This window comes from Magnolia sinica, chromosome 15, assembly GCF_029962835.1.
Source record: "Magnolia sinica isolate HGM2019 chromosome 15, MsV1, whole genome shotgun sequence".
Taxonomy (NCBI): domain Eukaryota; kingdom Viridiplantae; phylum Streptophyta; class Magnoliopsida; order Magnoliales; family Magnoliaceae; genus Magnolia; species Magnolia sinica.
In genome coordinates, this window is record NC_080587.1 from 33076283 (window position 1) to 33148371 (window position 72089).

The following is a 72089-nucleotide window of genomic DNA, read 5'->3' on the forward strand; positions in this document are numbered from 1 at the left end:
CGGGGTGTTACAAGGTGGTATCGGAGTGGAGTTTAGACAAACCAGGCCTTGGGGAAATGAACTTATGTAAGACTTAAATGTCTCAAGTTAGTATGCCAAAATTAGAAATTTGAATCAAAGTGAACCTCTCCTAGACTTAAAGAAATATTGAGAATGTAAGGACCCAAACTTAGGCTCCCTTAGAAATTATTAGGATAACCATTCGAATTTATGTGGAATTCCCTTAGAATTAGGGAAAGTTGTGAACATAGAAACTTAAATCTTTAGGCCCCTTTGAAAGTTTCAAGTTTAGTCATTTGAACTTAGAAACTAAACCTAGGTATCATGGGAGAACAAATACCCACTATGATAAACCCTATCCTTGTAGTTAGTTGTGAGGACTTCTGCTTACAAATAAACTTAATAAGGAAAACTAGTTAATGCGTAAAGACACCGGACAATAGATTGTCGTTTCCATTCATAGGGGAAGTGCTGAATTTCAGGGATGAAATTATCTATAAGGGGGCTAGATTGTAACATCATGTACTTTTTAGTAGTCAGGTCTTACCATGTAACCTAACTTAGTATAAATACAAACCTAGCTTATTTGAACACTAACTTCATTGTAGTCTAAATTTGACCATTGAAAGTAATATCCATATTCATAATTAAGCTATCCATCCGTTAATTTTTAAAGATGGACCATTGCACCCTAGTGGAATTGATGCCAAACCTCAAAAGACCTAATTATAGGAATCTAGTCATGACGAAAATTCACATAATGCTCTATTAGAATAATTGAATCGTACATCGTTAGTTTTGGGACCCAACTTAGCAAATCCATTGTTGATTGGGACCCCGACTTAACGCAAGATGATTTAACACTTAATTACACAACACAACCACCATATTGTGAAAATGGCTATTAAAATCTATCCATGTTAGCTTGAGGACATTTAAAAGCATCAGGGATTAAATCAGGAAATGATCTAACATGAAAATCACATTCAAAATGAAACCACACACAAATTTAATGCGAAATAAGAGAATTATGCATAAATTCAACTTAAATTGGTGTAAGCTTAAAGGAATCCCTCACCTTATCCTTAGATGCAAAAACTAGGAAGACCTCAATGTAGGAAAGCTTCTACATGAACTATGACGTCGCTTGTGCAAGAGGGAGACACCACATGTGTAGAGAAGGAAGAAAATAGATGAGCATCTAGGCTTGGACGTCTCTCTCTCTCTCTCTCTCTCTCTCTCTCTCTAGGACGTTTGGGAGGGTGGGCGTGCGTGGGTTTGTGAGGGGAGAAGGGGTGCATGCCCCCTTTTGTAAAGGAGTTGGTGTGAGAGGGGGTGTGTCACATCCCACTTCAATTGGATTTCTCAAATTTGTCTCTTCTAGTGATTTTTGTTTCAATCTAATTCATTCATGGTGTTGGGGTCATTGAACAGAGCCAAAGTATATAATTCTCTTGGTGATCCGAGACTTAGATTGAATTATATTGAAAATTCTCCTAGCGGGTGCCAAAATGGACTTGATCTCAATTAACGGTTCACGCTTAATGATTATGGCCCAATTTTGAAGAAAATGTGTACTCAAGATAGGAAAATGATTGAAAATTTTTGTTGGTTAATTGATGGTGGAAAAAGCCTAAATCTAAAATTTCACCTATCGCGCTAACAGAAAGGAATTGTCTTCAAGGCAATCATAATTCAATGTTGTAGGATCATAGATCAGGGTCAAAATTTTGTATGATCTCATAGTCATATGAAGCCAAAGCTTGGTCCAAATTTTAGTTGTGATTGACGGTGGAAAGTGAGTAATTTTGAAGGTCCAGATTTAGAAAAAGTTGATGAGCCTAAAATGGCTAACTTCACGCCTAAGGAAAAGGCTACCAAGTTGGGGTTCTCACATTTCATACTTGGTCTATATGATGGGCACTTCACATTTTTCATATGAAGGGAAATGTCCTACTATGACTACCTACGTACTTTCTTTACTTGATGGACATCAAAATCAAGGGTTAAGGGGCGAATTTGTCAATCGGACCACTTATAGTATGATTTAAGGGCTGAAATTTGACATGATGATTAATTTATGATAGATAGGCATGAGACAAATTTTCACATCAAACGGATCATGAGAACAATGTGATTTAGAATTCGAGGGTCTAGGTTAATGGTATTTTCGTTATTATTGTTGATCTGAGACTTTTGAGAAATCTAATGATTCTACATGGTTATAAGTACGTTTCTAAGTAATTCTTACAAAATAACTCACATCCAAATAATTACAAATAAAGAATTATTCACAAAATATTTTAAAATTCTCATTAATTAAGGGAAGATACATATATCAAATAACAGGATGAACCTGGCCTAAAATGGGAACATCTAGGATGTTACAATCTACCCCCCTAAGAAATAATTTCATTACCAAAATTTAATTACTTTGATCATGTATGTGAGTGATGATGTACTAACTCATGGTGTCTAAGTTTCCATTATATTCTGTATGAGGTAGATATGCATTTTTAGGTGTGTATAAGTCCATATAACTGATCACATGAAATCGGGGAACTATAATATATCCCCCTTAATGAAAAATATCGACCCTAAAATTTATAAGTGTATATCTCTATTACTAATATTATAGTCAAACTTATCTTAACGATGCATTCTTTCTTCAATGAATTTATTCAATGTGTAAACTAATGGTCTCTTGTCCGAGCTAAACTTAAATTTCAATGTGATCAAGGATTGTTTTAGTAATCCAATAAGATTGGAAGCCCACTAAAAATCATTAATAGTTCTCATATGTTACCATAATTTCAAGTTATATTAGTGACTACTTACTAGATTGAAAATCTATTTCGATATCCATCCAACGTTGAATTTCTTTTAAAATTTGTGGAGTTGTCTAGGTGTATGTATGTTACCTTTAAAAAATTTTCAAAAATTTTTAAGCTTTTATTTTTTCATTTAAATCATGAACAACAATCTATTAGATATTTTCAACCATACCAGTTAAAACTCATGAAAAATTGAATAGTTCTAATTCCAACCATTCCATATGTTGTGCTTGGTGAAAACGTCTTTCCAAGCTTAGGAAGGATCTTAGAGGCTTAAGTTTTCAATATCTCATAATTTTTTCGTAGGTAACTTTTACGAGATTTTTTGGTTTAGTTTATAATTCAAAATAGTGAGAATTTGTTTTGGTGACGATTAACATATAAGGGAGAATTCTAATTTTAGTGCTTAAAAGGAGAGTTAGTGATGTCATGGGGGGGGGGGGGGAATAGGATAATGCCAAATAATCAAAATAAATGTGAAATATATAAAGAATACATAATCTCAATTGCCTAAGCATTGAAACTTTGATTCCAAATAATTTATAGGACAACCTTCACTTAAAATGTTAGGTAGGACAACCTTATTTCATGAATGTCTTTAAAATTAATCTTTCAAACTAGCAAGAGAATATAAAATAATTATAGCATTAACCACAAGAATTAAATAAATAACATCCGCCATAAAAAAGAAAAAGACGTTCACCACGGATGGACAAGGAGTTATTTTGAGTGTGAAATATTACATATTCCCTCTATTTTTACCTTGGTTTTATAAAGATGAAAGTGCTTAATCGATCTAATTATATATGTTTTCATGTGCTGGGTGATTTCGAGAGCTTAAGGTGAAATTGATGCCAAAAGAAAGAATTATGCTCAAAAGATTACTAAATGAAGATTTGAAGATTTGAAAATCATTAATGAAGAATTCACATGCCAAAGATCTAAGAAAACCAAGTGAGGAATGAAGAGAATCAAAGATTTCAAGTGAAGAAAAGGAATCCTGAAATTATCCTGAAAACAAACATATTCTTGAAATTATCCTAAAAAAGCATATTCTGAAACTCTGAGTCTTTTTGAAAAACTACGTAGTGTGAAGTTTATTTTGGAAAAAATGCGTAGAGTGAATAAATTTGAGGCGGTTTCTAGATTTTTCCTACTTGGTGCGAAAGTTAGACTTCCATAACTATAAATAGGACTCCCTGGGATGCTCTAAAGCATCTTCTAGGGTTTAGAAAGTTCTTAAGAAGTATAGCACAAGGGTGAAGCAGCCACCAAAGAGTTTTTCTTCTCCCCTAGTTTATTTTTCATGCTTTGTTTAAGAGATTTGGTTTCAGTCATGTTTATGGTTGGCTAAACCTCTTAGATAGGGCTAAGAGGTGAAGCTTGTAGCGTGCTGGGATGTTTATTTTTCTTTAATTCTTATTCTTATTGAACTTCATTGATTTCTAGTTTGATATTAAAGGAATATTTTCAATTTTCTATGATTTGTTGTGACTCAAATTACAATAGATGTTGTGATAGCTTTGGATATCTTCTTTTTCTATTTTGAAATAGTGAGATTGGTAAATCCCATTGTTCACCATCGTCTCTTGGGCATAGTAGGGTGATGAAATCCCTTCTAATCTTCACAATTATCCTCCATTGAGAATTAGGTCAATAAAAAGTTTATATTTGATTTAAATTGATTTATCTTTCAATTGGATAGGATAAGACTCCAATTCTAATTATGTTTATTGAATCAAGTAAGGTAGCATCTTAATAGCTACAAGTGGATCCTTGGCACCCTAGTTCCCACCTTTAATTGATAGTTTAAATATTATTCATAATTACTCCCTTTTATTCTAGAATTTAGATTTAGATCTTCTATTTATAGTTCTAGTTCTTTTATAAATACGTACAAGTTTAGTCCCTGTGGATTCGACCTTGTTCTCATGAGTTATTACTACATTGCGACCTTACACTTGGGGTTGTCAACAAGTTTTTGACACCGTTGCTGGGGATTACAACTATGTTTTTCTGGAATTAATTAGTGTTAGAATTAGGTTAAGATTAGGGTTAACGTTCTACTTTGATTTTAGGTTAAGATTATTTTTCTCTAAAATTATTTTTAAAAACTAACATTGTTTTTTGTTTTGTAGGATCTAACATAGCAACTCCAATCAAGTAACCTCTTTCCAATTCTCTCTTTCTTTTCTTTTTTAGATTTCTTATATTTTATTTAGTTTTTTTTTTTTTTACTTTTCTTTTTCTTAGGTTTAATTTTTAGTTATTTGAAGGCTGAGAGTGTTTCATGCCCAAGTGGGTTCGTGATAACACTATATGTCTTTTGAGTGAAGGAGGATTAGTCAAAGGGTTGCCTATCCATCACAGGATTAGACACCACTTGAGATCCTCTAAGTCAATAGAAGTGATGGCTGCAAATAAACCTCAACCACTAGTTGAGGAAGTTGAAGTTCAAGATGAAAATGAGGTACATAATGCACCCTCGCCTCATACTTTACGAGATTATTTACAATCAACAGAGGTGAGTACACCTTCCTTCATGGTCTTTTCACTTAAAGCAGGAAATGTGGATATCAAACCTGGAGTGATATAACTCCTTCCTAAATTTCATGGACTAGATTTTGAAAGTCCATACTTGCACATCAAAGAGTTTGATGAGATAGTCGCCACACTACACTTTCCAAACGTATTTGAGGACACAGTGTGACTGAAATTGTTTCCCTTCTCATTGAAGGAGAAGGCTAAGATGTGGATGCACTCCTTAAAGCCAAGATCCATCGGTACATGGGCCGAGATGACTCGAGCATTTCTCAAAAAGTATTTTCCGTTTCATAAAACTAACACTTTAAGGAAAGCAATCATGAACTTTGCCTAGAAAGAGGAAGAGACCTTCTTCCAATGCTGGGAAAGGTTCAAGGATCTCATGAATTCCTGTCAACACCATGACAACAAAATATGGCTAACAATAAGCTTTTTATATATCAGATTAACTTCACCAATGCTTCAGTTTGTAGAGATAATGTGTAATGGTGAATTCATGAATAAGGAGGCTGATGATGCATGAGATTACTTTGATCAGTTGGCAGAAAATGCGCAATTATGGGACACCTCTCCAAGACCCACTACTTCTAAGCCTACTCATTTAAAGGAAAGACAAGGAATTTATGTTTTAAAAGAGGAAGATGATATGAGTGTAAGAGTGGTCAATCTCACAAGAAAAGTTGACGCCATGGAATTTAAGAAGGCAGAACCTATCAAATCTGATAAAGCTGTAGAAGTTGTTTATGGTATTTGTGCTTGTAACATACATATAACTAAGAATTGTCCAACAATTCCTACTTTTTAAGAGATATTGAATGAGCAATCGAATGCCGTGAATAACTACCAAAGACCTTTCAAAGGACCCACCTCAAACACATACAATTCTAGCTGGTGAAACCATCTAAAATTCAGTTGGAGGAATGGACAAATGACTAACTCAAAAGAGGCCCTTACTCAATTTTTAAATCAGAAGAGATCTCAAGAGGATACAATTCAAAAATTCATGCAAAACTAAGAGCTATTTAACTAGAATACAGTATAAGCATTCCAGGATATCAAAACAACAATGGAAATGTTTGCATCATCCATTTCAAGGATTAAGTCATGCTTAGCGAGTGGGGAGAAAGGGATACTTCCAACCCAACCTCTCTCCAATCTAGAGCCACAATGTGAAATTAGTGACCCAAGCTCTTCAAGTCAAAGGAGCAAGCCAAGTCTATCACCACTCTTAGGAGTCGAAAGACAATTGACAAATCTATTCTGGTAAGGGCTAAAAAGCCTAAGGACCCCTAAGAAGATAAGAATGATAAACCCAGCATTACTCCACATGGGTTAAAACTGAAACCTCAAAGTAAGTCGATTGCGCCATTCCCTCAATGGTTAATTACACCAAAGTCTCTATCTAATTCTCAGGATATTCTAGAGATGCTTAAACAAGTGAAGGTCAACATCCCTCTACTAGATGCTGTTAAACAAATCCCTTCATATGCCAAATTTCTAAAAGATCAATGCACTACCAAAAGAAGGCAAAACATAAAAAAGAAAATCTTTTTTACAAAAAAGGTGAGTGTCATCCTCAAGCAAGATGTGCCACAAAAATACAAACATCTCGATAGTCCGACCATCACTTGTGTAATTGGGAACTATCAGATTGAGCATGCACTTCTTGACTTGGGGCAAGTGTGAACTTGATCCCTTACTTGGTTTATGAACAATTGGGTATAGGTGAATTAAAATCCACCCGAACCACATTACGACTTATTGATTGCTCAGTTCGTGCACTGAAAGGGATGATTGAGGATGTGTTGGTCCAAGTTGATAAATTCTACTATCCAGTAGATTTTATTATCCTGGATACTCAACCCATCATAGATGTGAGTACTCAAATTCTCGTCATTCTTGGTCGCCCATTACTTGAAGGAATAGAATTATGAATTTATCTTTCAGAAATATGACATTGGAGCTCAATATCTTTTTCAACATGAGCAAATAGTCAGAGGATGTTGATGGTATCCATGACATTAACTTAATAGATTCTTTCGTGGAAGATAGAACAATCCTGACTCTATACTCTGACAATTTAGAGATGTGCTTGACCCACTCCCCTACTTTGGATGATGACATGATTAAGGAGATGGATGCCATGCTTGATGCTACGTCGGTACTTAAAGTTAACTAGTGGAGGCCATAATTTAAAGAATTACCCCAAACTAATGTAGTGCCTCTACCGTCTAGCCTTGAAGAGCCGAAGCTTGACCTAAAACCTTTGCCCTTTGATCTTAAATGTCTATTTAGGTCAAGATGAGATATACCCGGTGGTGATTTCTTCCTACCTTGAGCGAGAACAGGATAGTATGCTTATCTTTACTCTCATTGAGTATAAAGGAGCCATTGGATAGTCGATTGCGGACCTCAAGGGAATTGACCCTTTAATTTGTACTCACCACATTCATCTTGACGATAATACGAAGACCTCCCAACAACCACAATGTTGAAAGTGCTCTAGTTTGTTAATTAGTGTGAGTGTTGAGTCCGTAAGACAAAGGAGCCCCATAGGAAGATTATTCAAGTGTCTGCCTCAACTAGATGTGTGCTCGAACTTGCCAAAGGTAAACCTTAACCTTACATCCCATGTCCCAAAACACCAGGTATATAAAACCCTTAAAAACAGATAGAACATCTTAGGGTTTATGGTGAGAAAAATATTTGGTAAAATCAGAAAAATCTTTAAGTTTTCTACCCTTGTTGATTTATCGATATGTGGTTCAATGAAATTGGACCCTGTTATCGATGTCCTCGAAACTCACTCCATAATATCGGATTGAGGACTTCAGATGTCCAACAACCACAAAGAACTCTGGACTGAATTATCGATGAATTGATGGACCGTTCGATATCATCGAATTTTTAATATCGAGTCCATCGAGTAGACTTGATAAAATCGACATTTGGTCAGTTGTTTCCAATATACTGCTATGGAAAATCATGTGATTCTCGATATATCTAAGTGACCCTCGATATCCTCATAATTCAAATCTCAATGATATCGATAGACCTTTGATGATATCAGATTTGGACACAAAACTATCCAGCAAGTTTTCAGGTTAATCTTTCATGTATCGAGGATCACTCGATAAAATCGATATTCAAATATTGACCATATCGAGGCGTGTTCGATGTCATCGAAATTGGACATAAACTGTCTAGCATGCTTATAGGAAAATTCCTTGGAATTATTGATGAATCGACACCATCATTGATATCATTGATATTCAAATTCCAATGATATTGAGTGATGCTCGATCATATCATATACTTGATAAGTTTCAAAGGTATCTGCTCTCTCATTTTCAAATGTCAAGGAATCAAACCTTGTTTCGATGAAATCAAAGTTCGAAATCCGATGACATCGAAGCATGTTCGATCCCCTTGACCAGTTGACAAAAAGGTTTAAAAGCATTTGACAGTTTGAGTTCGTGTCATCGAGAGGGCATTCGATGCTATCGAGAGTATACGCTCGATGATATCGAACCCTGCTCGATGATATCGAAGTCTATAAAAAATATGACTATTTTATATCCGTTGGAACTTTTTACCTATTTAATGAGAGCTTGCCTTTGGTTGTTTGGAGAGAAAATAGAGAGTACTTTTGAGTGTTTAAACCCAGATCTTATACCCTAATCCTTTTCTCTCATGGAAGTTCATCCTCCAATCCACCATCATCATTGATATTCAATAGAGTGGATTGGAGAATGAACTTCCGCATTCAAGGATCCTTCAGCTACCATCTTAATGGCAAATCATTAAGTTGGGATACCTTGAATGCATAAATGATTAGAATTGCTCTGTCTCCTTTGTATGAAAACATTTAATAGAGTAGGATTCCATCATATCCTTGACCCAACCCGTTGCCTTACATTGGTACATCATCTGAGTTGTAGTTCAAGGGAGCTGAAGATTCTTTTTCATCAAAGGAGGAGATCTTCATCAACAAGCTTAATGGGGTTTATCTACTTATCTGTAAGTCATTAGAGTCCAAGAGAACCATTGTGATAATTCCTTTTGTAGGATTGGGTCAAAGGTGCGTCTCACCCTTATAAAGTTCTCATAGGAGGCCTCCGACGAGAGTGTATGTGATGGGTACTTTGTGTTAACCCTTGCTCTGTGTAGAGCATAAACTGTTAGGTTCTTGTGTAGGTCCTTAACCTGTGTGGTCTAAAACCTGGGTGCTGTGTGTTAACCCTTGCTCATCCAAGCATAAACTGGCAGGTTCCTTGTGTGGATCTTTGGCCTGTGTGGCCTAAAAGTTTGGTGTTGTGTGTTGACCCTTGCTCCTATGTGGGGCATAAACTTGTGTCATGTAAACACATTACAGTCAGTCTAGTGCAGGTTGTACTGGTTTGAGGTGAACTTGATTTGAAACCTCTGTTAGTGAGATCCGGTACACTCAAGGGTTGAGTGCGTCCGCCGAAAGTGGAGTAAACAAGTAGTCGAACCACTATAAAAACAACTGCATTTGAGATTATCATTTACTTCTACTGCTTGTGTGATTTCTCTGAATGCTCTCATATCCCTTACATATATGATTATTTGGAACTGATTAGAATCACATCTCACACATAATCACATCCATCATAAACTATATTGTGCATCTTGTTTATCTATTGAATAACTTTTGTGATTGGAACCTCTAATTGGCTTGGAAGCCATTAGAGTTATTTTGAAGTAATCTTGATACTTGCATTTTTATTCAGGATAGGGTTGATAGGTTAAAATGTTCATAAAATATTAAAAAAATCCTATACACCCCCCTCTTGGACATCTTGGCATATTCCTACTTCAACTAAAGCGGTCATTACCACAATTTCATTTGGTATCAGAGGGGGTCTCTTTTAAGGGCTTCACCACCTAGAGAGTGATCTTGACTGAAGTTGATAATATGGCCAAAGGAGAGGGATCATCGGTAAGTAGACCTCCAGTATTTGATGGATCAAATTATGCATATTGGAAGGGTAGAATGCACTACTTTCTAAGATCTTTGGATCATGATATTTAAGATATTGTTGAAAGAGGATATGTGCCACTAACTGAACAAATAGTACTTGAAAATGGCACAACTATCACTAAACCAAAATCTAAAGAAATGTGGACAACATTCAATAAAGAAAAACAAACCTCTGAAGCTAAAACAATGAATGTTATCTATTGTGCTGTGTCCCAAGAAGTCTTTAATCAAATCAGTATGTGTGGACCAGCTAAAGAAGCATGGGACTTGTTGGAAACAACCCATGAGGAAACCAACACAGTGAAAAGATCCAAACTGCAACTCCTAACATCATAGTTTGAAGGTCTCAGAATGGAAGAGCATGAGACCTTCATGGAGTTTTTCGCGAAACTGAATATCATCCGCAACTCCATGGGTGGATTAGGAGAAAAAGTTCTGGTCCCAAAAATCTGTAGGAAAATTCTGAGATCATTACTAAAACGGTTCAATTCTAAAGTCACAACTATTGAAGAGTGTAGGAGCATGGATGAGATGAAAGTAGAAGAACTTGCAGGATCCCTACAAACATTTCAACTACACTTCAAGCAAATTCCTAAACCCAAAAATACTATCCTCAAAACTTCAAAGAATACTATAAATGAGGAGGATGAAAGTGAAAGAGACAATGAAGATGATGAAGTGGCTTTATTAGCTCAACGGTTCAGAAAATTCTTTCATAAAAATCGTGGCCGACCATTTAAAGGAAGATAGTTGGATAACAAACATTTTACAGGTAAATCTGGTAAAAAGTCTCAAGAACCTCAATACTATACATGTCAAAAGTTTGGACATCTGTCCACTGAATGCCCAAATAGGAAAACCAAAGGAAAGGCAATGGCAGCCACATGGGATGATATTGAAGAGTCAAATTCTGAATGTATTGACTTAGAGAATGATGGAGACCGAAAATCCTTGAAAATTCTTATGGTCTCTACAACCTCCATCATTCCTATAGAAACTGAGAAAATCAAAGAACCTCAAGCCACTGAATCATTTCCATCTGATAATGAGGAAACAGAGAAAGAAGAAGAAGAAAAGGATAAACTGCAAGATGCCTATAATTAACTTTATATACATAGCATCAATATCCTTAAAAGACTTGAGATAAATGAAAAGAAAAATAAATTGCTACAAAAATATCTAAACAAAACATTGGAAATGAATACACACTTGATAAATGATCTATAGCAATACCACTCTAAAAATGATAAGTTGGAAAGGATCAATTGGTCTCTAAAATTTGAATCATCAAAACTTACTAAACAGATTGATCTATTAGAAGAAGAAATTGAGCATCTAAAGAATGAAAATCACACATTTAGGTTTGATGCAAAACAATCCAGGAAGTTACTTGAACTAAGTTACAAATTCTCCCAAAGTAGTGAAAAATTAGAAAAACTCTTAGGGATGGGAAGACCTGGAAAAGATAAGAGTGGTTTAGGATATGACAAGTCCAAAACAAAATCCAGAAATGCAGCACCAATATTGGAAAAATCAGTTGCATTAGGAAGTAAAACAAAAACAACTCCTGTCTGTCATTTACGTGGAGATTTTGACCATTATAAATTTGAATGCATCTCCTAGGAGGACTTAACTCAATTCTGGTCAAAATCATACTGATAGATACAGACCAACTCGAAGAACAATACAAAATGTCAGGAGTCCACCTAGGAATATGGCTAGAAGTAATATACATTCGTCACCACTCAGAATGAAGGAATTATTGAATCTGGTGGCTGAATTAAATCAGAAAACTAATGAATTTGTAAAACAAGGAAACATAATTCAGTTACCCAACCTAATTAATGGAACACATACTACCCAAGTAAGAAATTCTGTCACAAAATGGGTAGTGAAAGAAAAGAAGAATTGTCTTGTGACTTACTCAAATCTTTTAACAGGCAATGATGCTACGTGGTACCTGGATAGCGGATGCTCTCGACATGTCACAGGTGACAAATTTCTCCTCACAAATTACTCAAATCTTGATGATGGGATAGTCACCTATGGAGATGGGAGCACTGCTAAGGTAATAGGATGTGGAACCATAAAAGGAATGAAATTGCTCAAAAATGTGAATGCCTTTTATATAAAAGGATTGACTCATAATCTTTTAAGTATCTCTCAAATATCTGACAACAAACAAAAGTGCGAGATCATGGATCTATCAGGAAAATCAATTATGGAAGGTCTTCGCACTAGTGATCACTATTACATCATCAATGACATTGGAAAGGTTGATCCATATGCTTAGCAACAATTGAGTAGGAAAAATATATCCAGGTCATGCATCTAGATCTGGATGGCTGTTGAAATGATGCAATTTTGATGATTCTCATGATATATATGAGGTCTCTACACCTCAAATGTTTTTTGTGTGTATAAACATTCTGATGTTTATAATTTTAGATGGTACAACTTTTGTAAAAATTTTGATGTGTATACTGAAGCTGACATGAAAATATTTGAAGATATACATATATGTAAGATTATCAAAAAACTAGAGATAACATGACCGATCCTTCTCCTCGATTAGTGAATCATTGAATCAAATGATTTGTTGATCTCATCGGCAAATAATCGATCTCATCGATGACCTCTCGACAATCTGAAACGTCGGGTCGATTGGTCTGCCCTCGAACTCATCATTAATAACATCAATTAAGGTATATCGGTATCATCGAAACCATTTTGATGATATCGAAGTTTACTGCTCAATAAAAGACGGGCGAGCAGAAAAAGGGTTTCACTTATCTTCCTTCTCCATCTCATTTTGGTGTTTCATCTTCCAGAGCATTTTTCCTTATCTTGGCTAGTTGTTTCTATTTAGAATCCAAGTCTTCTTCCATTCAAAGCAGCAATGTCTAAAGACAAGGGTCTGGTTCTCCTACGAAGTAACTCAACTGAGGGCAAGAGAGGTAAGAAAAATGCAACCGTCTCATCTTCATTTTCAGACTTAGAAATCGTGGCAGAAAGAGCTGTTCATCGTAAGTGCATTGAACCCTTTGGGATCATCAATCTCCTGAAAATGATTGGGTGGGGCAATATCGTGAATTTTGGAGAAGAATTTTAGTATGATCTTGTACATCAGTTTTTGAACTTAATCTAAAAGGTTGAGAATAATCCCCCACTCATTTCAGTCGCTGTCGTGAATAAGACTGAGCACATCACTCCCGGACTGATAGGTCATCTGGTAGGAGTAGAAGTCATTGGGATATCTGTAACTGAATGGAACATGAACGATCTTGGTGTATGGGGAGAAGTTACTCGAGCATTATGTACCGGTGCTATAATACCCAAAAATGCGAAGAACGCCCTTCATGTTAAGCACCTTGATCTCATCTATAAAATACTTCACAGCATCTTCAGCACAAATGTCTATCCCTATGAAGTTTTTGGCAACAAGCTTTCTCCATACATTCTCAATATCCTGTATGATGTTCATCAAGGTATTCATGTGTGTTTACCCACTCTTCTTCTACAATAGTTAATTCATGTGACTACAGAGGAGTATACCACTACCCTTCTGTTCCCGTGTCTTATGTCCAAGCTTTCCCGACAGATTGGGCTCCTCCTGCTAACGATTCCCCGCACCCTTGTGCTTGGTTCAACTACGAAGACATTTGCAATTTGAATATCATTGGCAACGTGTTTCGTGGGTATCCAACCAATCAAACCTTAGACAAGGGAAATCCTATGCATAGCCCTGACTTCGTCAATATCATTAAGGCTTTCGCAGAACAAGATATTGCCCAACATCTTCTAGATGGACAATCTCACATGATGAAACGGCTTGACAACTGTGAAGCCTGTCTTTTAGAGATTAAACACATGATGATGGCTCTGTAATGTACTATAGAACAAATTCTGGATTCCCTACCTTAACACTAAGCACACCCAAGCTTTCACAACTTGTAGTGCTTCTCCTTCCTCATCACATACCTCGATTATCCATGGCATGCTTAGGGCACAAATATCTTTTTGGATGGCCTAAGTGTGTGTGTGTGTGTGTGTGTGTGTGTGTGTGTGTGAGATAAATTATTGACCTGGTTAAAACAGTATTTTGTGATTGAAACATTTTGGGGTTGTTCATGCACTGGAAGAGGAACACACTTCATTTTGATGTGCTCATGTTTTGGACAGACTGATTGGTTTTTGGTTATTTTGGGATGGATGTTGCAAGACCGCCAAGCTTGGGCAGTTCTTCTTTTGGATATTTCTTGTTGATGGCTGGTTGATGATTCATATATATATATATATAATTTTTGCCATATCTCTCTACTATCAATGATGCGCGTAAGTCTATGGAATACTGATATACATTGTGGTTGCTTACTTCTGCATACTCCTTATCACTTGAGCATTGGTTTTGTGATTTGTGTCTATAATGCTACAGTCTTTTAAAATCACAGCTCTCACGTGGCCTGGTATGCATAAATGTTTTCAATAAGAGGTGTCCTTATCTTTTTTACATCTGTCTCTTACTACTTATGCATTTTAAAGTCACTATCTGAGTTTTGATTCTCCCATGTGCTTCAACTTCAGCCAACATCTATTGCTATATTGCCCTTTGCCAATGACTGACAAAAAGAGGGAGAACAAATCCCACCCTGGAGGCAAATTGTGTGTATGTATTTGGTGGTACAGGTGTTAGGAGGAGCAGCTGAATGATACAGTCATATGTGTGTGTGTGTGTGTGAACTCAATAGCTTTGTAAAATTATTTAAAGTTCATGTACACACAATTTAGGGTGTTGATCCAGATGTTGTTCTAGGTCTCCAAGGTGTTTTGTCACATAATTGACAAAGAGGGAGATTGAAAGTGCCCTGGTTTGTCAATTAGCGTGAGTGTTGAGTCCGTAAGACAAAGGAGCCCCATAGGAAGATTGTTCAAGTGTCTGTCTTAACTGGATGTGTGCCCAAACTCACTAAAGGTAAACCTTAGCCTCACATCCCATGTCTCAAAACACCAGGAATATAAAACCCTTAAAAATAAATAGAACATCTTAGGGTTTATGGTAAGAAAACTATTTTGCAAAATCAGAAAAATCTTTGAGTTTTCTACCCTTGTCGATTTATCAATATGTGGTTTGATGAAATCAGACCTTGTTATCAATGTCCTTGAAACTCACTTGATAATATCAGATTGAGGACTTTAGATGTCCGGCAACCACAAAGAACTCTGGACTGAATTATCGATGAATCGATGGACTATTCGATATCATCGAATTTTGAATCTCAAGTCCATTGAGTAGAATCGATAAAATCGACATCTAGTCAGTTATGTCCAATATACTGCTATGGTAAATCATGTGATTCTCGATATATTGAAGTGACCCTCGATATCCTCGAAATTCAAATCTCGATGATATCGATCGACCTTTGATGATATTGGATTTCGACACAAAACTATCTAGCAAGTTTTCAGGTTAATCTTTCATGTATCGAGGGTCACTTGATAAAATCAATATTTAAATACCGATCATATCGAGGTGTGGTCGATGTTATCTAAATTAGACATAAACTGTCTAGCAAGCTTATAGGAAAATTCCTTGGAATTATCGATGAATCGACACTGTCATCAATATCATTGATATTCAAATTCCGATGATATCAAGTGATGCTTGATCATATTATATACCTGATAGGTTTCAAAGGCATCTGCTCTCTCATTTTCAAATGTCAAGGAATCAAACTTCATTTCAATAAAATCGGAGTTTGAAATTCAATGACATCGAAGCATGTTTGATCCCCTCGACTAGTTGTGTAAAGTCTTGGAAAAATCTGTATAAAGGCTCGAGTACCACCATAAGCAAAAATCACTAAGGACCGAATCCTTTAGAAATTAGACGAAAATTAATTAAGTACTAAACTAAATAAATCAAAGAATTATCTTAAATCACTTTTTATAAGAACTGCAAGACCCAAAACTATTAGAATCGCTAACCCAATATTACCTAGAAACGTAGGAACAATCTCAAAAGCCAGTTGCTCTCAGGAGCACATTGAAGCTCCGTATCGGACCTGAACCACAAGTCAAAAGTCTAAATTTCCATGAAACTATACGGTTATGATCGCCTTACTGGGCTTAACAACCATCACGGGAATCAAGTCCAAATAGTATCCAAAAACGCATAACTTGAGCTTAGAGCGAAGTGTGCGAGAAATACGAATATCTTTAGAAAATGAACTCAAATTTAAGTGATTTGGGCCATTTGCTTGCAAGCCAAATTTAAGGTTTCAGACCATCAGATTCTGACCCAACTACACCCTTGGATTAGGAAAATTTCCCTGCACCCATTGGTATATTTGTGGCCCTGATCGAGTGATGGTGACCGTTGAACTGAAACTGGTCCTCCACAGTCGATCCACAAATCTGATCGGACCGAAATCTTAATCTGACATAGATTCATTGTCAGGGAACTTTTCCCAGACTGTATGCAGGTAATGGACCACTTGATAAGCTCCGTTCGCCCAAAACAGCCACCTTTTGGCTATATCCTAAGTATACCATGGTCCTAGGGCCATTGACATCACTTCTGGGCCTATGTAATGCCCTAAACCCACCCCTCTCTCATTCCATACGAATTTCCTAAAACCCTAGGAGAGAGGAGAGAGAAGAGGAGAAAAGAGTGAGGAGATGTATGAGAGATCTGTGGTTTCTTACTGGGATTCACTCCCACCACTCCACATGCCGAATTATCTCTCTTGTGTTTTAGGAATTTAAATAGAGAAATTGGTGGAATAGCTAACCTATTTCATGATTTAGGTAGCCATTGTGTTGTAGGCAAAGACGTGGTTTACGAACTGAGTTCGTAATGAGTGAACCGATGAAAGGTGCGGACTATAAACGTTCAGGTTATGGTTTTTAAGGCTTTTAATGTCAGTTAATGATTTATGACTGACTTGATTGTTGTTACATGTACTTAGATGCGATGTTTTCCACTTATTACACATATATATGAACTATGTTGAATATAATGCATTCCATGTGTTTGTTGAAATATTTTAATGAATATGGAATTATGATTTGTGCTCACCATGATTATTGATTGAGAATACATGATTATTGTATGTGTGATAACTCTTTTGTGAAAGGGTTTGTTATAATATATGTTATAACTAATTTATTAGATGTATGTTGATATGTGTAGTTTAAGGGTTTGATAAATTGTTTGAATGAGAAAATGCTTGTTGAAATGTATTTAATGAGGGTGTTGAGATAGAATTATCAATTATCTTATCTATAGTTACAGTTTCCTTCGTGTAACCTATCTCGCTACTATGTGCTTTATGGATGAAATGCCTATGTATGACAATATGTGCACTATGTGTTTGTTAAAATGCTCAGATGAGATTTATATTTGAATTGGTTGTCATATGCTATTTTGACTATCACATATGAATGCCTATTGTATTTGAGTATGATTGGGACTAATACATAGTCTAGCCAATCAGTAACGGTTTACGATCAATGGCCGAACTAGTTTCACCGCAACGGATACGTTTAATAAATTCGAGTTGTACGAGGATTATCGACAGTGGCTAGGCCACGAGGGGTGTGTGTACGCTCCATGTCGATTAATTTAATGTGTGCTCGTACCAGTCGAGCTTGTCAAGTAACCCGATTAGCCTAATGTATGTTCACCATGTATGGACGGTACTGCTTGAATATAAGGTACCACTTACCAAGGAAAAGCCTGTTTAACCTTAGTACCACATCCACTAAGACTCATGAGCCAGGCATGGTGGTATGGGACACCGTGGTTGAGCTTTCGACCTTCGCTGGGGTGATTAGCCTCCCCATAGTGTCCATTGAGCAACCCAAACTCGTGAGCCGAATACGGTGGTATAGGACATTGTATTCGAGCTGTCGGCCTATGATTAGGTGACGAGCCTTTTCGTAGTGACCCCAAGTATAAACAAAGCCTTTACTGAGGTGACGAGCCTTCCATAACGACCTGAACTTGCTTATCCATTACTTTTAAACTAGGGATGGTATGTGATTAACTAGGATTGACGACCCTAGATGAATCATTATTTAGGTAAATGATAAAAAGGGAGGTACCTTAGCTTTCCGAACCTGCTGTATGAATAAGCCTAATTAAATATTGGCTAACTTGACCATGCACTGCATTGCATGTGCTTTGGCGAAGAAGTGCTCGTGTCCAGAGTGGTGCATGTGTGATCATGAGATGATGTTGCCGAGGGAGTGCAGGCGAGGGCATGCATCATTATCGCATACCATTCGTGCATTAACAAGAGTACTTAGGATATGATTGCTATATTGCTTTATTATTATTGCTTGATTGAATTGATAACATGTTAACCTTTGCCTTATAGCTCCACTTAGTTAATCACTCACTCCCACTCTGGCACGGTATTTTAAAACACCAATCAGACTCTGTTATAGCTGCAGGTGATGGCGAGGCTTATGAGATGGAGCCTGACTTTTATGACGACGAGTAGGAGTTCTCCTACATGTAACTTTCTGGCGGGTCTATGTAGACATGGAGTTACGTCACCGGGATTACAAGGATATGAATTAGATGACCATTACATTTTATCATTTTGTAAAATTTGAAACTATACATGTAATTATTTAGCCCGATGACATGTTCATACTCTGGGACTTACAACCACTTATGTGCTTTATATATTTATCATAGTCTTCCACTTACATAATCTAATTGCCCCTGGATTATGATATGCTGATTTAGTGTAATCCCATTCATGTTTAATGTACTAATACGGACAAAATTTAATCATCATTATCTATGTTGCATAAGTGATATAACGGATCTTGGGAGTTGAGCTTTTGCTCGACCCTCAAAATTTGGGGCGTTACAAGTTGGTATCAGATCTTGAATTGGATTAAAATGGACCTAGGTTATGGTAACATGACGTACACTGACGTACTTTGACTTAGGAGAGGGCGATAAAAACGTAGAAACGAATGTAGGATTCCAAGTTTTGCCGATGAGCGAAACTGACCATTGAAACGGGACCAGTATGCTTCTGTGATCATGTGAGATGATCGCAATTCCTCTCTAGACCATCAATTGACGGGTTTAGATGATAATTTAGCGTATTCCAAACTCAAATGATCGGAACACATGAATATACGTGAGATGGAACCCGAAACCACTTCAAACGGACTCGAGGGTCCAAACAGCGCAAATCGAGGGGGATTAAAGTGGCCCCCATACATTTTCGGCACCCTGGAGTGGGGGGGGAGGGGGGGGGGGGGGGCGATGCCACCATGATGACATCGCACCTATCATGAGGCCTTGTGGTCTAGGTCCAGTGAGCCGGTCGGGCCATAGCGGGTCGCGGCAGGCCAACCATGTACATTCATGTGGGGCCCACGAAACACATGTGAGACCACTCTATATGCCCCTTTTTATTTCATTTTTCCATTTTCATGTTTCTAAACCCCTCCAAGCTCTCAAAAATCTGATTTTTCTCTCTAAAGTCTCCCTCCATTCTCATATCTTCTTCATCTTCTTCATTACATACCCACCCTCCATCATATTCCTCAAACCCATCTCATACAACTCCCCATTTTTCTTTTTCTAACCTATTTGAGCACAAAGTCTACACCTTTGTGTCTCATTAGCCACAAGCCTCACAATCCACCCTATTCCCAAGCTTTTTTGACTTCCATCACTCTTTTTGAGCTAGTGGCTACGATCTTCTCTCTCTTCACACTTCTTTCCTTCATGGGAAAGAAGTGGGCTTTCATAGATGAAGCTGGGCCTAGCCACCCAACACGTCCAAGGAAGAAATCAGGCATCGAAGAAAGTATAAGCGTCGTATGAGAGCAGAGGACGATGCGAGATCTCGATCTCCAAATTCCTCTCGAAAGAGCTCTACTGGCGGACATGGGACATGATAGGTTTCAAGGCCGTAGATTTATCTTTGAAGCACACGTGGATGAAAAACTATTTGGGCTTTATCTGGCGATGCACCTCCTGTTAGATGCCGGGTGGGATCCCATATTTGACGGCAAGTCACGTGCGAATGAGAGCACTGTCCGAGCTTTTTCACCCACATACGAGATCTACTGCTGGAGCCTCTGTAGTTCTCTATCCCCATGGGAAGATGAGAAGCCATTATCAATGTAGACTTGATAGCCCGAATCATGAGGATTTCATGTGGAGAGGTACATGCTAGCAAGAGAAATCTTAAGAGTATGCGTGAAAGAAATCATCATATGCAATTTCTTTGTGGCCGACTGATCTACTGGAATCGAGGCAACTGCCTCCTAGCGACTAAGATGACTCATGATTTCCACCTACTCCACCACATATTCACACACAATGTGTATCCTAGGTGGAGCAATCGCAGCGAATGCACGTGTTTGATGGTAGACTTCCTATACAGAGCTGGGCAAGGAGACAAGCTGTGCCTGCCTACATACGTACTACTACATATAGTTCAGACTGCACGCTCTCTAGGACAGACATTTCACTCCCATCCGGCCGACTTATATGCAAGCTTGCTCGCATAGAAAATCTTGCATCAATCCATTTCATCAATGACACTACGCTTAACAACATGGGTATTGGGCCATGATAATGTCAAGCCCGACTCAATGAGAGTGGGGATGAGACGGGAAGTGAAGAGAAAGAAAGTGATGAAGAAGAGGATGAAAATGAAATAAAGGAAGGAAGCGAGGAAGAGGGAGAGTAGGAAGAGGAAGAAGAGGAGGCCTATGACTCTGATGGGTGCTCTCCTCCTGCTACACATGAGCGCCACCATGATCGGGCTGCTTTAGAAGCCCGCTTGGCTCAGATTAAGGAGGGCCAAGTTGCCCTGTGACAGGAGGTCAGAGAGACTCAGGGCGAACTTGAAGAGAATATGGCCCACATGAAATAAAAATTTAAGAAGGTGTCTCGCACCTTGAAGGCTCTCCAGTGCTGCCTATAGGACAAGGGTGCTCCTCCATCACCAAATTCGTATGACTAGTCCTATGTTGTAGTCATCTTTGGGTTTTCTTTACTTTCTTGTTTTCTATGTTACAGCCTTGATAGGCTTAGTAGTAGGGTAGAGTGTTGGTGTGTTTTAGTGTTTAAAGCTTGTTAGATTAGCTCGCATGCATCTTCTGTCATGATCCACGTAAAACTACATCTCACATATTATGACAATTTTGGTTTAATGAAATGCATGAAGCTCCTTTTGTTATGAGATGTGTAGAATGCTTAAGAAATTGAGTGTTGTTATGCAAAATCTTACACATGCTGCACCCTATGTTGTATATAGGGAATGCCACCTGAGGCCATTTGGAGTATAACACATCTTACACTTGGCAAATCGAGTGACAGGGCACTTCCCCTAAGCGATAGCCACACAGACCCCAGTTTGGGTCCAAATCATGAGACTATACCAGATTCTCTACTAGCCACTGGCCCCACAAATGGGGCAACACTAAGGGCACCACCGGTTTCGGAATAGAATCATACGTCCTCATCGGCGTCACACATGCATCAGGCTCCTCCTCCTGATAGGTTGGAGCAGATGATGCTCCTTATGTAGCAGCAACATCAGATTTGGACCACCTTCACTGAGGCCCTTGCCCACATGAATATGGTTTCGCCTGCACTACCTGTGCACCCTGCTGGGAACCTAAATGCCAACGGCTTATTTGAGGGATTTTAGCGCTTCCGACCTCGCACTTTTGCTGGTACTCATAGATCTGAGGAGGCTGAATATTGGCTTGATCACATCTCTAAGATGCTGAAGCTACTGCACTGCACTAAGGCAGAGCAGGTTGAGTTGGTCACATATATGTTTGAGAAGGAAGCCAGTCTCTAGTGGGATAACATCCTTTGGACCGTTCCCAAGGGGTATGTGTGGACATGGGATGCTTTTGAGACCCGCTTCCATAAAAAGTATTTCCCCCTCACCTACTGTAACGAGAAGGAGGGTGAATTCTTTCACCTTTGTCAGGGAGGAATTACTGTGGTCGAGTATGAGAATAGGTTCACGAAGTTGGCGCTTGATATTAGCAGAGGAACCGATGCGAATGCGGCAATTTTCTGAGGGTCTGCGGCCTGAGATACGTACGAAGATGTGTTGCGCTAGCATTCCCAACTATGCTAAGCTAGTAAATGTGTCTTTGCGAGCTGAGCAGGATGGGGATAGACTATCTTATGCACACGTACCCATGGGTCTGAGGCCTCGACCAGATTTGCCAAGCAAACCGTTCCTCGGCAAGAGGTCACGAGCAGATTCGCCTCCTCGGCTTACAGCTTCACTGACCCAGCTGAGGCGATCAGATCTGTGGTGCACTTACTGCAAGAGGTCGGGCCATGCAGATACTTACTGCTTCACCAAGATGAGGGATAATGGCTTCTGTAGAAGATCAATTGCTAGCTTCCTCAAGCTATCTCGGCTCCACCTCTACGTTCAGTACCACCAGCACAACCTTTTTATAGGCCTAACATACCTCGTAGTAGGGCGCCTCAATGACCTATGGTATCGCAGCTAAATCGTCCTCAACAAGCTCGTGTGCACTCACTTGTAACCGAGGCTTTCGAGACAACAACCGTAGCACTATTGGCTTTCGAAGTCACAGCACACATCCAAGGTACATCCGTATTTCTGTTGGTGGACACCAGGTCCACTATTTCGATCATATCATGTGTAGTAGTCAAGCAACTAGGGTTGAAAACTACTCTTATCCTTACTGCCACATGGACCTTCTCAGACTCCACCAAGACTTGTAGAGGTTGATTGATAGACTTAGGAAGCATAACAGTGCTCGTTGACCTGATGGTCACCCCATTATGTCATTACGACATCATCCTTGGTATGGATTAGCTCACCGAGATGAAGGCAGAGATCGATTGCGATACTAGAGTGGTGACAGCCCATAAATCTGAGGGTACAACCTTTACTTTCCCAGTTCAGGTCAGTTGATACTACCGCATTAGTTGTTATACTACCTTGCTAGAGAATGTTGATGGTTTAACACTTGGGAACACGCCTGTAGTCCAAGATTTCATGGACGTGTTCAGGACGATACTTGGACTACCTCCTCAGTGTGAGATCGACTTCACCATCGACCCAGTGTCATGTGTGACACCTATATCTCTACTGACATATCGCATGCCTCCGTGTGAGATGGAGGAACTGAGGAGACAGATCAATGATCTGTTGGATGCAGGCTTCATACGACTGAGTGTATCTCCTTTGGGAGCACCCGTGTTGTTCGTGAAGAAGAAAGATGGATCACTGCAATTGTGTATTGATTATCGCAGGTTGAACAAAGTGATAGTGAAGAACAAGTATCCTTTGCCCAAGATAGATGATCTGTTCGATTAGTTGAAAGGATCACAGTAATTTTCAAAGATCAACTTGCAGTTAGGGTATCACTAGTTGTGCGTCAGGGATGAAGATGTGTAGAAGATAGCGTTCAAAACTAGCTTTGGGCACTACGAGTTCCTTGTGATGTCATTTGGACTCACAAACGCACCCACTGTGTTCATGGACCTAATGAACTGGGTGTTTTGTCTGTATCTGTACCAATTCGTCATCATATTTATAGATGACATCCTGATATACTCTAAGAGTCAGGAAGATCACGAGGAGCACCTGCGAGGAGTCTTTGATACTCTCAGGAAGAACCAATTGTTTGCTCAATACAAGAAGTGTGACTTCTGAAAAGAAGAGATCAAGTTCCTGGGACATGTGGTGTCTAAGGAAGGAATAGTTGTGGAGCTTGCTAAGGTGACCGCAGTTTAGGACTGGGAGCGGCCCGGTTTGGTTACTGAAGTGAGGAGTTTTCTTGGCCTGGCAGGTTACTATTGTCGATTCATTAGGGACTTCTCCAAGATGGCCAGACCGTTATTACAGCTCACTCGGAAGGATCTTAAGTTTGCCTGGAATGAGAAGGTGGGGGCAGCCTTTCAGGAACTGAAGGACAAGTTGACATCCGCACCCATGCTAGTATTACCAGAGCAGGGGGTCAGATATACCATTTACACCGATGCCTCTCGTGTTAGTTTGGGTTGTGTTCTTATGCAGAAGGACAAAGTGATTGCCTATGCATCACGATAGTTGAAGAAACACAAGGAGAATTACCCTACGCACGACTTAGAGTTGATAGTCGTCATCTTTGCATTAAAGCTTTAGAGACATTACCTCTATGGAGAGGAGTTCGAGCTCTTTTGCAACCACAAGAGCCTCAGATACATATTTACATAGAGAGACTTGAATATAAGGCAGCGACGATGGATGGAAACCTTGAAAGACTTCAAGTTTGAGGTTTCCTACCATCCTGGCAAGGCCAACCTTGTGGTAGACGCGTTAAGCCACAAGAAGACAATAACATTTACAGCTCCGCTGATGATAGGAGAATGGAATATGGTGGAATTCGTGCAGGACTTTGAGCAGAAACTTATGGCAGAGGAGCCGTTTAAGAGCATCGCACACATCCGCTTACAACCACTTATTGATGACTAGATTATCATGGCTCAGAGAGAAGATGAATGGTTGATGAAGATGAGAGAGCAAGCAACTGACAGCGAAGAGTCTGAATGGAGAGTTGGTATGGATGGGGGTTTACGTTATGGTGGCCGCCTATGCGTCCCAAACCTTCATGACTTGAGAAGGGAAGTTCTTGAAGCTACTCATAATTCCTAGATGGCGATGCTTCCTGGTAATACAAAGATGCATTAGGATATGAAGCGTTCACACTGGTGGGACAACGTGAAAGCCTACATAGCAGACTTTGTGTCCCGTTGCCTCACGTGCCAGCAGGTCAAGGTTGAACATTGCCGACATCTTGGATTACTTCAGCCCATGCCCATAGTTGAATGGAAATGGGATTTCATCTTTATGGATTTCATTTTAGGGTTACCGAAGATGAGGAAGGGACATGACTCCATTTGGGTGATTGTGGACCGATTGACGAAATTGGCTCATTTCCTCCCGATTAGAGTCTCAAACTCAGCAGACAATTTAGCCAAGTTGTACATCAAGGAGATAACACGTCTACATGGAGTGCCTATGGAGATCATGTCGGATCGAGACATGTGATTCACATCGATCTTCTGGACTTGCATCCAGGAAGCAATGGGTGCGAAACTAAAGTTCAGTACTACGTTCCATCCATAGACGGATGGGCAGACGGAACGGGTGAATCAGGGGTTAGAAGATATGTTGCGGGCATGTGTGCTTGATTTTAAAGATAGTTGGGATGACTGTCTTCCCCATGCTAAGTTCGCTTATAACAATAGCTTCCAAGAGAGCATTGGCATGGCCCCTTATGAAGCATTGTATGGGTGCCCATGGAGAGCACTGCATTGTTGGGTAGAAGTTTGTGAGAAGAGTCAGATTGGCCCAGATTTAGTATAGGCGACCACGGAGAAGATCGATATTATCAGGTGTTGACTTCTTTCAGCACAGAGCAGACAGAAGAGCTACACTAATACGAAACGATGACCGCTAGAGTTTAAGGTTGAGGACCATGTATTCCTAAAGGTTCCCGGATGAAAGGAGTCCTCCGATTTGGTAAGAAGGGAAAACTCACGCCACAATATATTGGTCCGTTCCAGATACTAGACCGAGTGGGTGTGGTAGCATACCGCCTTGCTTTGCTCACATCGCTCGCAGGTGTGCACAACGTATTTCATGTATCGCTGCTAAAGAAATACATTCCTGATCCGTCCCACATTATTAAATGGGAGTAAGTACAGTTGAGTGAAGATGCCACTTATGTTCTGCGACCGACGCATATCCTAGACAGGAAGGAACAGGTGCTGCGCAGTAAAGTTATTCTACTTGTGAAGGTACTGTGGACACATCACACTGAGGAAGAGGTTACTTGGTAAATAGAAGCTGAGGTTTGTAAGAACTACCCTTAGATTCTCGAGGAGTATGAAAAGGTACTAATTTTGAGGATGAAATTTTTTCTTTAAGGGGGGTAGATTGTAACGTCTTGGAAAAATCCATACAAAGACCCGAGTACAACCTTAGGCAGAAATCACTAAGGATCGAATCCTTTAGAAATTATATGAAAATTAATTAAGTACTAAACTAAATAAATTGGAGAATTATCTCGAATCACTTTCTATATGAACTGTAAGACCCAAAACCATTAGAATCGCTAACCCAACATTATCTAAAAACGTATGATCAATCTCAAAATCCAGTTGCTCTCGGGAGCACATTGAAGCTCAATATCGAACCTGGACCACGCATCAAAAGTCTGATTACCACGAAACTATATGGTTATGACTGCCTTACTGGGCTTGAAAACCATCGCGGGAATCAAGTCCAAATAATATCTAGAAATGCACAACTTGAGCCTGGAGCGAAGTGTGTGAGAAATGGAAATATCTTTAGAAAATGAACTCAAATTTAAGCGATTTGGGCCGTTCGCTTGCAGGTCAAATTTAAGATTTCAGACCATCAGATTCTGACCCTACTACACCCTTAGATCAGGAAAATTTCCCTACACCCACTGGTATACTTGTGGCCCTGATCGAGTGATGGTGACCGTTGAACTGAAACTGGTCCTCCATAGTCAATCCACAAATCTAATCGGATCAAAATCTTAACTTGACATAGATCCATTGTCAGGAAACTTTCCTAAAATCGTATGCAGGTAATGGACCTCCTGATGAGCTCTGTTGGCCCGAAACAGCCACCTTTTGGCTATATCTTAAGTATACCATGGCCCTGGGGCCATTGACATCACTTGTTGGCCTATATAATGCCCTAAACCCACCCCTCTCTCATTCTATACAAATTTCCTAAAACCCTAGGAGAGAGAAGAGAGAGAAGAGGAGAAAAGACTGAGGAGAAGTGTGAGAGATCTGTGGTTTATTGCTAGGATTCACACCCACCACTCCACGTGTCGAATCATCTCTCCCGTGTCGCTACACCATCGAATCCAAATCCATTTTTGGGTAAGAAATCCTAACCCTAATCTATTTTAGGAATCTAAACAGAGAAGTCAGTGGAATAGCTAACCTATTTCATGATTGAAGTAGTCGTTGTGCTATAGGCAAAGACGTGGTGTATGAACTGAGTTCATAACGAGCAAACCGACGAAAGGTGCAGACTATAAACATTTAGGTTATGGTTTTTAAAGCTTTCAATGTCAGTTAAGGATTTATGACTGATTTGATTGCTATCACATGTACTTAGATGCAATGTTTTCCACTTATTACACATATATATATGAACTATGTTGAATATAATGCATTCCATGTGTTTGTTGAAATGTTTTAATGAATATGGAATTGTGATTTGTGCTTGCCATGATTATTGATTGAGAATACATGACCGTTGTATGTGTGATAACTCTTTTGTGAAAGGGTTTGTTATAATATATGTTATAACTAATTTATTAGATGTATGTTGATATGTGTAGTCTAAGTGTTTGATAAATTGTCTGAATGAGAAAATGCTTGTTGAAACGTTTTTAATGAGGGTGTTAGATAGAATTATCAATTACCTTATCTATAGTTATAGTTTCCTTCGTGTAACCTATCTCGCTACTACATGCTTTATGGATGAAATGCCTATGTATGACAATATGTGCACTATGTGTTTGTTAAAATGCTCAAATGAGATTTATATTTGAATTGGTTGTCACATGCTGTTTTGACTATCACATATGAATGCCTATTGTATTTGAGTATGATTGGGACTAATACGTAGTCCAGGCAATCGGTAACGGTTTACGATCAGTGGCCGAACTATTTTCATCGCAACGGATATGTTCGATGAATCTGAGTCATACAAGGATTATCGACAGTGGCTAGGCCACGAGGAGTGTGTATGCGCTCTATGTCGATTAATTTAACGTGCGCTCATATCGGTCGAGCTTGTCAAGTAACCCGATTGGCCTAATATATGTTCATCATGTATGGACGCTACTGCTTGAATCTAAGGTACCACTTACTAGTGAAAAACTCATTTAACCTTGGTACCATGATCCACTAAGACTCATGAGCCGGGCATGGTGGTATGGACATCGTGGTCGAGCTGTCGGCCTACGCTGGGGTGACGAGCCTCCCCGAGTGTCCATTGAACAAGCCAAACTTGTGAGTCGAATACGGTGGTATGGGATACTGTATTCGAGCTGTCGGCCTACACTAAGGTGATGAGCCTTTCCGTAGTGACCCCGAGTATAAATTAGGCCTATGCTGAGGTGATGAGCTTTCCATAGCGACCTGAACTTGCCTATCCACTGCTTTTAAACCAGGGGTGATGTTGCCCTATAACTTGCCTATCGTATGAGATTAACTAGGATTGACGACCCTAGATAGATCATTGTTTAGGTAAATGATATAAAGGGAGATACCTTAGCTTCTTGAACCTGCTGTATGAATAAGCCTAATTAAATATTAGTTAATATGACTATGCACCACATTGCATGTGCTTTGGTGAGGAAGTGCTCGTGTTTGGAGTGGTGCATGTGTGATCGTGAGATGATGTCACTGAGGGAGTGCAGGCAAGGGCATGCATCATTATCGCATACCATTCTTGCATTAACAAGAGTACTTAAGATATGATTGCTATATTGCTTTATCATTACTGTTTGACTGAATTGATAACATATTAACCTTTGCCTTATAGCTCCACTGAGTTGATCACTCACTCCCACTCTGGTATGGTGTTTTAAAACACCAACCAGACTCTATTGTGCTGTAGGTGATGGCGAGGCTTACGAGATAGAGCCTAACTTTTATGATGACGAGGAGGAGTTCTCCTACTGCAACTCTCTAGCGGGTCTATGTAGACCTGGAGTTATGTCACTGGGATTACAGGGATACAGATTAGATGACCATTACATTTTATCATTTTATAAATTTTAAAACTATACATGTAATTATTTAGCCCGGTGACATGTTCATACTCTGGAGACTTACAACCACTTATGTGCTTTATATATTTATCAAAGTCTTCCGCTTGCATAATTTAACTGTCTCTGGAGTATGATATGTTGATTTAGTGTAATACCATTCATGTTTAATATACTAATACGGACAACATTTAATCATCATTATCTATGTTGCGTAAGTGATGCAACGGATCTCAATAGTTGACCCTTTGTTAGACCCTCAAAATTTGGGGCGTTAGAAGTTGGCAAAAAGGTTCAAAAGCATTTAACAGTTTGAGTTTGTATCATCAAGTGGGCATTCGATGCTATCGAGAGTATGCGCTCGATGATATCAAACCCTGCTTGATGATATCGAACTCTGTCAAAAATATGACTGTTTTATATCCGTTGGAATTTTTTGCCTATTTAATGAGAGCTTGCCTTTGGTTGTTTGGAGAGAAAATAGAGAGTGCTTTTGAGTGTTTAAACCCAAATCTTATACCCTAAGCCTTTTCTCTTATGAAAGTTCATCCTCTAATCCACGCTCAACATTGATATTCAATAGAGTGGATTGGGGAATGAACTTTCGCATTCAAGGATCCTACAGCCACCATCTTAATGGCAAATCATTAAGCTACGATACCTTAAATGCATATATGATTAGAATCACCCTGTCTCCTTTATAGGAAAACATTTAATAGAGTAGGATTTCATCATAACCTTGACCTAACCCGTTGCCTTACATTAGTACATCATCTAAGTTACGGTTTAAGGGAGCTGAAGATTCTTCATCATCAAAGGAGGAGATCTTCATCAACGTGCTTAATGGGGCTCATCTACTTATCTGTAAGTCATTAAGTCCAAGAGAACCATTGTGATCATTCCTTTTGTAGGATTGGGTTAAAGGTGGTTCTCACCCTTATAAAGTCCTCATAGGAGGCCTCCGACGGGAGTGTATGTGGTGGGTGCTTTGTGTTGACCCTTGCTCTATGAAAAGCATAAAATGTTAGGTCCTTGTGTAGGTCCTTGACTTGTGTGGTCTAAAAGTTGGATGATGTGTGTTGACCCTTGCTCATGAGAGCATAAACTGGTAGGTTCTTGTGTGGATCCATAGCCTGTGTGGTGTAAAAGTTGGGTATTGTGAGTTGACCCTTACTCATGTGTGGGGCATAAACTTATGTCGTGTAGACACATTAGAGTCAGCCTAGTATAGGTTGTACTGGTTTGAGGTGAACCTAATTTGAAACCTCCGTTAGTGAGATTTGGTACACTTAAGGGTTGAGTGCGTCCACAGGAAGTGGAGTAGAAAAGTAGTCGAACCACTATAAAAACAACTGTGTTTGAATTACCATTTACTTCTACTACTTGTGTAATTTCTCTGAATGTTCTCATATCCCTTGCATACATGATTATTTGGAACTGAGTAGAATCACATCTCACACACAGTCACATCCATCATAAACTATATTATGCATCTTGTTTATCTATTGAATAAGTTTTGTGATTGGAACCTCTAATTGGCTTGGAAGCTATTAGAGTTATTTTGAAGAAATCCTGATACTTACATATTTATTCAGGATAGGGTTGATAGGTTAAAATGTTCATAAAATATTTTTTAAAAATCCTATTCAGCCCCCTCTAGGACATCTTGGAATATTCCTACTTCAACTAAAGTGGTCATTATTGCAATTTCAAATGCCAATTAAATCCAAACACGAAGGAAGTGGTTAAGGTTGAGGTGCTTAAGTTGTTGGATATGGGTATCATATACCCGATACCCATATCCGATAGCCAATGGGTGAGTCTAACTCAGGTGGTTCCTAAGAAGTCCGGAATCACCATCGTAACCAATGCTGACAATGAACTCATGCCAACTAGAGTTACGCCTGGTTGAAGAATGTGCATTGACTATAGAAAGTTAAATACCGTCACGAGGAAGGACCACTTTCCTTTACCCTTTATTGATCAAATCTTGAAAAGGCTAGCTGGTCACTCTTACTATTGCTTCCTTAACGGATATTCGAGCTACAATTAGATAGAGATATCCCTTAAAGATCAAGAAAAGACCACGTTCACATGCCCCTTTAACACCTTTCCTTCTGAAGGATGCCATTTGAACTGTGTAATGCCCCCGTCACTTTTCAACGATGTATGTTAAGTATATTTTCTGACATGGTGGGGTAATATTTAGAGGTCTTCATGGACAACTTCTCTGTCTTTGGTCCATCCTTTAGTGAGTGTTTGGAAAATATGAAAAATGTGATGAAGTGATGTGAGGAAAAGAATTTGGTATTAAATTGGGAGAAGTGTCATTTCATGGTTCGTAAGGGAATTGTTCTTAGACATATCATCTCGTCCAAGGGAATTGAGGTAGATAAGGCTAAAATTAATCTTATCTCTAACATACCTTCACCCAAGAGCATACGAGATCTATGATCCTTCTTAGGACATGCCGGATTTTACAGGCGATTCATAAAGGAATTTAGTCACCTCTCTCATCCTTTATGTAACCTACTTCAAAAGGATGTACCATACGAGTGGACTGAGCAATACCAGTTAGATTTCACTAAGCTCCAGGGCATGTTGACTATCACACCTATCATGCAACCACCCAATTGGTGCATTCCTTCTAAGATTATGTCTGATCCATCTGACTATGCTATTAGGGTGGGATTAGGCCAGAGAAAAGAAAAGAAGCCCTTCCTTATTCACTATGTAAGTAAAACTCTAAATCCTTCCCAAGTGAACTACTCCATTATGGAGAAGGAACTCCTAGCCATAGTGTTCGCTTTGGACAAATTTAGGTCCTACTTGATTAGATCTAAGATCATCATCTACATTGATCATGCAGCGCTGAAGTACCTTCTTTCTAAGAATGATGCTGAGCCCTGCTTGATAAGATGGATCCTCCTACTTCAGGAATTTGATTTGAAAATACGATACAAAAAGGGAATAGATAGTGTAGTGGCTGACCATCTTTCAAGGCATGATCTCCCAAATTGCCTTGAGCCAACACCGATAAACGATATGTTCCCTGGTGAACAATTGTTTAAACTCTACTAATTAACTTGGTTTGCTGACATTACAAATTATCTTGCCACAGGTTTCATGCTGACACATTAGACTGTGCAAGATAAGAAAAAATTCTTCGCAAAGGTATGTAAGTTTTTCTAGGATGATCCTTATCTGTTTAAATATTGCCCAGACTAAATTCTAAGGAGATGCGTACCCGATAATGAACATCAAAGTGTCATCTCATTTTGTCATTCTTAGGCCTATGGTGTTCACTTTTCTGCTAAAAATACCATGTAAAAAATTCTACAGTGTGGCTTTTACCAGCCCACTATGTTCAGAGATACTTATGAGTTTACAAAGCTTGTGAGCGTTGTCAGAAATTAGGAGGATTGTCCCGTCGAAATATGATGCTACTGAACCCAATTCTTATGATTAAAGCATTTGATTATTGGGGCATCAATTTCATGGGACCATTCCCCCAATCCTTTAGAAATAATTACATTTTGTTAGTAGTAGACTATATCACTAAGTGGGTCGAAGAGATCTCATGCCAAAATAATGATCATAAAATGGTCATTCGATTCTTAAAAGAAAATATCATTTCCCGGTTTGGAATGCCTCGGGCCATCATTAGTGATGGAGGTTCATACTTTTGTAATAGACCATTTGAGAATTTAATGAAGAAATATGGCATCTCTCATAAAGTGAGCACTCCATACCATCTGCAGACAAGTGGGCAAGTCAAGATTTTCAACAGGGAAATTAAACAAATTCTGAAAAAAATGGTTAACCCTGATCGTAAGGATTGGTCAATTAGCTTGACTGATGCCTTATGAGCTTATTGTACAACTTTTAAGACCCCCATTGGAATGTCTCCCTTTAGACTTGTTTATGGGAAAGCTTGTGTCACGACCCAAACTCGAAAACCGAGCTCATAAAATTCTCGATCGCCGAATCCAGCGTCGATAGCCTCCGTAGTACCCCATTGTCGACTTCCAATGCCCATATGTGAGATTTCTATCTTGGGATCATATAAGGAGGATTTTCCAACATACATTTATCTCGTAAGAAGCATAACCACAAGTTTACCCAAATCACAAAGGCAACATCATCATCACATATTTACTAATATAAACATTTGAATACAATGATAAAAGGGAAAATACATATGTTGAAAATCAAAGCTCCAGAAAATAGTTCCACGCTCCAAGCTCGATGTTGCCATGATCTAACATCACCTGCACTTATCTATCGTGCATAAGCTTATAGAAAGCTTAGAGGGTGGTGTAAGTGTGTGTGCAAGGTAAGTGTTAAGTATGTAATATCAGAGCAATGTGGAAACATGGTGGTAAGTCCATAATTACCATCATCCATACCAGGCTATGCAATGCAAAACATAATAAGCCAATATCATATACTGAGGAAACAATGTAGATCAGCTATGCAATGCAGAGTCATAGTAAGGCAAATATCATATACTGAGGATGCAATGCAATATGCAAATCTTAACGGGTCCACGAATACCGCCAACCTCATCTAGGCTATATAAATGTAGAAACATAACAACCTAAAATACCATATGTCGCGCATGTAATGCAATATGTAGTGCGAATAAAATGACCAAGCTGGAGAGTGAAGTCGGGATGATAGTACGTAGAATCATATGCTATGGGGTTCATCATAAGGGACTTCTATCCAAACTAGTCTCATACCTAAATTTGGATAGACAGACTCAATGTGGTAAACTCCTGATCTCAGGTTAGTCGCGCACCCCAATAGAAATCCTGGCCATTACGAAGGTATACAACAATTTGTTATGCACCACCAGCTCGAGTGGATAGTGAATGAATGAATCAATCAAATGTTGAGTATGCAACTACTGCTTAGTAAGCCTACATATCAGTATCGTACATCTCTAGGATCATCACCAGGATCTAGTACACTTCAAGCAGGCTACTGCCCCTGCTGGCCGTGTGGCCAAGTGAGTGGAAATGACCTCACTACACGCCTACTAATATTAACCTGGCTCATCGATAGCGGATCCATTTGTAAGTTGGTTAAACTCAGCCTAGCTTATAGTCTCCTTACTCGGACGGATAATGTCACACCCTCTCCTAACCGGCCATGACACAGTGGGAAGCACGACTTCCTGGTATTCAACACTCGGCGCTCTTGTCTTCCACTTAGTCTAAACTTTGGAGCATCCCCTAGCCATGGGAGTTTAAGGACTTTCACCCACGAACATCTAAAGTGCCCATATGCTTAAACCAAACATTTTTGGTGTCTCATCTGGCCATCCACAATATGCCTATAGAGGACGTAGCCCTGATGTCGCTAGAGCGCCAAATGATCATGTCACAAAATGCAAGATGCATGAGCCATACCATCCAGTCATGCATCAAACCTATGCATACTGCGAGCTCATATGGGCCAACTCCGTCTCTCGGGGAGTCCTATAATTAATCAGCCCACTAACACATGATATGTTCAATCACTCCTCACAACAAGTATGCAAATAATGCATATGGGCATGTATCATGAGGTATACTAAGCATGGTTATAATCACATACATCATGGTGGGCCTGTATAAGGCGGCCCATGGCTCGTAATAATGAATGAGTGGTGTGCACACAATCACATACACATGGTGGATCTCACACATTGTAATTGGGCCTCACACATACAAGGGGCTTCGCACAATCACAATGGGCCTCATATAATCACAATGACCCTCATATAATCACATAATGGGCCTCATACAATCACACAATGGGCCTCATATAATCACACAATGGATCTCATACACTCGCGATGGGCCTCACATAGTCATAATGGGCCTCATACAATCATAATGTTATGCTAACACATACTCAGTGTGTATACCAATTATAGTCGTAATCGATAATCGGCCTATATATATGGCGGGGTTCATAGAAGGATAGTAGATCTAATCCATAACATGAGGATCGGTCCTCAATAGTGGATGTAACAAACCTGATACCACCGATCTTTCCATCTATGGTGACGGTGTTCTCTCCTTATATCAAGGATGGGACTAGATGGCCCACTCCTATTAAGAATGGGTCTAAGAACAAGGAGTGAGCTTCCTTGCCCGTTCTATCACATAGCAATCTGGGCTTCCTAAGGGCCCAATAAGCATAAGGTGGACCACATTCCCTATGGAAGGCTTGGTGGGAACACAAGATGGGCTCCAAGGCTTGGGTGGTCCTATAGGGTATGGTTGAAAGCATCATTATCAAATGGTGGCCCAACGGATTGGGATAACCTAATCAAGGGAAAGATGGGTAATGCAATCATCAATGGGGGCCCAACGGTTTGGGTTACCCCATTAAGGGGAGATGAGAATGGGCCTAACAACGGGCCCCAGGGAGAGTTACAATATGGACATCTAACCATTATTGCTCATACAACGTGGGCACTAAACCATCATTGCTCCCAAGGCATGGCCCATTTAATATCAACCAGGAACATGGATGGGCATCATAAACATCATTACCTTGGGCCTCACACAAGGGCTTTATATACATCGCATTGGGCCTCACTCATGGGCCTCATATAGATCACATTGGGCCTCAAACTTGGGCCTCAAATACATCACAATGGACCACATTACATGTGTCTAATACACATCACAATGGGCCACATCACATGGGCCTCACTCATGGACCACATATACATCATAATGGGCCACATCCCATAGGCCTCATGTACATCACAATGGGCCTCATATAGATCACATTGGGCCTCATATAAATTAAGTGGGCCGCATCACATGGGCGGCGCCAATGGGCCTCATATACATCGCAATGGGCCACATCACATGGGCTTCAAATGCAACACATCGGGCCTCACTCATGGGCCACATAAACATCATAATATGTACACCACGTGGGGGCCACGTGGATGGATGGTATGAATATATGACACAACACAAGGTGGGCCGCATAAGTGGATGACATAGATGAAACACGTACAACATGGTGGGACCTACGATTACACAACAGGTGGGCCCACCGATCATGGCTGGATTGTGTGGATTATATAACACATACATCATCATGGGGTCCACGTCCCACATGGACGGTGTGGACGGCCACACATGTGGCTGGCCTCACGTCCAGCCCTGGACGGATGACCAGGAAATACATCAAGGTAGGCCCCACATGGCACCTTCCAGGAATGGACGGTGCAAATATAAAACACATAAATCAGTGTGGGGCCACCCCCACACGTGCAGCACATGTGGGGTGGGCCTCACATCCTCTCAAAATAGATGGACAACATGGAGAAATACATACATAACAGGAGCCCCACACCACCCGTTTCGATGGATGGTGTGGATATAGAATGGATATATCAAGGTGGGTCCCACCTGCCCACACGTGTCACACGTGTGGGGGTGTGTCCACAACTCAAACAGATGGAAGGTGTGTATAAAACACATACATCATGGTAGTGGGGTCCATGTCCCCAAATGGACGGACGGTGTTGGATATAACATACACCTCATGATCAGGGCCCACAGAACTTCTAACGTCAATATAGCAGCCATTTGGCTGGGCTGTTAGCCCACTAGCAGATGGATGGTCTGGATTTAACACATACAGCATGATTAAACCCTTAGAGCTTGCTGACGTCAATACAACAACTATGTCATGGTGGTCCCCACCATCCTGATGGATGGTGGGATAAAATACATATATCACGGTGGAGTCATAGTGGACGGCATGGATGCATCATGCATCAAGGTGGGGTTCACGAGTGTGGCCCACAACTCTGAATAGGAGCTGATATTTGTGATTTCCTTCAACCAGGTCTGTTTAAGATAGACAGCTCGATGGGCCCTACCCACTGGGCGGTCGGCCCAGCTGGGCGCTGGCCCCAGATGGGTTGGACGGCGTGGATGGCATACATGCCATGGTGCGGTCCATAGATCAAGGTGATATTTGTGTTTTACCATTTAGTTCGGACTAGTTGAAACAAACAGCAAGGTGGGCCCCACCAATTGGATGTCTAGAAAAAGATCTGGACAGTCTGGATTGTGGCTAAACACATTAGGTGGGCTACACACCTTATCATCACTATAAAAATGAAAGAGAGAGAGAGAGAGGAGAGAGGGACGAGCAATGGAGGGGCCCCTCCACTATGAGCCCCTCTAACACATGCATCAATATGGGTCCCAAATCATGTGGGCCCTAAATCAAAAATCAAGTTCTAGCGCTATGATCACCCACCGATTTTACTCCTTGGCTCCTTGAAATGCTAAGTTCCTAAGCTTTCCCTTTGATGGTGGAAGATGAAGGTTGGATGGCTGGGATGGGGGATTGGGTGGTAGGAAGTGGGCCACACCTAGCTTCTCCACTCAGAAATTGCTTGGACGATTGCTCTCTTTGGTAGCATGGAATGGAGTGAGAAATGAGAGAGAGAGGAGTGGTGTGTATGACATGGGAAGCATGAATCTCATTGACTTTTGGGATGAGATGAATGGGCTAAGCATGGGTTGCTTTGACTTGGTGAAGAAAGAGGTATGGGTGAGTGATGGGATGTACATGACTTGATTAATGTGATTGATTTGATAGATTCTCTTAGGTTTTGCAAATGCGTGGCATTTTTTAAAAATATGCACGGGCCCACAACTCCTGACCTGGGTATCGCATCGGCGCACGAGACGCGGCGTTCGAATTACAGTGACGGCGCGGTCTCAAGAGTACAAGTCTCGGGTCAAGATAACTTGGGTTGATAGGGTGTGACTCAGGGTCACGCACAAACGCTGTCTACAGGTTGCTGGTTGCCGGAAATCATTGGAGAGGATCGTGAAAGTCTAAGGAATGGTACAGTCTAGGATATAGACCTTACAGCTTGCTACTTACCTGTGGAGCTGGAGCATAAAGCCTACTGGGCTATCGAACATCTGAACTTTAATTTGGACAACGTTGGCTTGCTGCGCAAACGTCAATTGAATGAACTCAAAGAAATTTGGAACGACGCTTATGAGAACTTGAGATTTTACAAGGACGGGATGAAGGTATTTCATGACAGGAACATCCTTCGAAAATCATTCATAGCTGGTAAAAAAAGTCCTGTACAATTCTCAGTTACATCTTTTTTCGGGTAAACTTCGATCTCGTTAGACTTGTCCCTTCGTTGTTATCAATGGGCCTTCAAGATAAAGAATTCAACGAATAGGAATGTTTTTAAAGTGAAATGGACATTGTCTCAAGCCATTTTGTTGAGAAGTTTGATTTAGAGGACATGTCCATGCCTCTGATTAATCCTATGTATCAAGATTGACCTCCTAGTCTGATGGAGGTGTAGTTAGGTTTATTGCTTTCATAGAATTTGGGATTATGATAGCTTGATTTCAGTTTGCTTAGTCTTCATGCTAATCCATCTTCACGTTAAAAACTTTGGAAAAGCTTCAATTATTCTTCTTCAGGTATTATCTTCCTATCACTTCTCATTTCTTTTCATTACCTCATGTGCATTGCATGCTCATATCTTTTACATTGAGGACAATGTCAATTTTAAGCTGGGGGTGTGGTTTGGATTAGGTAAACTAATCAGTATTTTCTTAGTCTTTGAGCAAAAATTTTGAGAATTTTCAACTTTTCAAATAAAAAATCTGTTTGGAAAACAAAAGTTTGTGCACTTAAGAATGTTTTGAGTATGACAATAAGATGGAGATTGAATTTTGAATTGTTGGAGTTTAGTCAACCGAGTAAACTATCACTTAAGTTCTTGCACTTGATTGATTAAGAGGAAGTTTGAATATCATGTTAATCTATGTCAGAAGCCACATGCAAATTGCTTTCTGTGAATTGTTCTAGAATTTCTCATTGTATGTGTATCAATGATGGATATTCAAAATTAAGTCTAGAGAATTTTATCCACCTTAAAAAGATGAAAAGAACTAGTTAACAAATAGTGAGATCGACAAAAAGGTCATGAATAATGAAAAGACTAAAAAATTTGAAAAGAATAAAGATATAAATTTTGAAAAAAATGAATAAAAAAAGATTATTGATATAAAATCAAAAACTGAAAAAATAAGGAAAATGGGATAAGTTCGGAATCAACACTTGATTATTCAATTAGTCTTGATGTGATGAGCATGGCTAACATTATGAAATGATAGTATTTTTATGGAAAGTAAGTTATAAATCACTAGTATTTTTGTGGAAAGTAAGTTGGAAATCACTAAGCGCGTTGGAAAAACTTGATATATGAACTTATGATCTTAATTGATTGATGAAGAACCTATTTGATTGATTGCTCATTTGATTTGGCTCTAGGTTTTCAAATTTTCACTCTCACTTTTTTGGATTATACTCATTTATACTTGTTGACACAAAAGATTATTTTCTTAGAGAACTTTGAACACTGAGAATTGAAAGTCACTTCACGCATGTTTTGCTCGGGACTAGCAAAATATTGGTTGAGGGGTATGTTGAGTGTGAAATATTGCATATTTCTGTTCACAGCCCCAAGTGTAGGGTCGTGATTTAGTAATTACTTGTGAGAACGAGGTCGAATCCACAGGACTAAACTTGTACATATTCTGAAAAGAAGTAGAACTAGAACTAGAAGAAGAACTAAATCTGAATTCTGAAATAAAAGAGAGTAATTATGAATAATGGTTAAACTATCAATTAAAAGTGGAAATTAGGGTACCAAGGATCTACTTGTACTATTAAGATGTTACCTTACTTGATTCAATAAACATAATGTGATTTGAGTCCTCTCCTATCCAATTGGAATATAAAGTAATTTAAATCAAATCTGAACTTTTCATTGACCTAATTCTCAATGGAGGAGAATTGTGAAGATTGGAAGGGATTCCATCATCCTACCATGCCCAGGAGACGATGGTGAATAATGGGATTTAACACTCTACGTATTTTTCCAAAATATACTTAGAGTTTCAAAATATACTTTTCAGGACAATTTCAAGAATATATTTGTTTTCAGGACAATTTCAAGATTCCTTTTCTTCACTTCAAATATTTGATTCTCTTCATTCCTCACTTAGTTTTCTTGGATCTTTGGTATGTGAATTCTTCATTAAAGACTTTCAAATCTCAAAATCTTTATTTAGTAATCTTTTGAGCATTAAACTTTCTTTTGGCTTCAATTTCACCTTAAGCTCTCGAAATCACCTAGCACATGAAAACATGTATAATTAAATCGATTAAGCACTATCATGTTTATAAAACTAATGAATAAATATGGAGAAATATGCAATATTTCACATGCAACACACCCCCCTAACTAGCATTTTACTAGTCCTAACCAAAACATGTGTGAAGTAATTCTCAATTCTCAATGTTTAAACCCTTTTTCAGAAATCAATCCTTTATGCAATCAAGTAGGGATGAGTATAATTAAGATGAGAAAGTGAGATTTTGAAAACCTAGAGATGAATCATATAAGCAATCCATCAAATAGGTTTGTTATCAATTAAATCTGAGCATAAGTTCATATATCAAGTTTTTCTAATGTGCTTAGTGAATTGCAGCTTACTTTTCACAAAAATATACTATCATTACATAATATTAGCCATGATCATCACCTCGAGATTAATTGAATAATCAAGAACTTATTCCGAACTTATCCCCTTTTCCTTCTTTTTCTAGTTTTTAAATTTATATTGACGGTCTCTTTTTATTTATTTATTCTTTTCAAACTTTCCATTCATTTTCATTCTTTTACAGTCTTTTCATTCTTTTCCAGTATTTCATCAGATATGACCTTTTTGTCGATCTCACTATTTTTTAACTGGTTCTTTTCATCTTTTAAAGTGGATAAAATTCTCCAGACTTAATTCACAATCATCTATCAATGCTTCACATACTAACAATAAGAAATTCTAGCATAATTCATAGAAAGCAACTTGAACGTGTCTTGTGACTTAGATTAACATGATATTCAAACTTCCTCTTAATTAATTGAGTTCAAGAACTGCAAGTGATAGACTACTTAGTTGATCAAACTCCAACAATTCAAAATTTAATCTCAATCTTATTATCATTCTCAAAACATTCTTTACATGCACAATTTATTATTTTCCAAATAGAATTCAACTTGAAACATTGAAAATTTTTAAAAAAATTTGCTCAAAATTAAGAAAACACTAATTATTTTACCTAATCCATATCCCTTGACCTAAAATCTACATTGTCCTCAATGTAAAAAAAAGAAAAAGCATGTAATGCATATGAGACAATGAAAAGAAATGATAAGTGATGGACAAGGTAGTGCCTGAAGAAAGGGGATTGAAGCTTTTCCAAGGTTCTCAATGTGAAGATGGGTTAGCACAAAGACTCAAACAAACTAAAACCAAACTATCCTAATCCAGAATTCTATGAAAGTAATAAAGCTAACTACACCTCCATTAACCTAGGAGATCAATCCTGGTACACAAGATCAGTTAGAGGCATGGACATGTCCTCTGAGTTAAATTTCTCAACCATTTAAATGATGTCCGTTAACTTTAAAAACATGGTCATTCGTTGGATTATTTATCTCAACAGCCCCATGTGGATAGACATTAGTAATAGTGAAAGGGCCAGTCCATTGAGATCAGAATTTATCCGAAAAAGGTGTAACTGGAAATTGTACAGAAGGATTTTTTGACAGGTTATGAATGATTTCCAAAGGATGTTTGTTCACAACCCCAAGTGTAGGGTTGCGATGCAGTAATAATCTCGGTGAGACCGAGGTCGAATCCACAGGGACTAAACTTGTGTGTCCTTTGAAATTAAGTAGAACTAAAACTAGAAGATGTAAACCTAATTCTAAAATATTTGAGAGAGTAATTGTGATTAAAGTAATTAACGATAGTGAATTTAAAGGTGAGAACTAGGGAACCAATGATCCACTTGTAGCAATTGGGAAGCTACCTTGCATGATTCAAGGACATAACTAGAATCAAAGTCCTATCCTATCCAATTGGTAAGAAGAGATTTGTTAGATCTCTGAACTTCTCATGGATCTAATCATCAATGGATGAGAGTAGTGAAAATTTGAAAGTGATTTCATCACCTAACCATGCCTAGGAGACAAAGCAAGCAATAGGATTTACCAATTCCACAACCAATCATAAGAGAATTGTGAAAGTTAAGAAGGATTCCGTCACCCTACCATGCCCAAGGGACGATGGTGAACAATAGAACTTACTAAATTTACAATCTCAATTCAAGGAAAAGAAGATATTTCAAGCTATCATAGATCCATTGTAATTTGTCACAACAAACCATTAAAAACTAAACATATTCCTTCATAATCAAACTAGAATCCAAGAGAGTTCAATAAAACAGGAATCAAAACAAAGCAAACATCCCAATCACGCTACAATCTTCACCTCTTAGTCCTAACTAAGAGGTTTAGCCAACCATAGACATGATTGAACTAAAGACTCTTAAACAAAACATCAACTAAGGAAGAAGAAGAAAAAACTCCTGGACGGCAGCTCCACCCTTTTGCTCCATTCCTTAAACCCTAAAAGATGCCTAGGGATGTCCTAGGCATTCCTATTTATCGTTGTGCATCACCTCCTTTCGTACATAGTTGGAAAATTTTAAAAACCTCCTTAAATTTACGTAGTCCATGCAACATCTGCGTAAACCTCGACTGGTCGAGGATTTTCTTCGATTGGTCAATGATGATAAGAATTTAGAGGATTTTGTTGGTAGAGTTCGAGTCAAGGAATCTTCAACTAGTCGAGGGACGAGTCGAAGGAGGCAGATTTTTAAGGTTCCTTTTCCAAGTCTTCAATGCTCTTCATTCCTCACTTGGTTTTCTTGGATCTATGGCATGTGAATTCTTCAATCTTGGTCTCATAAGATCCATCCTTGGCTTTGGTGATTTTATAGCGTTAAATCCATGCTATTAGCATCCTTTTCTATCCAAGCTCTTAAATTCACCTTATAACACAAACATGATTAAAATAGAACATTAAGCATTATCATGTTCATAAAACTAAGTAATAAATGGGGAAAATATGCAATATTTGAGTCTCAACATATAACACCCCAGTTCCTGGAACCTGAGCACACTACTCATTTTCCAAAAGCCCGAGTATTAAGCTTTAACGGTGGCTCAAATTTTGCATACATTTTTTTTCTTTATCAGAGTTGGTAAACTAGTAGAATAGAAATAATTAAGTATAAGAGGGAGTCCAAATATACAAAACCAAATAATTTAAGCGGTTACTTGAAAACTTATACAAATCAATGTCTTAACATTTTACAAAACATGACAGTACAAATTTAATACAAATGAAGTGAGGAATAGAGTGTCGTAAGATCATCTGGCTCCTCCTATTCCATATGAACGCCAGCATGCACGTCATTTATGTCTCCTGCACACCGAGTACAGTTTGATAGCGTCAATGACTATCCTAGTGAGGTATAACCCCGAAGATTTATTGTATCATCAAGATAATTAAGCATAGTTATCAGAGATAGTGTATAACAAATATTACACAATAATTATCATGGAAATAGGATAAGGTTCATCTTATATGCATTCATTAAATAAATTACACAAGATAATCTTGATTAAATGCATAGATGTATGCACATGCTTACAAACCTGGGGATACACATCCAGCGGTAAAAAGTCACCCAAGGAGAACTAGCCACCCAGAAAGTACTCAAAGGTATGCCCTAAGGAGAACTAGCTACCCAGAAAAGACCATGCAATGAGGACACCCAAGGTGAACTAGTCTCCCAGAAAAGTACTCAAAGGTACACTCTAAGAAGGACTAGACACCCAAAAAAGTCCATGCAATAAGGACACCCATAGTCGTTCAATGCATGAAATAATAATTTAGGATCACCTTGTAAAATACTCTATGGTACAACCCATAGCGATCCAAGAAAACCCTCGTGTCTTACATCGACCACTCGGTAAAGTTCACTGTTCACAACCCCAAGTGTAGGGTCACGATGTAGTAATAATCTCGGTGAGACCGAGGTCGAATCCACAGGGACTAATATCATGAGTAATTCTGAAAGCAGCTAGAAGAAGAACTAGAAAAAGATAAAAATCTAAATCTGGAAGTATTATGAGAGATTTAAGGAAAAACTTAATAATTTCAAAGGTGGGAGCTAGTGTTTCCAAGGATTCACTTGTAGAGATTAGGGAGATCTATGCTTGATTCAAGGATATAACTGGAATCAGAGTCCCATCTTATCCAATTGAAAGATATCTCAGTAAAACCAAATTTGAACTTCCTTTCACCTAATTTTCAATGGATGAGAGGTGTGAGAACTGGAAGTGATTCTATCACAAAACCATGCCTAGGAGACAAGGCAAACAACATGATTTACTAATCCTACAACCAATCATAAGAGAATTGAGAAGATTAGGTAGGATTTCATCACTTAATCATGCCCATGTGACGATGGTGAACAATGAGATTTTCTAATTTCACAATCTCAATACATGAACATACTCAAAGCCACGTCAGATCCATTGTAATTTGAGTCACAACAAACCATTAAAAACTAAAAGTATTTCTTAAATATTAAACTAGAATCAAAGATAGTTCAACTTAAACATGAATAAAGGCAATAGAAAACATCCCATCATGCTACAAGCTTCACCTCTTAGCCCTAGCTAAGAGGTTTAGCCAACCATAGACATGATTAAACTAAAATCTCTTAAGAAAAGTATAAAAACAACTAAGGAAAAGGAAGAAAAACTATTGGTGATGGTTTCTTTATGCTTTTTCTCTACTCCTCAAACCTCAAAAAATGCCTAAGAATGTCTTAGGGACCCCTATTTATAGTTTTGCAACTCCAACTTTCACTCTGAGTTGGAAAAATTCGGAAACCGTCTTAAATTTCTGAATTTCGTGTGCTGTCTGCATAACCTTAGACAGGTCGAGGACAACCTTCGACTAGTCAAGGGTTTCCTTTGACTGGTCGAGGATGATGGGAATTTAGAGGATTTTGTCGCTGGAGTTCGAGTCGAGGAATCTTCGACTGGTCGAGGATGGACTTAGACTACTCGAGGGATGCCGATTTTTAGGGTTCCTTTTCTTCACTTCAAGTCTTCAATGCTTTTCATTCCTCAATTGGTTTTCTTGCATCTTTGGCATATAAATTCTTCATTCTTGGTATCATAAGATCCATCCTTGGTTTTGGTGATTCTTGAGTGTTAAATCTAGGCTTTTAACATTTTTTTAAATCTAAGCTCTTAAATTCACCTTGAAACAGAAACATGATTAAAATAGAACATTAAGCATTATCATGTTCATAAAACCAAGTAATAAATGGGGTCCAATATGAAATATTTGACCCTCAACATCTGCATGCTGTGAAAATGAATGATTAGTCCAACCATTGTTGTTCTAATTTCAAACATTCATTTTAAGAAAGCTCAAAGGTTATTATGGGGGGTTTGTCACCCTACATAGGCTGACAGCTCAGGCATAGTGTCTCATTCCATCATCACTGGCTCATGAGACTAACAAATATGATGTTTTAAGGTAACCAACTTAACTAGTGGCCAATTATAGTTCTACAAGTGGAACTTACCATCGCAAGGTTATATGAAGGTGGTTCATTAAGGTCACATAGGGCAAATATTACATCAAGCCATAAAGGGTGAACATACAAGTAAAGCCACATAGGGCACATAGTCATTCGAAGCCACATATGGCAAATAGTCCATTTCACGATACAGTGAAAGGAATTGACCCCAAAAGCCATAAAGGTACAACGATCCATTAGATGATAAGTCCACCACAACTAAATTCTATTTAATCTATTAGACAGAATGACCACTATTAAGTAACCGCAAGTGGTAAAACAAGCCACACACAATATCAAAAGCACATACACATATAAGGTGAGATATTCGAGACCATCACATATTCATATTTGAACGTAAATCCAACAATCATTCACTATGAAGAATTACTCAAATAAAAACTAGCATTTATCATCAATTTCACTGAGTATCATGTTAGGCAATAGATGAAATAAAAGAACTACGCTAACTATCAAGATGTAGACAAGCTTGAAGGGTGATCCTCACATTATATTTGTATTGACCTCTTGAGTGACTGGAATGTAATTGCAAGCCCTAGGAATACGTCCTAACCTCTCCTTCTCTAATTCAGCTAGAAAACGAGTGGAATCTTTAATGTGGAAATTTGGTTTTGATCTCCTGTATGAAAATCAAGATTAATTGAATTAATATAAAAATAAGGTAGAATCAATATTCGCAAGGTAACGAAGTTTAACTCTCTTCAAGTAAACTTGGTTCTACCAACCCAATTTTGAACACCGTCTAATTCAAATCTTCAGCAAGATGAACTTAAAGACACATTAACAACTTAGATTACTCTAATTAAGATACTAACAAGAGACTTGAGATTAACTTACCTCAATGCGATCAATCTGGCTTTCCTAACTTGACTAGAAGTTGAGTCATTTCAAACACAGGGCTTAGACTCACTTCAGTTGCGCATTGAACGAGTCAGTGAGTCCTTGACTCAGCAACTCGAATGCTATCTCTCTCTTCTTTTCCTACTTCCTCTTCTGTTTTCTACCATTCTTTCTTCCCCTTTTTCTTTCCTTATGCTTCTCTCACTACTTGACCAGAGAAATTTTGGACCCGGCTCACACTCAACTGTGACTCAAACCGAGTTGACTCGAGTTAGTGAGTCATTGGAACAATAAAGCAAAGGTTAACATGTTCTCAATTCAGCCAAGCAGTAATGATAAAGCAATACAATCAAACATTTCTAAGTACTCTGATTAATGCAAGGATGAAATGTAAGCATGATGCATGCCCTCGCCTACACTCCCTCGTGCGACACCATTTTATGGTCGCGGCATGCTTTCTTGCCTCTGTGCTCTTCAACCCGGGACACATGTAGTGCGATGACATGAGCGTGATTACCGAGTTATTATTAGTCCTTTTCATACAACAGGATTGGAAAGCTAAGATACCTCCCTTATATCAATTCCCAAACAATGATCCATTCTAGGGTCGTCAGTCCTAGTAAATCTTATACGATTATACGGTTCTAGGTCGCTACAAAGGGCTCGTCACCTTATCAGTGCAGACCTAGTGTACTCTTATTGCTATGTAAGGGCTCGTCGCCTCTACGCAGTCTTAGTGTATGCTTGAGGTCACTACAAAGGGCTCATCACCTTATCAGTATAGGTTGACTGCTCAAATACAATGTCCTATACCACCGTATTCGGCTCACGAGTCTGGGTTGCTCACTGGTCACTACGGGGAAGCTCGTCACCCTAGCGTAGGCCGACAGCTCGACCACGGTGTCCCATATCACCATGCCCGGCTCATGAGTCTTAGCGGATCGAGGTACCATGGTTTAAAAGGGTTTTCACTGGTGAGTTTGGTACCTTAGATTCAAGCAGTAGCATCCATACATGGTGAACATACATCGGGTCAATTGGGTTACTTGATGAGCTCGATTAGTACAAGCGCACGTTGAGTTGATCAGCATGAAGTGTGAAAACACTTCGTGTAGCCTAACCACTGCCGACATCCCAAGTATGGCTCAGATTCATTGATCACGTCATATGTGGCGAGACAACCTCAGTCACCTATTCAGTACCTGTTACCGATTTCCTGGACTATTTCGTAGTCCCAAACACATTCAATTATAACAGATAATCATATAGGCAAAATAGAATAGTAATGAATCAACAATTCCATTCATATAAGCATGTGAGCATTTGATGGATTTCAACTTAAACATGAATTCACACATAAGCAGTGTCTAAGTAAAATAGTCAAAGAATGTAAGTTACATGGAGGAAATCATATACATCGTTAAGGTAGTTAAGAATCTCTTCTCAACACCCATATAAAGTACAATATATTACACACTTGTTCATTTAGACATTTTTACAAACGCTTAGACTACATATTCCAACATACATGATGTATGTTGGTGATAGCACATATTAGGACAAATCCTTTTGTCAAGAAGTTGTTACACATACAACTAGCACAAACACACGACAATTAATCATGATAAACACACGTTCAAATTTCATACGCATACGATACTTTCTACATATACATGGAATACACTAATCTCAATATAGTTCAAATATATCAGAAACGCAATACAAACATCGCATTTGGCATGTGAAATTGCACCCACATCAGTAATAAACCATTAACTGACATTGAAAGCCTTGAAAACCATATCCTATGCATTTATAGTCCGCACCTTTCGCTGGTAGACTCGTAACGAACTTAGTTTTAAAGCTAAGTCTTTATCTACGGTAGATTGGTAACCTATAACATAAATTAGGTTAACTATTTCATAACTTACATTATCTGAAACCCTAAAATGGATTAGGGTTAGGTTTTCTTACCCAAGTATGTTGTCGGAAACACCAGATTAATGATGTAGATGCAGTAGCTAAGGCCGAGGAGCAATGGGATCGAATCCTAGGAAGAATCTTTAACTCTCACTCTCACTTTCACTCTTTTCCCTTCTCTTTTCTCTTCTCTCTCTCCTAAGGTTTTATAAAATTCGTATGGGGTATGAGAGAGGGTGTTTAAGGTCCTTATATAGGCCCAGGTTTGATGGGAATGGCCTCAAGGCCAAGGTATACTTAGGTTATATCCAAATATGGGCCGTTCCGGTCCAACGGAGCACTTCTGGTGGTCCCTTTTCCACGTGCGATTGGACTTAAGCTTCCTGACCATGGATTTAGGTCAGGCTGAGTTTTCGTTTCGATCAGATTTACAAATCAGCCGTGGCGGACCAGTTTTAGTTTAATGGTCACGGTCACTCGATCAAGGCCACAAGTACATCGACATGTGTGGGACATTTCTCCTGATCCGAGAGTGTATTTGGGTCAGATTCTGATGGTCTGAATCCTTATATTTGGCCCGAAAGTGACACGACTCAGATTACTTAAATTCAGATTTTATTTCTAAATATTTTCACGTTTCTCACACTCTTCGCTCCGGGCTCAAGTTGTGCAGTTCTAGACACAATCAAGACTTGATTTCTGAGGGAGTCGTCAAGTCCAGTAATGTGGTCATATCCGTATAGTTTTGGGGTAATCGAACTTTCGACGTGCGGTCCAGGTCCGATACGGAGTTTTGGTGTGCTCCCGAGAGCAACTGGGTTTAAGGATGGATTCTAGATTTTAGGGTAATGTAGCGTCAATGATTCTGCACGTTTTGGGTCTTGCAGATCATATTTGAAGTGATTAGTGCTAATTTCATAAGCACTCTAGTTTAACACTTGCTAATATTAACTTAATTTCTAAAGGATTTGGTCCTGGGTAATTTCTGCCTGAGGTGGTACTCGGGTCCTTATACGGATTTTTCCGAGACGTCACATATATATAAGTTAATTACAGAAAAAAATTCAAGGATTTTTGGAAATCCAAAATAGTGAAAATGCAAGACGTTACATTGATCCTGATTTTCAGCATTCTAGTTTTGATGAGCGCCTTCGCTCACTGGAAGAGAAAGTGGATGGATTGAAAATTTCCCAAGATAAATAAGTGAAGTATATGAGTAAATATTTAAGACACATAAATAAGGGATTACACCCGATTGATCCATCCATTCCACCTCCCTCTTCATCTAGTTCTGATTAATTTGTTTACTTTTGTTGGGCTTGTAATACTTTACTTTACTATGCTTGGTGACTCTGAATTTTGGACATGTTTAAGTTTGTTTGATGTTCATACTCCTTTTATTATGGTTTAATTTGCTAACTTTCACACTTTTTCTCTCTTCACTTATTAGCTACCACATTCACATATTTTTATCTTTTATCCCTTTGTCATTTTGTGACAAAAAGGGGGAGAGATTTGCCTATAGATTGCTTAATGTGGATATGCATGTAGAGATGTGGATATGCATGTACTATGTGGAGAAAGATTTTTTTTTATAGAAATGTATATGTATTTCTTAATACAGGTCTCTACTGAGCTTAAGTTGAAGGGGAGTTGATTGAGAGGGAGTTTTGTGGTTGTTAGTTTTTGTTTGAACTGAGTGAATCTGTGTATCAGAATAGGTTAATCTTCTGTAAGTTGGTTTTGTCACAATTTGACAAAGGGGGAGATTGTTAGTGCTAAGTTGTAAATCTAGCACCCTGGGTTGTCAAATTTTGTTGTGCCAAAATACTTCAGTATAGTTGACTTGTTTTAATAGATGGAAAGTTCACCTTCAAGTTCAAATTGATGGAAAGTTCACCTTCATTCGAAGATGAACGTAGTGTTATCTACATCGACGTTATATGTGCTACAAGTACACATGTTCAACTACAACAACAAATTGAAGTTCATCAAATCAAGGTACTCAAGCTAAGTGCATCATTACTTCAATCCTCAAGATTAAAGTTCAAGCTTATGTTAAAGCTCGAGATCAAGTCTCTAATTCAAGTTCAAGTACACTACTTCAAGCTCAAGTCACAAGAACAAGCTCAAGTACTTTTGCTTAAGTCTGAAGACACTAGTTTGAGACAAGTTTAAGAATTCAAGGTCATGCTTCATGTGCTTCAAAGTGTCCTGTCTACCAAAGCGACCGATGGTTCAATTTCAATACTCACATTTAAGGTATACATGATATACATGACCCTAGAAAGACCTTAGGATTAGGTCATTAACATTACATATTTAATTTGGGTCATTATACTTAATTTAGGCTTTTCTTTGACTAGTCCTAGTCTTGGTTCAACTAGTCCAGGCACTGGCTTGACCAGTCTAGGGTTTTTCTCAACCAATCTAAATTTAAATTCAAATTTTCATTTTGGTAGGTCCTTGACTAGTCGAGTACCCTGCTCGACGGGTCGTGGAGACTAGTTTGACCAGTTGAGTGTGACTCGATTCGAACTCCAGTAACGCGATTTTTATTCACTCGACCAGTCAAGCTGGCCACTCGACTAGTCGAGCGAGCCACTCGACCTGTCGAGGGTCTGTTTTATCTAATCACGCTAGAAAATTTGAAAAGTCGTTTGGCTAGGACCAGTCGAGGGAACCGATTTGCAGCCTATAAATAGTAGACATTTCTCAGAATTTATCATTTATTCTAATGCAATTCAAGCCACCACTCTAAGAGATAAACCCCCACTATTGTGAAACTATTTTAAGGTATTTAATATTTATTTTAATAACTTTTTTGTTATTTAATTTCTTGATCTCTTGATTCCATTCTATTTGATTTAAAAAGGGAATTTTGATTTAACCATTTGTGAGATCCAAGAAACTGAATCCAAGTAGCTTAAGGTTGGATTTAATTTAAAATTCATTTAGACTAGAATCCCTTCTTCATCTACAAAGAAGTAGTTCTACTGGCTATATCAAAGAAAATTCTTCAGATAAGTACTGATTTTATTTTCTGTATTTTTGGTTTATGAGATTTAGGCAGAAAATCTCTATTTGTGGTTTTGACTGAGGTTAGCCAGGAAAATCTTAGTGTGGGGTTTTTTAATTGTGATATGCCATTGAAAAATAATTGTAAAGGTTTTAAGGTGAACCTTGGAAAACCTTCTTTCTTAGTGAAAGCCAATATCACGTGGGTGTGGATATTGGGAGTGGAGTAGTTGTGTGGCTGTTTTCGAACAGTTGGTGTACACACACAAACTACTATAATTCTTGGAGTTGTGGTGAATGGTTATAATTGTTTGAGTGTGAATGTTGTAATCTATTTTATTCTTTTATGCTAAATGTTGTAATAGCTAGGATTATTTCTTTTATCTTTGTTTCAGTTTGAGTTTTTAATACTCATAGACGTTCTAGAAATCAGGTTATCCTACCATAAGCCATTGATTTTTGGTGTAAGGTTGTTCTTAAAACAATATTTATATCAACCTCTCAATACTTGTGCATTTGAGGTTGCTTTATATTTCTACTATCTGTGTTATATTTTTGCATTTTATTTTTATTTGGCATAGTCCTATTCCTCACACCCCCCCCCCCCCCCCCCAGGACTTGGAGCTCACCCTTTTCAAATTTCAAAATAATTTCAAATGGCTAACCTATCAATTCCAAAGGGGACTTAAGTTTGGGTATCTACATTCCCAAACTTTCCCTAAGTCTAGGGGATTTTAACTAGATTCAAATATCTAATTTCCACATCCTAATTTGAGACATTTAAGGTTTGTATAAGCTTGCTTCCCAAAGGCAAGGTTTTTTTAAACTCTCGTTCTGATACCATCTTATAACACCCCGGTTCCTAGAACCCGAGTACACTACTTATTTTCCAAAAACCCAAGTATTAACCTTTAACGGTGGCTCAAATTTCACGTACATTTTTTTTCTTTATCAAACTTGGTAAACTAGTGGAATAGAAACAATCAAGTATAAGAGGGAGTCCAAATATACAAAAATAAATATTTTAAGCGGTCACCTGAAAACTTATACAAACCAATGTCTTAACATTTTACAAAACATGACAGTACAAGTTTAATACAAATGAAGTTAGGAGTAGAGAGTCACAAGATCATCTGGCTCCTCCTACTCCATATGAACGCCAGCATGCGCATCATCTGTGTCTCCTGCACACTGAGTACAGTTTGATAGCATCAATGGCTATCCCAGTGAGGTATAACCCTCAAGATTTATTGTATCATCAAGATAATTAAGTATAGTTATCAGAGACAGTGTACAACAAATATTACATAATAATTATCATGAAAATCAGATAAGGTTCATCTGATACGCATTATTAAATAAACTACATAAGTTAATCTTGATTAAATGCATGGATGTATGCACATGCTCACAGAGGGATGCACATCCATCTGGTAAAAAGTCACTCAAGGAGAACTAGCCACCCAGAAAAGTACTCAAAGGTACGCCCTGAGAGAACTAGCCACCCAGAAAAGTACTCAAAGGTGCGACCTGAGGAGAACTAGCCACCCGAAAAAGATCATGTAACGAAGACACCCAAGGTGAATTAGTCTCCCTAAAAGCACTCAAAGGTATGCTCTAAGGAGGACTAGGCACCTGAAAAAGTCCATGCAATAAGGACACCCATAGTGGTTCAAATGTACGAAACAAAAATTTAGGATCACCTGGTAAAATACTCTATGGTACAACCCATAGTGATCCAAGAAAACCCCCGTGTCTTACATCAACCACCCAGTAAAGTCCACATGCCATGAAAATGCATGATTAGTTTAACCATTGCTATTCTAATTTCAAACAATCATTTTAAGAAAGCTTAAAGGTCACTATGGGGATTTGTCACCCTTCATAGGTCGACAACTCAGGCATAGTGTTCCATTCCACCATCCTTAGCTCATGTGGCTAACAAATATGATGTTTTAAGGTAACTAACTCAACTAGTGGCCAATTATAGTTTTACATGTGGAACTTACCATCTCAAGGTTATATGAAGGTGGTTCATTAAAGCCACATAAGGCAAATATTACATCAAGCGACAAAGGGTGAACACACAATTAAAGTTACATAGGGCACCTAGTCATTCAAAGCCGCATATGGCAAATAATCCATTTCAAGATACAGTGAAAGGGATTGACCCCAAAAGCCATAAAGGTGCAACAATCCATTAGATGATAAGTCCACCACAACTAAATTCCATTTAATCTATTAGACAGAATGGCCACCAGTTCAAGGGCTTCCTAAAACACTATTTAGTAACCGCAAGTGGTAAAAGAAGCTACGCACAATATCAAAAGCATATACACATATAAGGTGAGATATTCAAGACCATCACATATTCATATTTGAATATAAATCCAACGATCATTCATCATGAAGATTTACTCAAATAAAAACTAGCATTTGTCATTAATTTCACTGAGTATAATGTTAGGCAATAGATGAAATAAACAAACTAAGCTAACTATCAAGATGTAGATAATCTTGAAGGCTGATCCTCACATTATATTTTGGATTGACCTCTTGAGTGACTGGAATGCAATTGCAAGCCCTAGGAATACTTCCTAACCTCTCCTTCTCCTCTAATGCAGCTAGAAAACGAGTGGAATCTTTAATGTGGAAATTTGGTTTTGATCTCCTGCATGAAAATTAAGATTAATTGAATTAATCTAAAATTAAGGTAGAATTAATATTCACAAGGTGATGAAGTTTAACTCTCTTCAAGTAAACTTGGTTCCACTGACACAATTTTGAACATGGTACAATTCAGATCTTCAACAAGATGAACTTAAAGACACACTGTTGGAGCATAAAAATATTGAAGAAAGATTCAAAGGGTAAAAGATCAGAAATTAAACATGAATTAAAGAAATGAGAAAGAAAGAAGAAAATGAAGTATCATATTCAGTGGTTGCGCGGGTCGCGCAAACGATTCCCTCCATTGCGCGGGTCGCGCAACCAAGATCAATGACCGTTTATTATAGACGGTAAGATCTGATGCAAGGTGGGTCCCATGGCACAAAGATTGAGGGTTCGCACTTGTGGAGGTCTATGAATACCCCACTCCCCCTCTCATTTGGGAGAGAATAATTTTGGAAGAAGATCAGAGCTCCAGAGGAAGATTGAAGGTGAGAGAGAGGGAGAGAGAGTCAAGTTGGTTGTGTGGGCCGTGTAACCAATAAGTTAGTTGCACTGGCTGCGCAACTAATAATTGGTTGTGCGAGTCGCGCAACTAGGTTATTATATAGCCAATAATGAAAGGGGCTAAGATGCTGCCGAAATTGCCAAGTTTGATCTTCATCGCTTCAAGCTCTCCTTTTGCATAAGGGACATGCTCAAAAAGGGAAAAGATCAGTTAATCAAACCCGCACAACCATTCATCCTAGAGAGATGATCAATGCAGATGTCGAAATGCTGCCAAATTTGAGATTTGATATTCGAACTTTGTCAATTTATATATTTTAAATGATTTATCTTAGAATCAAGGGATATTAGAGGATATAAACGAATTCAGTATTATTAATACAATGATTGTTCTATGTATTCTCTCTTTGTTATATCCTAATAAGATAATTCCCTAAATCAATTGCATTTGTTTCTTGTTCGAAACAAAATGGTGATTCTGCTGGGGATTTATTTATCTTATTTGATATTAACATTGAGGGTATTATAGAATTTTTGTCGTAGTTTGGTGTCTTTCGACGCCAAAATGGTGACTCTCAGTGGGAACATCCTCCCCTTCATCTCTAAGATAGATTACGTAATTCTTCCAATACTAACTATAATTATGACCAATGGAAATTTCTATAAGGAAGGTGAACTTTTGCTTCACTGTGACCAGATTCTTGGTGGAATATGAGCCAACCAGTCTCCGAAGCACAGAGCTCAACCTCCTGCAAGAAAAAACAACTCAACCCAAGTAATAGTTGGAGTTGTATCTACTTCGCCTCAAGCACTGGAAGGTGACAAGGACCGAACTATTGTGATGTCTCATAGGATAAAAGCTCAGCATACAAGAAGCCCCAGAATGAATCCACCTTCACCAAGAGTTAGAGGACCAATAACATGTAACGCTGCAAAGAGGAACCTCGAACTTGACCCTCCTGCGATATATCCCGAGTGAATAATTGCACATTTAACATTGTGTGACTTCCCAGCTTTGGTTGCCCCAAGAGTCAGATGGACAAAAGATAAAAAAGGTAAGGCATTACTGGTAGGCTCATTGATGTCTGTATCCCTCCAATCAACTAATGGCAATGAGAGCACAGAGAAGTCAAATGATACTCCATCTTCACCTCTCTTAGTAAGTTCTAATACGTCAACATATTTCCACCCCACTCCAACTACAGCTTCATCGAAGAGTGGAGAAGCCGTAGTATATATGGCCGGAATGAACCAGGAAAACATGCCAACTACGAAGGACCATATGAATGAGATGGCGGAAGCATAGAGAACGCTAATGGAAGAGTGCAGAAATCTCAGAAAAGCCTTAGAAACTCTAGTACACAATGTAGCCCAGATAGCGGCTTCACCAATGATGGGCAAGAGAACCAACCCAAAGGCTTTCAACCACCGGGGGCAGGATCACTTGGGTCTGTCTTAGCAGTGAGAACTATGATGCAAGAGGAGGTAATACAAGTTGTTGAGGAAGGTGTCAGAATAAAAAGAGAGCATAGAATATTGGCCGTTTCAAATATCGAATGTCATACCTAAGAGAGGTAGAAGACATCTCGTTCCCAACCAACTTCAAGCATCCAGATTTTCAGAAGTTTAATGGAGAAGGGTCACCGGAAGAACATTTAATGCACTTTATTACTAGTATGGGGAATTTCTCTACAATACCACAGTATTGCTTACGATTGTTTTGATCATCTCTGACAAGCAAAGCATTCCAATGGTATTCTAGTTTGGCTCTAGGATCGATACGCACTTGGGAGCAAATGTAGGACGCCTTCATGTCAAACTTCTTCTCTTCAGAACGTGATGTCAGTATTACAGAATTAGCTTTTGTACGACAGAGTGAGGGTGAACCAGTAGAGAGGTTTATGGACAAATGGAAGACATTAGGAGCCTCATGTAGACAGCTACTGGAAGAAAAGGAATAGGTCAAGATGTGTCTAAACTCCATAGAAGTGGGAATCACGTTCGTACTCACTAGTGCCGATATCAAGACTTTTCATGACCTAGCAACTAAGGCCCATGCTTTAGAACTGATAACGTGGAAGATGTCATCATTTCACTATGAGGCAACTAGAAGGGGACCCAGCAGGATGGACACAAATATCGTGGATTGTGAAAAGAGAAGTCAAAATTGGCGATTTAGGAGCAAAAAGGTCAGAACGGAAAGAAGAATTGAACCGGCCGAGAAACAGATACAGTGGAAAAAGGCCTAGAAATCTCAACTCTTACGAAGGGTTTGCGTTTGATAGGGAAGATGTTGTCCCTATGATGAACCAATTGCTAAAAGCTGGTACGATAAAATTACCAGCACTCAAGTGCCCTAAAGATGTGACAAGAACGTGAGAAAGAGATTTTTGCTCCTATCATCGCCTAATGGGACATCCGATGAAAAATTGTTATACATTGAAATGTATAATGCAACGGATGATAGACTGAGGTGAAATAGTGATTGGGAAAGAAAAAGAAAGGGATGCAACAATAATAGTGAATGTGCTGACAATCCGGGAGAAGGCCTAAGAAAAGAAAGAGAAAGAAGACCGTAAGACAATAAGAAAGGTAGCAACGATTACGCAATGATCAGGAAAGAAGATAATAAGCCTTGCGAAGAAGAAGATAAGAATTATAAGAACGAAAATTGTCAAAGGACAGAATGATAGTGATAAGAGAGAAGAAAAGGATGAGACAACAAAAGTGACCTATGATGTGGTAAGTCATTTGAAGGGCATACTGGCTTGATTAAGAGTCTGCGATGCGCTTAAGTTGTCAGAAGAATTTCGACAGAGCTTGGTTCAAGTGCTATCTAATCATGATGTCAGGGAAACCCTACTGGCAGAGATGGAAGGCGAAGAATATAAAGAACGAGAAGTTTGCCTGCCAGTCATTTCCTTCTCCAATGATGATTTGGTCTATGATACAGGGCATAATAGGCCACTAATGATAGAGGACCATATCTATGACAAGTAGGTTAAATAGATTATGCTTGATAATGGGTCTGTAGTGAATCTCTTACCACTCTCAATGCTGAGTAAACTGGGTTATCGTCATTCCAATCTACGCCCCTAGTGGAATGATGATATAGGGCTTCAATTAAGACGAGCAATGTGCACTTGGTAAAATTATAATGACGTTGGAGATAGGAGAGCTATCTATTGATGTCGTGTGCCACATTATAAACGTAATGATGACATACAATCTTCTCCTAGGAAGGCCATGGATACTTCAGTATGGCATCGTGCCCTCTACTTTGCATCAATGCTTCAAATACTATAGAAATGGGATACAGTATAAAGTAATGGCCGATGCGAAGCCTTATACAGAAGCTGAGGCCTTCTTTGCAGACGCCAACTATTATAAAGGGTTTACTAAAGAAGAAAGAAGGAATGATGAAAACAAAGCCCTAGAGGACATTCAAGTAAAGATGATGAAAGAGGAAGTTAGAAAGGCAGAATCATCCAGAACTGTAGAGACAAAGAAGAAATTCTATTTTGTACCGAAACATCTGAGACAACTAAGGCAGCTGCCACTAACTCTATTATCATCTGAACAGTTAAAAATTTTACAATCCAATTATATAGTGTCATTGTCATATGCTGAAAGAAATAAGCCATTGTCGACTGTTCCGGAGAGGTATCAGGTCAGAGCAAGCACAAAATACCCAGAACCAATAGAATTTTATGCCCCAGTAGAAGAAAAGGTAGGGAAAGAGGCCAAGAATAATGTGTATTAAGGTAAGCTGACACCGCAAGATCTTAAAAAATATATCTCGACAAGTAAGAAAATTATGAAAAGCATGGGTTTCGATTACGAAGAACCTACTGGCCTAAATCATGGGAAAGGAATTCAGATTCCTATTAGGGTTGCTCAGGAAAAGCAGGGAAAATTTCAAGGATTAAGGGAAGATTCATCGGTGAACATGTTCATGGTTGGGCAGTTATCAGAGGAAGATCATAAAATAGTTGAGCATCCTGAAATGACCCCAAAGCAAATGGAAAACGGGGGGCAGCCATTGATAGACAATTTATGGGAAGTAATGTGAGACCCGTATCCTAGCCTGTACCATTCTGTAGGCTTCCCCGGTCCTCCCGGTCGAATTCCAGTGACCTACGATCTGTTATTAGCGTTTGCGCGTGATCCTGAGTCGTGTCCGGTATATTAGAGTCAGTTCAACTCAAAACTTGTACCCTTGTGACCGCACCATCACCGCTGTTTCGATGCCTCATCTCCCGCACTGAAGTGAAACTTGGCCCAAAAGATGTGGGCCTGCGTTCAATTCGAGGAAAACACCACGCGTTGCTAATCCCAAGAGAATCCATCACATCAATCCCATCAATTATATCAATCAAGTACACATCACTCCTATCACTCACACCCATCCTCAAGTACAACTACCCAACCCCAAAATTAACTCTCCCCATCACTCATCACTCACTCACCATCCCTCTCTCCCATCACTTCTCTCTCATCACCTCTCTCTCTCTCTCCCATTCTCCAAGCAACCCACATCCAAGCAAGCTCTATGAGAGAGCTTTGTGTGGCCCACTTCCTATCTCCCATCCCCACCCTCCAAAACCAATCTCGACCATTGAATCTCATCCATTGGAGCTTTAGAATGCATTGATGGAAGGAGAAGTCCATGATCAAAGGTAGGTATCTTTTTTTAGGTTTGATTTGATTAATTTTGTTGATTTGAGGGCCCACTTGTGGTGGGACCCATCTTAATGCATGTATCGTATGGAGGGGCCCAAAGTGGTGGGGTCCCTTCCCTACTCGATCTCCCTCTCTCCTTCTCTCTTCTCTCTCTCTCTCTCTCTCTCTCTTTTGATGTGTGTGGCCCACCCTGATGCACCCCCACCATGAAGCGTGTATTATATCCATGCTATCCATATGGGGCCCACCTTGTTGGACCATCCAGCAGTAGGCCGCTGGTCTGTCCATCTGGACAGGCCTAGATGAAGAGAAAACACAAGTATCAGTTTGATCCAATGGTGGGCCACGCTGTTATGGACCCACCTTGATGCATTTTCCACGCATTCCATCTAGGTATGGCCTAGGAATGAGGCAGATGCAAACCTCAAGTGGAACACACCGTGCTCTATCCTGCTTGTGGGACCACCGTGATGTGTGTGTTTTATCATAGCGGCCTAATTCACTGGACATGGACCCCACTTTGATGTATCTACCTGATCCACACCAACCATCTAATTTCCAAGCTTATTTTAGGCATTGAGCTGAAAAATGAAGCTGAACTGAATCTGTGGCGGGCCATATTGTAAAGAACAAGGGTTTGGGCGATGTAAACTATTAGGGCCCACTGTGATATTTCTACTCACCGAAATATATCGAATGTTGGGCTCCTTAGGCCTGTCTCAAGCCCGGGAACCCACTATGATGGGTGGAACCATGGGTCCCACCATAGGCCCCACTATGATATATGTTCTGCATCTACACCGTGCATTTGATGGGTCCCCTTTAGGCATGGGGATACCCCAAAAACCAACAGTACACAGGACTCAGGTGGTCCATACCATGAAGCAGCAGAGATTGAATGGCTATTATTGCAACTAGTTGGGCCCACTGTAGTTGTAGCATGTGAGGTCCCAACGTGATGCTTATTTACCTCCAACCTATTGCTAGGGTCACACCAACTTGAGTTAGGGACTGCACAATATTAGTTTGATCCAAAATACGGTGGGACCCACCTTAATGTCTCTATTTTGTATCCACATTGTTAATCCATCACGTCCAGAAGATCTGGACATTGGACGTTGCACCCTGCACCCCCTGTATATAAAAAAAATATAATAATAATAATAATATATTATTATATATATGTGTGTGTGTGTGTGCATGTCTGTATGTGGTGGGCCCCATGTGGGACCCACTTGCTGGACGAAATGGCTGGGTACCTCACACTAGCTGTTGTTTCTCAGTAAGTTCTGTGGGACCTAACCACATATGGTATATGGGTCTTATCCACACCGTCCGACCGTTTGTTGGACGGTGAGACTCAGCCACAAGTGTGGAGTCCCCATTGTCCAGTTGGGACGTGGACCCCACCCTATGAGGTATGTATTACTTCCAAACTATCCATTCATTTGGTGAGCACATCACCCCACCATGATGTATTTGTTTCACGTCCACGCTGTCCATCCATCTGCACCGTGGACCACACTATAATATATGTGTTTTATCTCCACCATCCAGATTGCTGGACAGTGGGATGCACCGTAATGCACGTGCTTTATCAACACTGCATATCAAGTGGACTATACTGCCAAAAACATGGGGATTGAACGTCCACCATTGAAACCCTTTCTGGGAGTGCAAAAGTTCTGGATCAATGTGAAATTTGTTTCTCCACTTAATTCAGGTCTTTGTGACCTTATGACCAGACTGGATGAAAAATAAACGCTATGGTGGGCCCTGTAAGTTTTAACAGTGGAAATCATTGTCACACTGTTATTTGTGGTATGGTCTAGATGATCTTTTGATATGATTCATTTATTTGGATAATGCTCTAAAATGATCTCTATAGATGGATGAATGGTGTAGTTGGTATGGCCCACATGGTGTGGCCCAATTTGATGTATTTAGGGCTCATGTATTGTGACCCATTTGATGTGTATGAGGCTCATGTGTAGGGCCCACCTATGATGTATATTAGGCCCATGTGTAGGGCCCACCTATTGTGTATTTGAAGCCCATGGGTTTTGCCCATTGTTGTGGCCCGTCTTGATGCATTTGAGGCTCATTGTTGTGGCCCATCTTCATGCATATGAAGCCCATTGTTGCGGCCCACTTGATGCACACGAGGCCCATTGGTGCGGCCCATTGATGCGGCCCACTTGATATATATGAGGCCCATTAGTGCGGGCCATTGTTGCAGCCCACTTGATATATATGAGGCCCATTGGTATGGCCCATTATTATAACCCACTTGATGTATATGAGGCCCATTGGTGTGACACATTGTTGCAGTCCACTTGATGTATAGGCCTGATGCGATGTACTTATAGGCCCATGTGATGCAACCTATGTAATGCGGCCCATGTGATGTGTACTAGGCTCATGTGACGTGGCTCATTGTGATGTATCTCCGGCCCATATGATGAGGCCCATTGTAATGTACCGACCCATTGTGATGTATTCCGGCCCATATGATGAGGCCCATTGTAATGTATCGGCCCATTTGATAAGGCCCATTATGATGTATTTCGGCCCATATAATGAGGCCCATTGCGATGTATATTAGACCTCTGTGTGAGGCCATGGGCCCACTATACGTTTGGCTCTATGTGGGCCACTCTTTGGGAGCAATGTTGGTTAAGTGTCCACATTGATGGGCGATGACGGTTAAATGTCCACATTATGACCTTCCCTTAGGCCCTTTTTTAGCCAGATTGTCGATGCTAATTCTGATTCCGATTGTCGAGGCCAATTCTAGAGGCCGATTCTGATTATTGAGGTTGATTCTAATTTTTGAGGCCGATTATCGAGGTGAATTCTGATTATCGAGGTCGATTCCATTTCTAATTATCAAGACCGATTCTGATTGTCAAGGCTGATTCCGATTGTCGAGACCGATTCCGATTGCTGAGGCCGATTCCGATTGTTGAGGCTGATTTTGATTCCAATTGTTGAGGTCGATTATTGAGATGATTCCGATTGTCGAGGCCAATTCTGATTTCGATTGTTGAGGCCGATTCTGATTGTCGAGGCCAATTCTGATTATCAAGGCTGATTTTAATTGTCGAGGCTGATTCCGATTGTTGAGGTCAATTTTTTACTCTAATTCCGATAGTCGAGGCTGATTCTGATTCTGATTCTGATTGTTGAGGCTGATTGTTGAGGCCGATTCCGATTGTCGAGGCCGATTCAGATTATCGAGGTCGATTCTGATTATCGAGGTCGATTCTGATTGTCGAGGCCGATTCTAATTGTTGAGGCCAATTGTCGAGGCTGATTCTAATTGTCGGGACTGATTCTGATTGTTAAGGTCGTTTCTGATTGTCGAGGCCAATTCTAATTGTTGAGGCTGATTGTTGAGGCTGATTCCGATTGTCAAGGCCAATTGTCGAGGGTGATTCTAATTGTCGAGGCCGATTGTTGACGCCAATTCCAATTGTCGAGGCCAATTCCGATTATCGAGGCTGATTTTGATTGTTGAGGCTGATTGTTGAGGCCGATTGTCGATATCGATTACGAGTATATCATCCGATACCAATTATGAGTATGTGACAGCATAGCATCATGATACATGCCCATACACATCATCTGCATGTTTGTTATAAGATGTGATTGACCATTGCATATGTCATTGGGCAAGTTGATATGGGACTCCCTGATAGGCGGAGGTTATCTCACATGATCGCAAGGTATGCACAAGATTAATGCATGGCTAGATTATATGACTCATGCATCTTGCATTGTGTGTCATGATTACTATACACATTAGCGACATCAGGGGCCTAGCCTCCACAGCCATATAATGGATGGCCAAATAGGACACCGAAATATGTTATTAGCATCGTGCTGCCATAGATGGCCCTGGGTGAAAAATTCCTAAACCTCTGAGGCCAGGAGACGCCCCAACGTCGAGATCGAGTGGATACATGAGCACCCGAGTGCCGAATACCAGGAGGCCACATCTTCCACTGTGTCATGGTCGGTTGGGAGGGGGTGTGGCCTTACTCGCTCGAGGGTAAGGGGCATAGCTAGGCTGAGTTTGACTAGCTCATGAATGAGTCTGCCATCGATGTGCCGGGTAAATATTGGCTGACTATTGGCTAGGCGGATAGTGAGGTCTCTTCCACTTGTATGGTCTCCCGTCAGTGAGAGGCGATTGCATGTAGAGTATACTAGACCCCATTGATGATCCCAGAGATGTACAATACTGATATGTGAACTTATTGAGTAGGAGTTGCATACTTATTCATTCATTCATTCACTATCCACTCGAGCTAGTGGTGAGTAACTATTTGTTACATGTACCTTCACAATGGGCATGATTTCGGTTGCGGCGTGTAACTAACTTGAGATCAGGAGTTTACCACATTGAGTCTGATTATTCAAATTAGGTATGGGACTGGTTTAGATAGAAGTCCCTTATGATGGACACCATAGCCTGTGATACTACGTACTATCATCCCGACTTCACACTCCAACATGGTCATTCCATTCACACTGCATATTGCATTATATCTGCGGTAAATGACATTTAAGGTTACTATGTTTCTGCATTTATATGGTCTAGATACGGCTGACGGTATTCATAAACTCATCAGGAATTGTATATTGTATTGCATCCTCGGCCTCTGATATTTGGCTTTTTATGACGCCTCATTTGCATAACTTATCTGTATTGCGTACTCTGATATTGTTTGACTCATGAACTTGTCAGTATTTCCGCTTACTTTGATATTGTATGATTCATGATCTTACTAGAATTTTCGATATTGTATGATTATGGCATTATATTGAATACTTGGCACTTACCTTGTGCACACACTTACACCACCCTCTTAGTTTTCTATAAGCTCATGCATGATAGATGTGTGCATGTGATGTTAGGTTGTAGCAACGTGGAGCTTAGAGAATGTAGCTGACTTCTGGAGCTTTGATTTTGACATATGTATTTTTCTTTCAATATTATATTCAAATGTTTATATTAGTGGATATGTGATGATGATGTTGCCTTTGTGATTTGGGTAAACTTGCGGTTATGCTTATTACGAGTAAATGTATATTAAAAAATCCTCCTTGTAGGATCCCAGGATTGGAATCTGGCGTATGGACGTTGGGATCTGAGAATGGGGTACTATGGAGGTTGTCGGCACCGAATTCGGCGATTGGAAATTTTATGAGCCCTGTTTCCAAGTTTAGGGCGTGATAAGTAAACTTGGGTACAAAGGAATAGCCAAGAAAACATTCATCAGTACCAGTCTTTCTGAGCAGGAGGCCGAGAAATACGTTAAACTTCTCAAAGAAAATAGAGACGTCTTCACTTGAACATATGTAGAGATGTCGGGTCTGGAGCTGTCAGTAGTAATGTACTGGTTGAACATCTCTAAGGAGAAAGGCTAGTTAAATAGGTGTAAAGGCTATTTCATCCAGACTTGGTTCCCCTGATAGAGGAAGAGGTGAACAAGCTAATAAAAGTTGGGTTTATCAGGGAGGTCAACTATCCGAAGTGGATATCGAACATTGTCCTAGTGAAAAAGAAAAATGGACAAGTCAGGGTGTGTGTTGACTTAGGGATTTGAATGAAGCCTGTCCGAAAGATGATTTTCCTCTCCCGATAACCAAATTGCTGATTGATAGTACGACTCAGTATGTTATCATGTCCTTCATGGATAGTTATGCAGGTTATAATCAAATTAGAATGGCACTTGAAGATGAAGAAGCAACGACATTTAGAACTTCGCCGAGAATTACTATTATAAAGTTATGCCATTTGGTCTAAAAAATGCCGGGGCAACGTATCAGAGGGCAATGTGGAATATCTTTCAAGACATGATGCACAAACATGTTGAATGTTATGTTGATGATTTGGTGGTCAGATCAGGTAATCATCAGGAACATCGTAAACATTTGGCATCGGTCTTCCATCGACTCAGGAAGAAGCAACTAAAAATGAATCTAGCTAAATGCCCATTTGGCGTGTCTTCAAGAAAATTCCTCGGTTTTATTATCAGGCATAGGGGCATTGAGATCGATCCAGGGAAAGTTAAAGCCATTTAAAATATGCCGTCACCGAAGACATTGAAAGAATTAAAAATTTTGCAACGAAAGTTGGCGTACATTCGTCGTTTCATTTTAAATCTGACAGGGAGATGTCAGCCGTTTTCTCCTTTGATGAAGAAAGGCATAGAGTTTGTATGGGACAAAGCCTGTCAGAATGCGTTCGATTCAATAAAGGAATTGCTGAAACAACCATCGGTATCGACATCCCTGATAAAAGGGAAGCTGCTCATTTTGTCCATATCTGTAGTCGAGAATTCTTTAGGAGCTTTGTTGGCACAGATGAATGAATCTAGGAAAGAGACCGCTCTTTATTATTTGAGCAAAACTTTGATGGGTGAAAAATGCAATTATTCCCCGATCGAAAAGGAATGTTTGGTGTTAATATTTGTGGTACAGATGTTGAGACATTATTGCCTCTCCCATGACATAACTTTGATCTCCAAAGCAGATCCGATAAAGTTTTTGATGACAAGACCGATGTTATCTGGAAGACTAGCCAAATGGATGCTATTACTTTTGGAATATATGATTACATATGAGCTGGAAAAAGCTGTAAAGGGGCAAGTAGTGGTGGATTTCCTGGCAGCACATCCCGTAGCAGAGTGCAAGACTATTAGTGATGATTTCTTGATGACCAAGTTATGTTGGTCGAGTCATAAAGCCCATGACAAATGTATTTTGACGGTTCTTCTCGAGCATCAGGGGCAGGAGCCGGGGTGATATTCATTACTCCTCAAGGTGACTTGTTACCTTACTCCTTCACGTTAGGTACTGCATGTACAAACAATGAAGCCGAATATAAAGCTCTCATCATCGGAATGGAAATTGCTTAAGAAATGAAGATAAAAACGCTGCATATATTTGGGGATTCTAAATTGATCATAAATCAATTGACGACTGAATTTGAGATAAGAAAGCAAGAGCTCTTGTCATACTACGAAAAAGCACAGCAGTTATTGGAGCAGTTCTGTCATGTCAAAATTAGGCATGTACCGTGGTCTGAAAATGCAAGAGTAGATGCTTTGGCCAGCCTGGCAATGGCTCTGTCCTGCCCAAATAGAAGTCCTCTCCAGGTGACTATAGAAGAAAGAAGATTTTTACCCTCTTCAGAGGTCATGGACGAAATTGTTGAGACACTTCCTATATTATGTTTCGAGGTGATGATAGATGATTGGCGTCAGCCTTTCATAGATTACCTCAAATATGATATCTTGCCAGAAAACCCAGTGCAGAGACAAAATCAACCAAAGATCAAGCAATTTATCATATATAGCGAAGTGCTGTATAGAAATCTTACATTGGGATGCTGCTACGTTGCCTAGATGAACAAGAAGCAAGCTAGATGTTGTGAGAAGCGCACTCCGGAGAATGTGGGGCACATTAAGCTGGCTGAAATTTATTTCATCGGATACATCGAATGGGTTATTATTGGCTTACCATGTTCAAAAATGCGATAGATTATGCAAAGTGGTGTCACGAATGTTAGATTTATGAAGATGTTATAAATATTCCTCCAGAAGACTTGCTTCAGTCAGTCACCTCTTGGCCTTTCTCTGCCTGGGAACTTGATGTCATTGGTCCTATAAATCTGTTTTCATCCAAAGGAAAATAGTATATTTTAGTAGCGACAAATTACTTCTCCAAATGGACAGAAGCAATTGCACTACGCAGTGTCAAGGAGAAAGATGTGGTCAATTTCATCTGACACACGACATATATTGCCAAGGTATCTTAAAGAAAATTGTCACTGATAATGGCACTCCTTTCAAAAATAGAGGCATGGAAAAGTAATGCCAGAAATTTAGCATTCATCATTCATTTTCAACACCTTACTATCCCCCGGCCAATGGATTAGCAGAGGCATTTAATAAAACAATAGTTAAGATACTGAATAAAACAGTGGCAGGAAACAAGCATGATTGGGACAAAAGGTTACAAGAAGCATTATGGGCATATAAAACTACCCACTGGATAACAACAAGAGCAACACCGTATTCACTAGTTTATGGTGTAGAAGTAGTCATCCCAATCAAAATACAAGTAGCGTCATTAAGAGTGGCAGTACATCAATTAATTACAGATGATGAAAATGCTAAAATAAGATTGGAAGAACTAGATTTGCTTGATGAGAAACACTTGGGAGCTCAGCAGCGGTTGCAGTCATATCAGGCAAGGATATCGGCCGCCTTTGATAAACGAGTCAAGTATCGCTCTTTCAAAAAATGAGATATGGTGCTGATGCTAAAAAGACCGATTGTGATCACTCACAAAACAGGGGGCAAATTCGAGCCCAAATGGGATGGGTCGTACATAATAAAAGAAGTATACTCTAATGGAGAGTACAGAGTTATAGACCAAGACAGATAAGGTATCAGTATACCGGTCAATGCTCGCTTCATTAAAAGATATCATCCCTAAAGATACTACTGATTTTGATCCAGATTATTATCAGAATAATGCTTCTGTATCAAAAGGGGGAAAGAATAAGCAAGGCTATGGCCATGTACTGTCAGATGAATGAATAAAGAAGAAATTTGTGAGCGCATCAAGATAACGTATCAATGAGTGTTACAAAAGGAAAGTGACCATCATTATCGTCATCATCAAGTGAGCTCTACAGAATTTTGTTGAAATTGGTATTGTCACCAAGTTGATATATTGTGAACAACACATATGAATATCGTTGAAGATATTAATAGAAGTGGTGATGTATCAATCTCAATCAGAGATATCTATCATTCTCGCGACAACAATGGACACTTACCATTATCTTTTAAGGCAACCTAGCCAAGCCTTAAAAATGGCCAGCTATGCATAAGACCTATCATTTTTGCCATTCAAACAACAGTGAGAAGCCAGTGGCCCTAAAAAGCCTGTGAAGGCCATCATATGCATATCCCTGCGGGCTGCGGACGAAGCTAGCAATTGAAAGTCTGAAAAAGAACAGAAGTCTTCAATGGCTAGTCGCGTGTAACAGCCATGTTATTTGTATAGCTTTCCCACAGCGTCACGGGGAACAGATGAAAATGCCCTCCCGTGAATGGGTCCGACCTTGCAGGCGAAGAAAATACGGGCTGCAATGTGTGCTTTTTGGCCTTGTCCATAGATAGGCCAACTATGCGTAAGACCTCCCAGATCTTTGGCTTGATTTCAGTAGTAACTGTAAGTGCTATAGTTTTTATCCCTGTCTGTTGTCAAATTTGTGATGACAAAATCACTGTTATGTTATATATAACTTGCTTAAGTGAAGCTCTTTTAATGATCAACATTCATGAACAAGCTAAGCTCACAACAAGCAAAGCTCACAAGTACAAGGATCAATCTTGAATGAAAGAACTGCTCACAAGACAAGACTCAAGCTGCAAGACTTCAAGAAGAGTTCAAGGCAGTTTGTACACTTTCAAGATTGAGCTACATCAAGGTTTGATCTACATCAAGACTTCAAGGCTCATACTTCAAGGTCTCTAGTTCCGAATGTTTCAATGTCCATACTTCATGGTTGAGGTTTGATTGACCATAGGTTGACCTTAGAAGTAGGTCATTTCGGATACATAAACCGAATGTTTATTTTACATGTGATTGGTCTGTTCTTCGACTAGTCCTAGGCCTTCTTCGACTAGTCCTAGACTTCCTTCAACCAGTCTAAGATATTCCTCGACCAGTCGTGAGTTTGTTACAAATTCCGGATAAAATCTGTTAGCCTTCGACTAGTCTAGGAATCTGTTCGACCAGTCGTAGGAACAGTGTCGACTGATCTTCGACCAGTCGTACAATCTTCGACTCGAAGTCCAGCGAAGATTTTCTGGACCTACGACCAGTCGAAGGAAACCTACGACCAGTCGTAGGTGACCTACGACCAGTCGTAGGAGACCTACGACCAGTCGTAGAATGGTCAAAGCTTATCCCGCCTAATCTTTCAAATATCTGTTATGGCTTCGACTAGTCGAAGAGCACTCTAGACTAGTCGAAGACCTGATCTTCTCACTTATAAATAGTGCACGAATCTCAGAAGAAATCATCGATTTAATTAATCTATTCAAGCCAATCTTCGTCGAACTTCTGAGAGATAATTTTGTGCTCCATCTAAGCTAAGTGTGCTTATTTAATATTCTCTTTCCTTAGCTTTATTTTAATTGATTTTGTTTATGCTATTCCAATCTGATTTGATAAAGAGGAATTATTATTCCCTTTCTTTGGAATCAAAATCAATTAAGGCAAGCCCTATTTGGTTTAATTTAAAATCTATTAGAATTAGAACCATTATAATCGAGTACTGGACATTGAACTTGGACATTCGATTATCTACTTTGATTTGGTTCTACCGGGCTGCTACAACGAAGGAGATATTCAGGTATTTTACATATTGTAAATTCCTTTCTATTATTTTGGTTTCTTTCAAGATTTGCCAGAAAAATCTTGTTATATTGGTTATCTGAGGAAAGCTAGGAAAACTCAGAAGTGGGGTTTTTTTAATTGTGTAAGCCCACAGACAAAGACACAATTATAAAGGGTTTTGGGTGAACCTGGGAAAACCTATTTTTAGTGAACGCTAATATCCCCTGTGTGAGGATATTAGGAGTGGAGTAGCTTTTTGTGTGGCTGTTGTTTAACAGTTGGTGAACACACAGGTGAACCACTATAAACCCTTGTGTTGTGGTTGAATGATTTATATTTCTAATTTTTTATTCTTTTGTGGGATGTATGTATGGTGGTGAATGTTGTAATCATTTAATTCAAGCTTTGTGAGAATGTTGTAATAGTTTAGAATTTATTTTCTGCTATTCCTTTATCAGCTTGATTTTTAATTTCATTTGAAAGTTGTTCCAGCAAGGTTGCCCTGCCATTTTTATGGTGTATGGCTGTCCTTAGAACAATACATTTTTTATTACAAGTTATTTCAATTCAGTTTATATTTATTTTTGTATTCCTCTTCGGTTTGAGACTTGATACAAAGATCTTTCTAGAAATAAGGTTGTCCTACCATAAACTCTGTTTTTGGTGTAAGGTTGTCCTTAGAACAACGTTTGTATCAACCTCTCAAGATCTGAATTTTGAGGTTATTTTAATTTACTGCATTGTGATTTACTTTGGCTATCATATTCTTTATTATTCCGCTGTTATAAGTTTTAATTTGGCACTGTCCTATTCACCCCCCCCCCCCCCCTCTAGGACATATAGCTTGGCCTTTTCAGTAACTCATGAGGAAGGGCCTAAACCTACTCATTAATAGACTGGCAGCCCTAGATTTGGTAACCCAAAGGTCTCCTTGTGCACCCTATGAAGTTTAGAGAGTTACTATGGCTAACCTTGTGGGTAAATCCAAACAAGTTCATGGCCCTGGTAGCTTCACTGGGCCCCTCTAATGGATCACGGTTTGTGAACTCACCAGGCTGTGAGAAGTCCAATGGACTCCTAAGAGTTATAGAGACTATCATGTGAGACCCGAATCCACTACTCAAGAGTCTAAAAAACTGCATGGCTCTACTACTTAAGAGGATAAACTGTGTGTGATTATTTGACTAAACTAAAACTTAGCACCGCCAATTAAGACGAAAATCATATAGGAAATCCCTTACTAATAAGTCATAAGAGAATACTTTTTTTCTAAAAGAAAAAGTATAACACATCAATCAGAACATTGCATAAACATACAAGAGAACCATTATCAAGAACATCATAAAACACTTGTATAACTTGCAATTCCAAGAGTAGTTGTAATAACAAAAAAATGTCAAAGTTTTATATCTCATAGTTCTCCTGTTATGCCTAATGTTGCTAAGTATTGTTGCAGATTTTCTTGAAGATTAACTTGAGTAGCTGCGTGTTCCAGTTTGGCATTTGAAATAATTCTAGTAAGATCTAGGATACCAGTTAGCTTTTCTTCTAAGGAGGTAATTAATTCTTCATTCTTAGCCAATTCAGATCTTTTAGAGTCCATGGAATGAAGGCTAAATTGTATCTTTTCCTGTACTCTTTTAATGTTCAAATCTTCTTCCAGATCTTGCTTCTCTAGCTGAGCGATTTCTTGCTTCAAAAGGGTAATACGATTCTGAATAGTCATCTTGTTATCAGTGAAAGTCTTCACTTGCTCTCGTAAATATAGCTATTCTTGGTCATGACGAGAAATGATGGGAACAATCTGAGAAACCTTCTCCCTAGAGTATGCAAGTTGCTTCTTGTACTCCAAAATCTCGACTGGGATAATCGCAATTTCAGCTGATGTCAGAGCAATTATTGAATTATGGAATCTTAGGAGAGCATCGCGTATAGAAGAAATGTACTTTAGCTATCTGTGCATCACTGTCCAGAACATCTAAAGCAACAACCAGATCTGACTATTGATCAGGATCTTTAAACATCTTCCTAATCAACGCCAGTTTATAAGCAGAAATCTTCTTAAGAGATAGCACATTTGATGAAGTCCCAATAGAACTAGAACATGCCATGCCACTTTGAGGTAAGTTCCCTATTAATAAATAAAAAATATAAAGTTATAA